The sequence below is a fragment of the Strongylocentrotus purpuratus genome, unplaced genomic scaffold (genome assembly GCF_000002235.5).
Source record: "Strongylocentrotus purpuratus isolate Spur 01 unplaced genomic scaffold, Spur_5.0 spur5_scaffold_19, whole genome shotgun sequence".
In the NCBI taxonomy this organism is placed as follows: domain Eukaryota; kingdom Metazoa; phylum Echinodermata; class Echinoidea; order Camarodonta; family Strongylocentrotidae; genus Strongylocentrotus; species Strongylocentrotus purpuratus.
The window spans coordinates 24,231,624-24,303,712 of NW_022145604.1; the positions used below are offsets into that span (position 1 = coordinate 24,231,624).

Genomic DNA, 72,089 nt, shown 5'->3' on the forward strand with positions numbered 1-72,089 from the left:
ACGATGACCTGATGACCTTGAAAAGGTTACTGTCACGTCTCATGACAATGACCTATGACTGTGTCAAAATTGAAAGAAATTAAAACAACCGATCTTGAGTTAACCGATGAACAAAAAACGGGGAGAAATAAAAATAAATAATAATAATAAATAAATAAATAAAGAAAGAAAATTCTGACGAAAACAATAGGTGATCTGTCGTTGACAGACCACCTAATAATAATAATAATAAAGAAAGAAAGAAAATTCTGACGAAAACAATAGGTGGTCTGTTGATAACAGACCTCCTAATAATAAACAAATAAATAAATAATAAAAATCTTGACGAAATCAATAGGTGATACGTAGACTTCGTTACGTATCACCTAATAAATAAATAAATAAATAATAAAAATCTTGACGAAATCAAAAGGTGATACGTCTACGTACGTATCACCTAATAATAACTAGAAATTTAATTCGTCATGGGGACGAATTAGGTGGTCTGTTTTCAATTTTATGATCATTGAAAAGTCAAAAAAAAAAAAAAAATGAAGAAAAAAAATTGTTGGAGACTCCCGGACTCGAACCAGGGATCTCGAGGTCCGAAGTCAAGTGCGTTACCGATATACCAAAACATTTCCCATAGCGATTACACGTAAACGGAAAATGAAATTCTCAAATCCCACTTTGCAAGTGAAATATGAGCATGATCCCGGCATCTGTTCGAGAAATTAATGGCGCACTTGTGATAGCTTATTGTCTCAGCTACAACATACTCGATGCTCAACGAAAACGAAGCTGAGACGACGGAGATATTGCTCGTGAAAGACGGGAATGTAGAATCCAGTTTTCAGAAAAAGTCATGTCCCATAGAGAATACACGCAAAATGTAAAAAATTGACATGCCTCCTTTAATCGCAAAAATACGCCATGATGCTTTCGTCAAAATGAAAATTCGTAATGACTGCCTCTGTAGAGAATTGTCTCAGCTAAAACATATCAAAATGTGGATGAAAATTGATCAATATTTACAGAGATACAATCAATTTTCCAAAAATATGATGACGTCATAATATGCAAATTGAAATTTTGAGTTCGGAGGCCATTATGATGACGTCATGAGTCAATTGAGGATCAAATGAGACATGAAATCATATCTCCAATTCATACTCTATCAAAATATGAAATCAAAATTGGGTTCATCTTGCATCCTAAAGCGCTACAATGGATTTTGTATAGGCATGTTTTTGCCCATGTATGCTATGTATTACAAGAGCTCGCACGCACGGACATTATCTTAAACGGACGCTCATTCCTTTATTAATGGGCAGAAAAAGGTGAACAAGGTATCAAAATGCTTGGAAAAATGTGCCAAATATGATGACAGATAAAATTTTGCGATTTTATGTTGGCAAATACCAGTACGCGCGAAAACGCGCGCGCACGAGCATGCGAGCTTTTTTTTGCGAAACGCTTGAAATGGCCTGAAACGTATGCAAAATTAATTTAAAACGATTTGGAGCATTTTTTTTTTGCGCGCGCGCTGACGCGCAGACATACGTATGCGCGCGCGTTTTTTGACTTAAAATTGACCGGACGGACATTGACCTTAATCATAATAAATATGAATGAGAAATGTTTTTCCGTTATGAAGATATGATCCTGAGTAAAAAGTACCAAAAAAAACACAAAATGGCGCCTGGATGACGTCATGAAGACTTGATGACCTTGAAAAAGTTACTGTCACGTCTCATGACAATGACGTATGACTGTGCCAAAATTGAACGAAATTGACTAAACCGATCTTGAGTTATCCTGTGAACAAAAAAGTGGGAACAATAAATAAAAACTAGATTTGTAATACTTGTTTGGAACAAGTATAGGTGGGCTGATCCAACAAAAAATTGAGACAAAATAAAGGGTACATTTGTGATAGCTTTTTGTCTCAGCTACAACATATTCGGAGTTCAGCGTAAATAAAGCTAAAACGACGTAGATATTGCTCGCGAAAGACGGGAATGTAGAATCAAGTTTTGAGAAAAAGTCATGTCCCATAGAGAATACACGCAAAATGTGAAAAAATTAGCTTGCCTCCTTTAATCGCAAAAATACGCCATGATGCCTTTGTCAAAATGAAAAATTGTGACAACTGGATTTGTAGAGAATTGTCTCAGCTAGAACATATCAAAATTTTAAAGAAAATTAATCAATTTTTAGAAAGATACAATCAATTTTCCAAAAAAATGCTGACGTCATAATAGGCAAATTGAAATTTTGAGTTCGGAGGCCATTATGATGACGTCATGAGTTAATTGAGGGTCAAATGAGACATGAAATCATATCTCTGATTCATACTCGCTCAAAATATGAAAAAAAAATTGGGGTCACCTTGCATCCTAAAGAGCTATAATGGATTTTGCATAGGCATGTTTTTGCCCATATATGCTATGTATTACAAGAGCTCGCGCGCTTTGAAATTTATGTTAAACGGTCGATTATTCAATTATTTATAGTCATAAAGAGACAAACATGATATCAATTTGTTTGTAAGAATATGTGGAATATTATGAAAGAAAAAAAATGGCGATTCTATGGTGTCTAATAGTTTAACGCGCGAAAACGCGCGCGCATGCGCGTGTGCGCGATTTTTAAAAAAATGCTTAGAATGGCCTAAAACGTATGCAAAATGATTTTGAGACGATTTTGAGCATTTCAAAATTTTGCGCGCGCATTGACGCGCGGACGTACGCGCACGCGCGCGTTATTTGACCTGAAATTGACCGGACGGATATTGACCCTGATCATGATAAATATGAATCAGAAATACCTTTTGGTTATGAAGATATGATCAGGAGTTGATTTTCGTAAAATTTTACAAAATGGCGCCTAGATGACGTCATCAGTGAAGGTCAATGTTGAAAACGTTATTGTGCTTTGTACATATGCCTATACATATGTGTGCCAAATTTCAAATTATTTGATTGAGCCATCTCCAAGTTATCTTGCCAACAAAAAAGTGGTTAGAAATAAGAAAAATATATAATAAACTAGATTTGTAATACTTGTTTGGAACAAGTATAGGTGGGCTGATCCAACAAAAAATTGAGACAAAATAAAGGGTACATTTGAGATAGCTTTTTGTCTCAGCTACAACATACTCGAAGTTCAGCGTAAATGAAGCTAAAACGATGTAGAAATAGCTCGCGAAAGATGGGAATGTAGAATCGAGTTTTGAGAAAAAGTCATGTCCCATAGAGAATACACGCAAAATGTAAAAAATTGACATGCCTCCTTTAATCGCAAAAATACGCCATGATGCTTTCGTCAAAATGAAAATTCGTAATACTGCCTCTGTAGAAAATTGTCTCAGCTAAAACATATCAAAATGTGGATGAAAATTGATCAATATTTACAGAGATACAATCAATTTTCCAAAAATATGATGACGTCATAATATGCAAATTGAAATTTTGAGTTCGGAGGCCATTATGATGACGTCATGAGTCAATTGAGGATCAAATGAGACATGAAATCATATCTCCAATTCATACTCTATCAAAATATGAAAACAAAATTGGGTTCATCTTGCATCCTAAAGCGCTACAATGGATTTTGTATAGGCATGTTTTTGCCCATGTATGCTATGTATTACAAGAGCTCGCACGCACGGACATTATCTTAAACGGACGCTCATTCCGTTATTAATGGGCAGAAAAAGGTGAACAAGGTATCAAAATGCTTGGAAAAATGTGCCAAATATGATGACAGATAAAATTTTGCGATTTTATGTTGGCAAATACCAGTACGCGCGAAAACGCGCGCGCACGAGCATGCGAGCTTTTTTTTGCGAAACGCTTAAAATGGCCTGAAACGTATGCAAAATTAATTTAAAACGATTTGGAGCATTTTTATTATTTGCGCGCGCGCTGACGCGCGGACGTACGCATGCGCGCGCGTTTTTTGACTTAAAATTGACCGGAAGGACATTGACCTTAATCATAATAAATATGAATGAGAAATGTTTTTCCGTTATGAAGATATGATCCTATGTAAAAAGTACAAAAAAAAACACAAAATGGCGCCTGGATGACGTCATGAAGACTTGATGACCTTGAAAAGGTTACTGTCACGTCTCATGACAATGACGTATGACTGTGCCAAAATTGAACGAAATTGACTAAACCGATCTTGAGTTATCCTGTGAACAAAAAAGTGGGAACAATAAATAAAAATAAAGAATAACTAGAATTTAATTCGTCACGAAGACGAATAAGGTGGTCTGTCTTCAAGTTTTATAATAGATTATAATATTTACTATATTGAAACAGGGAGAAAATATATAGACATGTAAACAATGATGATTATGATGATGATGATCTTGATAGTAGTGATTATGATGAGGATGATTATCATCATTATGATAATGAACATGAGCGTGATTCTGACATCTTATCGAAAAAAATGAGGGGTGATTAAGATAACATATAGATGAAATCATATCTCCAACTCATGCTTTCTCCAACCATGATATAAAAATCGGGGGTCGATGGACTATCTGAAGAGCTATTTTGATTTTTAAAATGGCATGTTTTTGATCAAATTTGCATTATATTGCCCATAGCAGCACGCGCGGATTTTGAACTTTGACGCGCGCTCACGGCTTTATGAAAGGTCAAGAGTGACTGAAATTAATGTAAATTGTCATTTACGGTAAGAGGAATCTAAATCATGTAAACAATTTCAATTTGACCTTTTCCACGCGTTATGAGCGCGCGCAACGCGCGCGGTGACACATACTGACGGAAAATTTTGAAATGCTTAAAATGACCTGATTCGTACTCTCGTTTAATAGTTAAGTGATTTTGAGCATTTTAAAATTTTGACGCGCGCGTAATTTCACAAAATGGCGCCTGGATGAGGTCACGATGAAGTGATTAAATTAACACAACCAATCTTGAGTTAACCGATGAACAAAAAACGGGGAGAAATAAAAATAAACTAGAAATTTAATTCGTCATGGGGACGAATTAGGTGGTCTGTCTTCAAGTCTTATGATAGATTATAATATTTACTATATTGAGAAAGGAAGAAGTTATATAGACATGTAAACAATGATGATCATCATGATGATCATGATGATGATGATCTTGATAGTAATGGTGATGACGATGATGATGATGATGATGATCATGATGATGTTGATGATTATCATCAACAGACTACGATGACAGACTTAAAAAATGAGAGAACATTTAGATAGTATATAGTCTCAGCTACAACATACTCAAAAATCAACAAAAATCAAGCCGAAATAACGGCGATATTGCTCGCAAAAGACAAGAATGTAGAATCCAGATTTGAGAAAAAGTCATCTCCCATAAGGATTACACACAAAAAGTAATGGATCTAGTGATAATAGGGTAATAATAAAGTAAATATGGTTGTTTATTACATTATTTTCGATTGTACGTGTTTTTATATTCAAAGGAGATGGTAGAGTGAAAGGTCAAAAAGAAAAAAAAGTGAAGAAAAAAAATTGTTGGAGACGCCCGGACTCGAACCAGGGACCTCGAGGTCCGAAGTCAAGTGCGTTACCGATATACCAAAACATTTCCCATTGAGATTACACGTAAACGGAAAATAGAATTCACAAATTCCACTTTGTAAGTGAAATATGAGCATGATCCCGGCATCTGATCGAAAAATAAAGGACACACTTCTGATAGCTTATTGTCTCAGCTACAACATACTCAAAGCTCAGTGTAAACAAAGATAAAACGACGGAGAAATTGCTCGCGAAAGACGAGAATGTAGAATCCAGTTTTGAGAAAAAGTTATGTCCCATAGAGAATACACGCAAAATGTGAAAAATTGACATGCCTCCTTTAATCGCAAAAATACGCCATGATATTATTGTCAAAATGAATTATTGTGTTGACTGCATTTGTAGAGAATATTCAAAGGTAGAACATATCAAAATTTGAAAGAAAATTGATTAATATTTACAGAGATACAATCAATTTTCCAAAAATCTGCTGACGTCAAAATATGCAAATTGATATTTTGAGTTCGGAGGCCATTATGAGGACGTCATGAGTTAATTGAGGGTCAAATGACACATGAAATCATATCTCCAACTCATGCTTTTTCCAACCATGATATAGAAATTGGGGTCAATTGACTATCTGAAGAGCTATTTTGATTTTTAAAATGGGATGTTTTTGATCAAATTTGCATTATATTGCCCATAGCAGCACGCGCAGATTTTGAACTTTGACGCGCGCTCACGGCCTTATGAAAGGTCAAGAGTGACTGAAATTAATGTAAATTGTCATTTACGGTAAGGGGAATCTAAATCATGTAAACAATTTGAATTTGACCTTTTCCGCGCGTTATGAGCGCGCGCAACGCGCGCGGTGACACGTACGGACGGAAAATTTTGAAATGCTTAAAATGACCTGATTCGTACTCTCGTTTAATAGTTAAGTGATTTTGAGCATTTTAAAATTTTGACGCGCGCGTACGTGCGCGTCATGACCTTTAAGTGACCTTTGGTGACATGACTTGTTAACCCTTGACCTGAAGTATATGTGATATGAATATGAATGACCTTTGCTTAGGCATCATGAAGATATGATGGATAACGTGATTTCACAAAATGGCGCCTGGATGACGTCACGATGACCTGATGACCTTGAAAAGGTTACTGTCACGTCTCATGACAATGACCTATGACTGTGTCAAAATTGAAAGAAATTAACACAACCGATCTTGAGTTAACCGATGAACAAAAAACGGGGAGAAATAAAAATAAATAATAATAATAATAACTAGAAATTTAATTCGTCACGAAGATGAATAAGGTGGTCTGTCTAAGTCTTATGATAGATTTGAGAATGGGAGAAGTTATATAGACATGTAAACAATGATGATCATGATGAACATGATGATGATCATGATAGTAAAGGTGATGATGATGAAGATAATGATGTTATGTGACGATAAAAACGATAATTGTTATGATGATGATGATAATGATCATGATCATGATGATGTTGATGATCATCATCTTCAGACCATGATGATGATGATGGTGACATTGATGATAATGATGATGATGATATTGATGATGATGATGATGATGAGCATGCATGAGCATGATCCTGACATCTGATTGAAAAAAAAGGAAGTATTTAGATAGCAAATAGTCCCAGCTACAACATACTAAAATTTGGGAGAAAACTGTTGAATAATAACCGAGATACTGGTCAAAACACATTGTCATGCAGATACATGTTTTGACAAAAGTGACCTCCCATAGACGTAACACGCAAATATGACAAATTATGCATTGTCGCCTTTAATCGAATATTTCACTATGATGACGTCATTCAAATGAAAAATAAATACAATATTTCTGGTAGAGAATTATCTCAGCTATAACATATCGAAATCTGGGAGAAAATCGATCACTGATAAGCGAGATAATCTCAATTAAACAAAGACAAAAATGACGTCATCAACAAAATACATTTTCTTTAGTTTAGATGCAAATATGAAGATTTTGTTTCACTTTGTACGAGTCAGGGTGGTATGAAATCATATCTCCAACTCATGCTCTTTCCAACCATGATATAAAAATTGGGGGTCGAAGGACTATCTGAAGAGCTATTTCGATTTATAAAGTAGCATGTTTTTGATCAAATTTACATTATATTGCCCATAGCAGCACGCGCGGAATTTGAACTTTGACGCGCGCTCACGGCCTTATGAAAGGTCAAGAGTGACTGAAATTAATGTAAATTGTCATTTACGGTAAGAGGAATCTAAATCATGTAAACAAATTAAATTTGACCTTTTCCGCGCGTTGTGAGCGCGCGCACCGCGCGCGGGGACAAGTACAGTCGGAAAATTTTGAAATGCTTCAAATGACCTGATTCGTACTCTCCTTTAGTAGTTAAGTGATTTTGAGCAATTTTAAATTTTGACGCGCACATACGCGCGCGTCATGACCTTTATGTGACCTTTGATGACATGACTTGTTGACCCTTGACCTGAAGTATATGTGATATGAATATGAATGACCTTTGCTGATGCATCATGAAGATACGATGGATAACGTGATTTCACAAAATGGCGCCTGGATGACGTCACGATGACCTGATGACCTTGAAAAGGTTACTGTCACGTCTCATTACAATGACCTATGACTGTGTCAAAATTGAAAGAAATTAACACAACCGATCTTGAGTTAACCGATGAACAAAAAACGGGGAGAAATAAAAATAAATAATAATAAATAAATAAAGAAAATTCTGACGAAAACAATAGGTGATCTGTTTTCAACAGACCACCTAACTAGAAATTTAATTCGTCACGAAGACGAATAAGGTGGTCTGTCTAAGGTCTTATGATAGATTTGAGAATGGGAGAAGTCATATAGACATGTAAACAATGATGATCATGATGAACATGATGATGATCATGATAGTAAAGGTGATGATGATGAAGATAATGATAATGTTATATGACGATAAAAACGATAATTTTTATGATGATGATAATGATCATGATCATGATGATGTTGATGATCATCTTCAGACCATGATGATGATGATGGTGACATTGATGATAATGATGATGATGATATTGATGATGATGATGATGATGATGATGAGCATGCATGAGCATGATCCTGACATCTGATTGAAGAAAAAGCAAGTATTTAGATAGCAAATAGTCCCAGCTACAACATACTAAAATTTGGGAGAAAACTATTGAATAATAACCGAGGTACTGGTCAAAACACATTGTCATGCAGATACATGTTTTGACAAAAGTGACCTCCCATAGACGTAACACGCAAATATAACAAATTATGCATTGTCGCCTTTAATCGAATATTTCACTATGATGACGTCATTTAAATGAAAAATAAATGGCATATTTCTGGTAGAGAATTATCTCAGCTACAACATATCGAAATCTGGGAGAAAATCGATCACTGATAAGCGAGATAATCTCAATTAATCAAAGACAAAAATGACGTATTCAACAAAATACATTTTCTTTAGTTTAGATGCAAATATAAGGATTTTGTTTCACTTTGTACGAGTCAGGGTGGTATGAAATCATATCTCCAACTCATGCTCTTTCCAACCATGATATAAAAATTGGGGGTCGATGGACTATCTGAAGAGCTATTTCGATTCATAAAGTAGCATGTTTTTGATCAAATTTACATTATATTGCCCATAGCAGCACGCGCGGAATTTGAACTTTGACGCGCGCTCACGGCCTTATGAAAGGTCAAGAGTGACTGAAATTAATGTAAATTGTCATTTACGGTAAGAGGAATCTAAATCAAGTAAACAAATTAAATTTGACCTTTTCCGCGCGTTGTGAGCGCGCGCACCGCGCGCGGGGACAAGTACAGTCGGAAAATTTTGAAATGCTTCAAATGACCTGATTCGTACTCTCCTTTAGTAGTTAAGTGATTTTGAGCAATTTTAAATTTTGACGCGCACATACGCGCGCGTCATGACCTTTATGTGACCTTTGATGACATGACTTGTTGACCCTTGACCTGAAGTATATGTGATATGAATATGAATGACCTTTGCTGATGCATCATGAAGATACGATGGATAACGTGATTTCACAAAATGGCGCCTGGATGACGTCACGATGACCTGATGACCTTGAAAAGGTTACTGTCACGTCTCATTACAATGACCTATGACTGTGTCAAAATTGAAAGAAATTAACACAACCGATCTTGAGTTAACCGATGAACAAAAAACGGGGAGAAATAAAAATAAATAATAATAAATAAATAAAGAAAATTCTGACGAAAACAATAGGTGATCTGTTTTCAACAGACCACCTAACTAGAAATTTAATTCGTCACGAAGACGAATAAGGTGGTCTGTCTAAGGTCTTATGATAGATTTGAGAATGGGAGAAGTCATATAGACATGTAAACAATGATGATCATGATGAACATGATGATGATCATGATAGTAAAGGTGATGATGATGAAGATAATGATAATGTTATATGACGATAAAAACGATAATTTTTATGATGATGATAATGATCATGATCATGATGATGTTGATGATCATCTTCAGACCATGATGATGATGATGGTGACATTGATGATAATGATGATGATGATATTGATGATGATGATGATGATGATGATGAGCATGCATGAGCATGATCCTGACATCTGATTGAAGAAAAAGCAAGTATTTAGATAGCAAATAGTCCCAGCTACAACATACTAAAATTTGGGAGAAAACTATTGAATAATAACCGAGGTACTGGTCAAAACACATTGTCATGCAGATACATGTTTTGACAAAAGTGACCTCCCATAGACGTAACACGCAAATATAACAAATTATGCATTGTCGCCTTTAATCGAATATTTCACTATGATGACGTCATTTAAATGAAAAATAAATGGCATATTTCTGGTAGAGAATTATCTCAGCTACAACATATCGAAATCTGGGAGAAAATCGATCACTGATAAGCGAGATAATCTCAATTAATCAAAGACAAAAATGACGTATTCAACAAAATACATTTTCTTTAGTTTAGATGCAAATATAAGGATTTTGTTTCACTTTGTACGAGTCAGGGTGGTATGAAATCATATCTCCAACTCATGCTCTTTCCAACCATGATATAAAAATTGGGGGTCGATGGACTATCTGAAGAGCTATTTCGATTCATAAAGTAGCATGTTTTTGATCAAATTTACATTATATTGCCCATAGCAGCACGCGCGGAATTTGAACTTTGACGCGCGCTCACGGCCTTATGAAAGGTCAAGAGTGACTGAAATTAATGTAAATTGTCATTTACGGTAAGAGGAATCTAAATCAAGTAAACAAATTAAATTTGACCTTTTCCGCGCGTTGTGAGCGCGCGCACCGCGCGCGGGGACAAGTACAGTCGGAAAATTTTGAAATGCTTCAAATGACCTGATTCGTACTCTCCTTTAGTAGTTAAGTGATTTTGAGCAATTTTAAATTTTGACGCGCACATACGCGCGCGTCATGACCTTTATGTGACCTTTGATGACATGACTTGTTGACCCTTGACCTGAAGTATATGTGATATGAATATGAATGACCTTTGCTGATGCATCATGAAGATACGATGGATAACGTGATTTCACAAAATGGCGCCTGGATGACGTCACGATGACCTGATGACCTTGAAAAGGTTACTGTCACGTCTCATTACAATGACCTATGACTGTGTCAAAATTGAAAGAAATTAACACAACCGATCTTGAGTTAACCGATGAACAAAAAACGGGGAGAAATAAAAATAAATAATAATAAATAAATAAAGAAAGAAAATTCTGACGAAAACAATAGGTGATCTGTTTTCAACAGACCACCTAACTAGAAATTTAATTCGTCACGAAGACGAATAAGGTGGTCTGTCTAAGGTCTTATGATAGATTTGAGAATGGGAGAAGTCATATAGACATGTAAACAATGATGATCATGATGAACATGATGATGATCATGATAGTAAAGGTGATGATGATGAAGATAATGATAATGTTATATGACGATAAAAACGATAATTTTTATGATGATGATAATGATCATGATCATGATGATGTTGATGATCATCTTCAGACCATGATGATGATGATGGTGACATTGATGATAATGATGATGATGATATTGATGATGATGATGATGATGATGATGAGCATGCATGAGCATGATCCTGACATCTGATTGAAGAAAAAGCAAGTATTTAGATAGCAAATAGTCCCAGCTACAACATACTAAAATTTGGGAGAAAACTATTGAATAATAACCGAGGTACTGGTCAAAACACATTGTCATGCAGATACATGTTTTGACAAAAGTGACCTCCCATAGACGTAACACGCAAATATAACAAATTATGCATTGTCGCCTTTAATCGAATATTTCACTATGATGACGTCATTTAAATGAAAAATAAATGACATATTTCTGGTAGAGAATTATCTCAGCTACAACATATCGAAATCTGGGAGAAAATCGATCACTGATAAGCGAGATAATCTCAATTAAACAAAGACAAAAATGACGTATTCAACAAAATACATTTTCTTTAGTTTAGATGCAAATATAAGGATTTTGTTTCACTTTGTAGGAGTCAGGGTGGTATGAAATCATATCTCCAACTCATGCTCTTTCCAACCATGATATAAAAATTGGGGGTCGATGGACTATCTGAAGAGCTATTTCGATTCATAAAGTAGCATGTTTTTGATCAAATTTACATTATATTGCCCATAGCAGCACGCGCGGAATTTGAACTTTGACGCGCGCTCACGGCCTTATGAAAGGTCAAGAGTGACTGAAATTAATGTAAATTGTCATTTACGGTAAGAGGAATCTAAATCATGTAAACATATTGAATTTGACCTTTTCCGCGCGTTATGAGCGCGCGCACCGCGCGCGGGGACAAGTACGGACGGAAAATTTTGAAATGCTTAAAATGACCTGATTCGTACTCTCCTTTAGTAGTTAAGTGATTTTGAGCAATTTTAAATTTTGACGCGCACATACGCGCGCGTCATGACCTTTATGTGACCTTTGATGACATGACTTGTTGACCCTTGACCTGAAGTATATGTGATATGAATATGAATGACCTTTGCTGATGCATCATGAAGATATGATGGATAACGTGATTTCACAAAATGGCGCCTGGATGACGTCACGATGACCTGATGACCTTGAAAAGGTTACTGTCACGTCTCATGACAATGACCTATGACTGTGTCAAAATTGAAAGAAATTAACACAACAGATCTTGAGTTAACCGATGAACAAAAAACGGGGAGAAATAAAAATAAATAATAACTAGAAATTTAATTCGTCACGAAGACGAATAAGGTGGTCTGTCTAAGTCTTATGATAGATTTGAGAATGGGAGAAGTTATATAGACATGTAAACAATGATGATCATGATGAACATGATGATGATCGTGATAGTAAAGGTGATGATGATGAAGATAATGTAATGTTATATGACGATAAAAACGATAATTTTTATGATGATGATGATAATGATCATGATCATCATGATGTTGATGATGATCATCTTCAGACCATGATGATGATGATGGTGACATTGATGATAATGATGATGATAATATTGATGATGATGATGATGAGCATGCATGAGCATGATCCTGACATCTGATTGAAGAAAAAGCAAGTATTTAGATAGCAAATAGTCCCAGCTACAATATACTAAAATTTGGGAGAAAACTGTTGAATAATAGCCGAGATACTGGTCAAAACACATTGTCATGCAGATACATGTTTTGACAAAAGTGACCTCCCATAGACATAACACGCAAATATGACAAATTATGCATTGTCGCCTTTAATCGAATATTTAACTATGATGACGTCATCTAAATGAAAAATAAATGGCATATTTCAGATAGAGAATTATCTCAGCTACAACATATCGAAATCTGGGAGAAAATCGATCACTGATAAGCGAGATAATCTCAATTAAACAAAGACAAAAATGACGTCATCAACAAAATACATTTTCTTTAGTTTAGATGCAAATATGAAGACTTTGTTTCACTTTGTACGAGTCAGGGTGGTATGAAATCATATATCCAACTCATGCTTTTTCCAACCATGATATAAAAATTGGGGGTCGACGGACTATCTGAAGAGCTATTTCGATTTATAAAGTAGCATGTTTTTGATCAAATTTACATTATATTGCCCATAGCAGCACGCGCGGAATTTGAACTTTGACGCGCGCTCACGCCTTATGAAAGGTCAAGAGTGACTGAAATTAATGTAAATTGTCATTTACGGTAAGAGGAATCTAAATCATGTAAACAAATTGTATTTGACTTTTTCCGCGCGTTGTGAGCGCGCGCACCGCGCGCGTGGACAAGTACGGACGGAAGTTTTTGAAATGCTTAAAATGACCTGATTCGTACTCTCGTTTAATAGTTAAGTGATTTTGAGCATTTTAAAATTTTGACGCGTGCGTACGTGCGCGTCATGAGCTTTATGTGACCTTTGATGACATGACTTGTTGACCCTTGACCTGAAGTATATGTGATATGAATATGAATGACCTTTGCTTAGGCATCATGAAGATATGATGGATAACGTGATTTCACAAAATGGCGCCTGGATGACGTCACGATGACCTGATGACCTTGAAAAGGTTACTGTCACGTCTCATGACAATGACCTATGACTGTGTCAAAATTGAAAGAAATTAACACAACCGATCTTGAGTTAACCGATGAACAAAAAACGGGGAGAAATAAAAATAAATAATAACTAGAATTTAATTCGTCACGAAGACGAATAAGGTGGTCTGTGTATGTCTTATGATAGATTTGAGAATGGGAGAAGTTATATAGACATTTAAACAATGATGATCATGATGAACATGATGATGATCATGAAAGTAAAGGTGATGATGATCATGATAATGATAATGTTATATGATGATAAAAACGATAATGTTACTGATGATGATGATAATGATCATGATCATGGTGATGTTGATGATCATCATCTTCAGACCATGATGATGATGATGATGGTGACATTGATGATGATGATGATAATGATGATAATATTGATGATGATGACGATGATGAGTATGAGCATGATCCTGACATCTGATTGAAAAATAGGGAAATATTTAAATAGCAAATAGTCTCAGCTACAACATACTAAAATTTGGGAGAAAACTGTTAAATAACAACCGAGATACTGGTCCAAACACATTGTCATGCAGATTCATGTTTTGAAAAAAGTGACCTCCCATAGACATAACACGCAAATATGACAAATTATGCATTGTCGCATTTAATCGAATATTTAACTATGATGACGTCATCAAAATGAAAAATAAATGGCATATTTCAGATAGAGAATTATCTCAGCTACAACATATCGAAATCTGGGAGAAAATCGATCACTGATAAGCGAGATAATCTCAATTAAACAAAGACAAAAATGACGTCATCAACAAAATACATTTTCTTTAGTTTAGATGCAAATATGAAGACTTTGTTTCACTTTGTACGAGTCAGGGTGGTATGAAATCATATATCCAACTCATGCTTTTTCCAACCATGATATAAAAATTGGGGGTCAACGGACTATCTGAAGAGCTATTTCGATTTATAAAGTAGCATGTTTTTGATCAAATTTGCATTATATTGCCCATAGCAGCACGCGCGGAATTTGAACTTTGACGCGCGCTCACGGCCTTATGAAAGGTCAAGAGTGACTGAAATTAATTTAAATTGTCATTTACGGTAAGAGGAATCTAAATCATGTAAACAAATTGAATTTGATCTTTTCCGCGCGTTGTGAGCGCGCGCACCGCGCGCGGGGACAAGTACGGACGGAAAATTTTGAAATGCTTCAAATGACCTGATTCGTACTCTCCTTTAGTAGTTAAGTGATTTTGAGCAATTTTAAATTTTGACGCGCACATACGCGCGCGTCATGACCTTTATGTGACCTTTGATGACATGACCTGTTGACCCGTGACCTAAAGTATATGTGATATGAATATGAATGAACTTTGAGTACGCATCATGAAGATATGATGGATAATGTGATTACACAAAATGGCGTCTGGATGACGTCACGATGACATGATGACCTTGAAAATGTTACTGTCACGTTTCATGACAATGACCTATAACTGTGTTAAAATTGAAAGAAATTAACACAACCGATCTTGAGTTAACCGATGAACAAAAAACGGGGAGAAATAAAAATAAATAATAATAATAAATAAATAAAGAAAGAAAGAAAATTCTGACGAAAACAATAGGTGATCTGTCGTTGACAGACCACCTAATAATAACTAGAAATTTAATTCGTCACGAAGACGAATAAGGTGGTCTGTCTAAGTCTTATGATAGAATTGAGAATGGGAGAAGTTATATAGACATGTAAACAATGATGATCATGATGACCATGATGATGATCATGATAGTAAAGGTGATGATGATGATGATAATGATAATGTTATATGATGATAAAAACGATAATGTTAATGATGATGATAAACATAAGCATGATCCTGACATCTGATTGAAAAAATAAGGAAATATTTAGATAGCAAATAGTCTCAGCTACAACATACTAAAATTCGGGAGAAAACTGTTAAATAACAACCGAGATACTGGTCAAAACACCTTGTCATGCAGATTCATGTTTTGAAAAAAGTGACCTCCCTCAGACATAACACGCAAATATGACAAATTATGCATTGTCGCCTTTAATGGAATATTTAACTATGATAACGTCATCAAAATGAAAAATGAATGACATATTTTTGATAGAGAATTATGTCAGCTACAACATATCAGAATTTGGGAGAAGATCGATCACCGATATGTGAGATAATCTCAAATAAACAAAGACAAAAATGACGTCATCAACAAAATACATTTGTTTGAGTTTAGATGCCAATATGATGACTTTATTTCACTTTGTACGAGACAGGGTGGTATGAAATCATATATCCAACTCATGCTCTTTCCAACCATGATATAAAAATTGGGGGTCGACGGACTATCTGAAGAGCTATTTCGATTCATAAAGTAGCATGTTTTTGATCAAATTTACATTATATTGCATATAGCAGCACGCGCGGAATTTGAACTTTGTCGCACGCTCACGGCCTTATGAAATATGAAGAGTGACTGAAATTAATGTAAATTGTCAATTACGTTAAGAGGAATCTAAATCATGTACATATTTTGAATTTGACCTTTTCCGCGCGCTGTGAGCGCGCGCACCGCGCGCGGGGACAAGTACGGACGGAAATTTTTGAAATGCTTAAAATGACCTGATTCGTACTCTCGTTTAATAGTTAAGTGATTTTGAGCATTTTAAAATTTTGACGCGCGCGTTCGTGTGCGTCATGACCTTTATGTGACCTTTGATGACATGACTTGTTGACCCTTAACCTGAAGTATATGTGATATGAATATGAATGACCTTTGTTTATGCATCATAAAGATATGATGGATAATGTGATTTCACAAAATGGCGCCTGGATGACGTCATCATGACCTGATGACCTTGAAAAGGTTACTGTCACGTCTTAATGCAATGACCTATGACTGTGCCAAAATTGAATGAAATTGAGGTAACCAAACTTGAGTTATCTATGGCACAAAAAAGTGTAGGAAATAAAAATAAATAATAATAATAATAATAATAACTAGAAATTTAATTCGTCACGAAGACGAATAAGGTGGTCTGTCTAAGTCTTATGATAGATTTGAGAATGGGATAAGTTATATAGACATGTAAACAATGATGATCATGATGACCATGATGATGATCATGATAGTAAAGGTGATGATGACGATGATAATGATAATGTTATATGATGATAAAAACGATAATGTTAATGATGATGATAAGCATTAGCATGATCCTGACATCTGATTGAAAAAATAAGGAAATATTTAGATAGCAAATAGTCTCAGCTACAACATACTAAAATTTGGGAGAAAACTGTTGAATAACAACCGAGATACTGGTCAAAACACCTTATCATGCAGATTCATGTTTTGAAAAAAATGACCTCCCATAGACATAACACGCAAATATGACAATTTATGCATTGTCGCCTTTAATGGAATATTTAACTATGATAACGTCATCAAAATGAAAAATGAATGACATATTTTTGATAGAGAATTATGTCAGCTACAACATATCAGAATTTGGGAGAAGATCGATCACCGATATGTGAGATAATCTCAAATAAACAAAGACAAAAATGACGTCATCAACAAAATACATTTGTTTGAGTTTAGATGCCAATATGATGACTTTATTTCACTTTGTACGAGACAGGGTGGTATGAAATCATATATCCAACTCATGCTCTTTCCAACCATGATATAAAAATTGGGGGTCGACGGACTATCTGAAGAGCTATTTCGATTCATAAAGTAGCATGTTTTTGATCAAATTTACATTATATTGCATATAGCAGCACGCGCGGAATTTGAACTTTGTCGCACGCTCACGGCCTTATGAAATATGAAGAGTGACTGAAATTAATGTAAATTGTCAATTACGTTAAGAGGAATCTAAATCATGTACATATTTTGAATTTGACCTTTTCCGCGCGCTGTGAGCGCGCGCACCGCGCGCGGGGACAAGTACGGACGGAAATTTTTGAAATGCTTAAAATGACCTGATTCGTACTCTCGTTTAATAGTTAAGTGATTTTGAGCATTTTAAAATTTTGACGCGCGCGTTCGTGTGCGTCATGACCTTTATGTGACCTTTGATGACATGACTTGTTGACCCTTAACCTGAAGTATATGTGATATGAATATGAATGACCTTTGTTTATGCATCATAAAGATATGATGGATAATGTGATTTCACAAAATGGCGCCTGGATGACGTCATCATGACCTGATGACCTTGAAAAGGTTACTGTCACGTCTTAATGCAATGACCTATGACTGTGCCAAAATTGAATGAAATTGAGGTAACCAAACTTGAGTTATCTATGGCACAAAAAAGTGTAGGAAATAAAAATAAATAATAATAATAATAATAATAACTAGAAATTTAATTCGTCACGAAGACGAATAAGGTGGTCTGTCTAAGTCTTATGATAGATTTGAGAATGGGATAAGTTATATAGACATGTAAACAATGATGATCATGATGACCATGATGATGATCATGATAGTAAAGGTGATGATGACGATGATAATGATAATGTTATATGATGATAAAAACGATAATGTTAATGATGATGATAAGCATTAGCATGATCCTGACATCTGATTGAAAAAATAAGGAAATATTTAGATAGCAAATAGTCTCAGCTACAACATACTAAAATTTGGGAGAAAACTGTTGAATAACAACCGAGATACTGGTCAAAACACCTTATCATGCAGATTCATGTTTTGAAAAAAATGACCTCCCATAGACATAACACGCAAATATGACAATTTATGCATTGTCGCCTTTAATGGAATATTTAACTATGATAACGTCATCAAAATGAAAAATGAATGACATATTTTTGATAGAGAATTATGTCAGCTACAACATATCAGAATTTGGGAGAAGATCGATCACCGATATGTGAGATAATCTCAAATAAACAAAGACAAAAATGACGTCATCAACAAAATACATTTGTTTGAGTTTAGATGCCAATATGATGACTTTATTTCACTTTGTACGAGACAGGGTGGTATGAAATCATATATCCAACTCATGCTCTTTCCAACCATGATATAAAAATTGGGGGTCGACGGACTATCTGAAGAGCTATTTCGATTCATAAAGTAGCATGTTTTTGATCAAATTTACATTATATTGCATATAGCAGCACGCGCGGAATTTGAACTTTGTCGCACGCTCACGGCCTTATGAAATATGAAGAGTGACTGAAATTAATGTAAATTGTCAATTACGTTAAGAGGAATCTAAATCATGTACATATTTTGAATTTGACCTTTTCCGCGCGCTGTGAGCGCGCGCACCGCGCGCGGGGACAAGTACGGACGGAAATTTTTGAAATGCTTAAAATGACCTGATTCGTACTCTCGTTTAATAGTTAAGTGATTTTGAGCATTTTAAAATTTTGACGCGCGCGTTCGTGTGCGTCATGACCTTTATGTGACCTTTGATGACATGACTTGTTGACCCTTAACCTGAAGTATATGTGATATGAATATGAATGACCTTTGTTTATGCATCATAAAGATATGATGGATAATGTGATTTCACAAAATGGCGCCTGGATGACGTCATCATGACCTGATGACCTTGAAAAGGTTACTGTCACGTCTTAATGCAATGACCTATGACTGTGCCAAAATTGAATGAAATTGAGGTAACCAAACTTGAGTTATCTATGGCACAAAAAAGTGTAGGAAATAAAAATAAATAATAATAATAATAATAACTAGACTTTAATTCGTCACTTAGACGAATTAGGTGATACGTATGATAATGGTTTACATAACGAATAATGCAATATACGATATATTATTTTATAAAATGCTTCTCCCATTATGATCTATCTGTATGTCAAGATTAAATTTTGTCCCCTTTATCACCATGGATATAGGGAAGATAGATTGAGACGATATATGACCATTGACCCTGCGCAGTAACCAGTTACACCTTTGACTCTAATTTACATCATGAAGAACACATTTTGACGATTTTATCTTATTCAAAGAAATGAAAATGTAATTGATAAATGATTATCATCATTATGATAATGATGATCATGATGATCATGATGAAGATCATGAACATGAGCGGGATACTGACATCTTATTGAAAAAATGAGGGTTGATTAGGATAGCACATAGTCTCAGGTACAACATGCTCAAAAATCAACAAAATCCAAGCAGAAATAACGGCGATATTGCTCGCAAAAGACAGGAATGTAGAATCCAGATTTGAGAAAAAATCATCTCCCATAGGGATTACACGCAAAAAGTAATGGATTAAGTGAAAATAGGGTATTAATAAAGTAAATAGGGTTGTTTTATACATTATTTGCGAATCTACATGTCTTAATAATCAAAGGAGATGGTACAGTGAAAGGACAAAAAGAAAAAAAAAGTGAAGAAAAAAAATTGTTGGAGACACCCGGACACGAACCAGGTTACCGATACCGATATACCAAAACATTTCCCATAGAAATTACACATAAACGGGAAATCGAATGCTCAAATCCTACTTTGGAAGTGCAATATGAGCATAATCCCGGCATCTGATCGAAAAATAAAAAGATAAATTGTGATAGCTTATGGTCTCAGCTACAACATACCCAAAGCTCAGCGAAAACAAAGCTAAAACAACGGAGATTTTGCTCGCGAAAGACAGGAGTGTAGAATCCAGTTTTGAGAAAAAGTCATGTCCCATAGAGAATACACGCAAAATGCGAAAAATTGACATGCCTCCTTTAATCGCAAAAATACACCATGATACTTTTGTCAAAAATAAAAATTGTGAATACTACATTTGTAGAAAATTGTCTCAGCTAGAACATATCAAAATTAAAAAGAAATTTGATCCATATTTACAGAGATACAATCAATTTTCCAAAAATATGCTGACGTCATAATATGCAAATTAAAATTTTGAGTTTGGAGGCCATTATGATGACGTCATGAGTTAATTGAGGATAAAATGAGACATGAAATCATATTTCCAACTCATAATCTATCCAAATATGTAAAAATATTAAGAGTTTCTATCTATTCTAAAGAGTTACAATGAATTTTATATAGGCATGTTTTTGCCCATGTATTATGGATAAAGATAACGCAAAGCCGCGCGTGCTGTCAACTTTGACGGACGCTCATTGCGTTAATAAAAGGTGAACAAATTATCAAAATGCTTGGAAAAATGTACCGAATATGATGACAGATAAAAATCGGCGATTCTATGTTGCAAAATGCCAGTACGCGCGAAAACGCGCGCGCATGCGCGTGTGCGTAATTTTTTTATCAAATGCTCCATATGGCCTGAAACGTATGCAAAAAAAATTTGGGATGATTTGGAGCGTTTTAAATTTTTTTGGGCGCGTAAACGCGCGGACGAACGCGCACGCGCGCATTTGCGCACTTTTATTGCCCTCAACTTGACCGGACGGATATTTATCTTAATCGTGATAATTATGAATGAAAAATATTTTTCCGTTATGAAGATATGATCATTAGTTGATTTTCACAAAATGGCGCCTGGATGACGTCACGATAATTTTGACTCTTTAAAAAGTCACGCAGTTCTAAGTTAGACTAAGATCTATCATCATTGAAAGTTTCATGACAATGGCTTTTGCCATTCTTGAGATATCCTGCGAACAAATTCGAGGAAGAATAATAAAAATAAATAATAATAATAAAGAAAAATCTTGACGAAATCAAAAGGTGATACGTTGACTTCGTTACGTATCACCTAATAACTAGAAATTTAATTCGTCACGAAGACGAATAAGGTGGTCTGTCTAAGTCTTATGATAGATTTGAGAATGGGATAAGTTATATAGACATGTAAACAATGATGATCATGATGACCATGATGATGATCATGATAGTAAAGGTGATGATGACGATGATAATGATAATGTTATATGATGATAAAAACGATAATGTTAATGATGATGATAAGCATTAGCATGATCCTGACATCTGATTGAAAAAATAAGGAAATATTTAGATAGCAAATAGTCTCAGCTACAACATACTAAAATTTGGGAGAAAACTGTTGAATAACAACCGAGATACTGGTCAAAACACCTTATCATGCAGATTCATGTTTTGAAAAAAATGACCTCCCATAGACATAACACGCAAATATGACAATTTATGCATTGTCGCCTTTAATCGAATATTTAACTATGATGACGTCATCTAAATGAAAAATGAATGGCATATTTCTAATAGAAAATTATCTCAGCTACAACATATCAAAATCTGGGAGAAGATCGATCACCGATAAGCGAGATAATCTCAATCAAACAAAGACAAAAATGACGTCATCAACAAAATACATTTTCTTTAGTTTAGATGCCAATATTAAGACTTTGTTTCACTTTGTACGAGTCAGGGTGGTATGAAATCATATCTCCAACTCATGCTCTTTCCAACCATGATATAAAAATTGGGGGTCGATGGACTATCTGAAGAGCTATTTCGATTTTTAAAATGGCATGTTTTTGATCAAATTTGCATTATATTGCCCATAGCAGTACGCGCGGATTTTTAACTTTGACGCACGCTCACGGCCTTATGAAATATGAAGAGTGACTGAAATTGATGTAACTTGTCAATTACGTTAAGAGGAATCTAAATCATGTAAACATTTTGAATTTGACATTTTCCGCGCGCTGTGAACGCGCACACCGCGCGCGGGGACTTGAACGGACGGAAAATTTTGAAATGCTTATAATGACCTGATTCGTACTCTCGTTTAATAGTTAAGTGATTTTGAGCAATTTTAAATTTTGACGCGCACATACGCGCGCGTCATGACCTTTATGTGACCTTTGATGACATGACCTGTTGACCCTTGACCTAAAGTATATGTGATATGAATATGAATGACCTTTGCTGATGCATCATGAAGATATGATGGATAACGTGATTTCACAAAATGGCGCCTAGATGACGTCACGATAACCTAATGACCTTGAAAATGTTCATGTCATGTCTCATGACAATGAACTATAATTGTGCCGAAATTTATTGAAATTAACTAAACCAAACTTGAGTAATCCGGGGCACAAAAAACGGGAAGAAATAAAAATAAATAATAATAATAATAATAATAATAAAGAAAATTCTGACGAAATCAATAGGTGGTCTGTTGATAACAGACCACCTAATAATAATAAAGAAAGAAAATTCTGACGAAAACAATAGGTGATCTGTCGTTGACAGACCACCTAATAATAATAATAACTAGAAATTTAATTCGTCATGGTGACGAATTAGGTGGTCTGTTTTCAATTTTATGATCATTGAAAAGTCAAAAAAGTCAAAAAAATGAAGAAAAAAATTGTTGGAGACGCCCGGACTCGAACCAGGGACCTCGAGGTCGGAAGTCAAGTGCATTACCGATATACCAAAACGTTTCCCATAGCGATTATACGTAAACGGAAAATGGAATTATCAAATCCCACTTTGTAAGTGAAATATGAGCATGATCCCGGCATCTGATCGAAAAATAAAGGGCACACTTGTGATAGCTTATCGTCTCAGCTACAACATACTCAAAGCTCAGCGTAAACAAAGATAAAACGACGGAGATATTGCTCGCGAAAGACGAGAATGTAGAATCCAGTTTTGAGAAAAAGTCATATCCCATAGAGAATACACGCAAAATGTGAAAAATTGACATGCCTCCTTTAATCGCAAAAATACGTCATGATACCATTGTCAAAATGAATTTTTGTGGTGACTGTATTATTTTGTAGAGAATATTCTCAGGTAAAACATATCAAAATTTGAAAGAAAATTGATTATTATTTACAGAGATACGATCAATTTTCCAAAAATCTGCTGACGTCAAAATATGCAAATTGAAATTTTGAGTTTGGAGGCCATTATGATGACGTCATGAGTTAATTGAAGGTCAAATGAGACATGAAATCATATCTCCAACTCATGCTTTTTACAACCATGATATAAAAGTTGGGGTCAATTGACTATCTGAAGAGCTATTTTGATTTTTAAAATGGGATGTTTTTGATCAAATTTGCATTATATTGCCCATAGCAGCACGCGCGGATTTTGAACTTTGACGCGCGCTCACGGCCTTATGAAAGGTCAAGAGTGACTGAAATTAATGTAAATTGTCATTTACGGTAAGAGGAATCTAAATCATGTAAACAATTTGAATTTGACCTTTTCCGCGCGTTTTGAGCGCGCGCAACGCGCGCGGTGACACTTACGGACGGAAAATTTTGAAATGCTTAAAATGACCTGATTCGTACTCTCCTTTAATAGTTAAGTGATTTTGAGCATTTTAAAATTTTGACGCGCGCGTACGTGCGCGTCATGACCTTTATGTGACCTTTGATGACATGACTTGTTGACCCTTGACCTGAAGTATATGTGATATGAATATGAATGACCTTTGCTTATGCATCATGAAGATATGATGGATAACGTGATTTCACAAAATGGCGCCTGGATGACGTCATGATGACCTGATGACCTTGAAAAGGTTACTGTCACGTCTCATGACAATGACCTATGACTGTGTCAAAATTGAAAGAAATTGACACAACCGATCTTGAGTTAACCGATGAACAAAAAACGGGGAGAAATAAAAAATAAATAATAATAAAGAAAGAAAATTCTGACGAAAACAATAGGTGGTCTGTTGATAACAGACCACCTAATAAATAAATAAATAAAGAAAGAAAATTCTGACGAAAACAATAGGTGATCTGTCGTTGACAGACCACCTAATAATAAATAAATAAATAAATAAAGAAAGAAAATTCTGACGAAAACAATAGGTGATCTGTTTTCAACAGACCACCTAATAATAAATAAATAAATAAAGAAAGAAAATTCTGACGAAAACAATAGGTGATCTGTCGAAAACGACAGACCACCTAATAAATAAAGAAAATTCTGACGAAAACAATAGGTGATCTGTTTTCAACAGACCACCTAATAAAGAAAGAAAATTCTGACGAAAACAATAGGTGATCTGTTTTCAACAGACCACCTAATAAGAAGAAAGAAAATTCTGACGAAAACAATAGGTGATCTGTCGTTGACAGACCACCTAAAAATCTTGACGAAATCAAAAGGTGATACGTCTGCGTACGTATCACCTAATAAATAAATAAATAAATAATAAAAATCTTGACGAAATCAAAAGGTGATACGTAGAATTCGTTACGTATCACCTAAATAAATAAAAATCTTGACGAAATCAAAAGGTGATACGTAGACTTCGTTACGTATCACCTAACTAGACTTTAATTCGTCAGACGATTTAGGTGATACGTATGATAATGGTTTACATAACGAATAATGCATTACACGAAATATTATTTTGTAAAATGCTTCTCCCATTTATATGCTTCTCCCATTATGATCTATTCATATGTCAAGATTAAATTGTGTCTCCTTGATCATCATGGATCTAGGGAAGATAGATTGAAACAATATATGACCTTTGACCCTGTGCAGTAACCAGTTACACATTTGACTCTAATTTACATCATGAAGAACACCTTTTGACGATTTTATCTTATTCAAAGAAATGAAAATGTAATTGATAAACGATTATCATCATTATGATGATGATCATGATGATCATGATCATGATCATGAGCGCGATCATGACATCTTATTGAAAAAACGAGGGTTGATATAGATAGCATATAGTCTCAGCTACAACATACTCAAAAATCAACAAAATCCAAGCAGAAATAACGGCGATATTGCTCGCAAAAGACAGGAATGTAGACTCCAGATTTGAGAAAAAGTCATCTCCCATAGGGATTACACGCAAAAAGTAATGGATTAAGGGAAAATAGGGTAATAATAAAGTAAAAGGGGTTATTTATGACATTATTTGCGATTCGAAGTGTTTAAATAATCAAAAGAGATGGTACAGTGAAGGTCAAAAGGAAAAAAAGTGAAGCAAAAAATTGTTGGAGACACCCGTACTCGAACCAGGGATCTCGAGGTTGGAAGTCAAGTGCGTTACCGATATACCAAAACATCTCCCATAGCGATTACACGAAAACGGGAAATGGAATTCTGAAATCCTACTTTGCAAGTGAAACATGAGCATGATCCCGGCATCTAATCGAAAAATAAAGGGCACACTTGTGATAGCTCATTGTCTCTGCTACAATATATCCGAAGCTCAGCGAAAACGAAGCTAAAACAACGGAGATTTTGCTCGCGAAAGACAGGAGTGTAGAATCCAGTTTTGAGAAAAAGTCATGTCCCATAGAGAATACACGCAAAATGTGAAAAATTGACATGCCTCCTTTAATCGCAAAAATAAACCGCGATACTTTTGTCAGAAATAAAAATTGTGAATACTGCATTTGTGGAAAATTGTCCCAGCTACAACATATCAAAATTTGAAAGAAAATTGATCAATATTTACAGAGATACAATAAATTTTCCAAAAATATGCTGACGTCATAATATGCAAATTGAAATTTTGAGTTTGGAGGCCATTATGATGACGTCATGAGTTAATTGAGGATCAAATGAGACATGAAATCATATTTCCGACTCATAATCTATCCAAATATGAAAAAATATTAGGAGTTTCTATCTATTCTAAAGAGTTACAATGAATTTTATATAGACATGTTTTTGCCCATGTATTGTGGATAAAGATAACGCAAATCCGCGCGTGCTGTCAACTTTGACGGACGCTCATTGCGTTAATTAAAGGTGAACAAATAATCAAAATGCTTGGAAAAATGTACCAAATACGATGACAGAAAAAAAATCGGCGATTCTATGTTGCAAAATGCCAGTACGTGCGAAAACGCGCGTGCATGCGCGTGTGCGAAATTTGTTTATCAAATGCTCCATATGGCCTGAAACGTAGGGGAAAAAAAATTGGGATGATTTGGAGTATTTTAAAAAAATTCACGCGCGTAAACGCGCGGACAAAAGCGTACGCGCATTTTTGCGTGGATTATTTGACCTGAAATTGACCGGACGGATATTGATCTTATTCATGATAAATATGAATGAAAAATTACTTTCCGTTATGAAGATATGATCATAAGTTGATTTTCACAAAATGGCGCCTGGATGACGTCACGATAATTTTGAGTCTCTGAAAAGTTACGCAGTTCTAAGTTAGCCTAAGATCTATCATCACTGAAATTTTTATGATGATGGCGTTATTGAGTCTTGAGATATCCTGCGAACAAAATCGAGGAAGAATAATAGGAAGAAAAAGAATAATAAAAATCTTGACGAAATCAAAAGGTGATACGTAGACTTCGTTACGTATCACCTAACTATACTTTAATTCGTCACTTTGACGAATTAGGTGATACGTAAGCTATTTTTGTGTCATGAAAGTGTGTCGATGATGATCTAATGATAATATTCATTAATACGATAATGACGATATTGATGATGATGATTTTGTGGTTTTAAATGACGATGGCCATGATTAAAAGTGGTATAGCGCCCCCTTCAGGTATTCGATAGAAAAATTGTTATATGATTAAACTATTAATTTACTAAACAAGCTCAAATTTTCGCCTAATTGCAGAGCCTACCAATCATTGAACTGATATTTCGATGCACTGCATACGCAACATAATGAACAAGGCATAACACGTATATTAAGCAAATCTGACACATGTCGCCTTTAATCGCAATTTTCACCATAATGACATCATCAAAATGGATAAATATTGGTAATGAACTTGTGGAGAATTGTCCAAGCTACAACATATCAAAATTTACAAGAAAATTGATCAATATTTGCAGAGATACAATCATTTTCCGTAAATATGTTGACGTCATAATATGCAAATTCGTATTTTGAGTTCCAAGGTCAATATGATGATGTAAAAATATACTAATTGGCCAAATGAGACATGAAATCATATCTCCGACTCATACTCTATCTAAATATGAAAAAAATGGCAGTCCTTATTCATCCCGATGTACTTTTTATAGGCATGTTTTTGCCCATATATGCAATGTAATACATGAGCTAGCACGCGCAGATATTTTTTTTTTCAACGGACGCTCATTCCGTTTTTAATAGTGATAAAGAGATGAACATGGTATCAAATTGTTCAGAAAAATATGAGGAATATCCTGTCAAAAAAAATTGAGGGATAATTATTTTTCGTTCGGCCGTGACGAACGAAAACGAGCATAAATGCGTGTTTTGCGCGATTTTTTATGAAATGCTTATAATGGCCTAAAACGTATGCAAAAAAAATTTAAGACGATTTAGAGCATTTTAAATTTTTGCGCGCACGAACGCGTACGCGCGCAAGATCATGAGCGCGATCCTGATATCTTATTGAAAAAACGAGGGTTGATTTAGATAGCATATAGTCTCAGCTACAACATACTCAAAACTCAACAAAATCCAAGCAGAAATAACGGCGATATTGCTCGCAAAAGACAGGAATGTAGACTCCAGATTTGAGAAAAAGTCATCTCCCATAGGGATTACACGCAAAAAGTAATGGATTAAGTGAAAATAGTGTAATAATAAAGTAAAAAGGGTTATTTATGACATTATTTGCGATTCTACGTGTTTAAATAATCAAAGGAGATGGTACAGTGAAGGTCAAAAGAACAAAAAAGTGAAGCAAAAAATTGTTGGAGACACCCGGACTCGAACCAGGGATCTCGAGGTTGGAAGTCAAGTGCGTTACCGATATACCAAAACATCTCCCATAGCGATTACACGTAAACGGGAAATGGAATTCTGAAATCCTACTTTGCAAGTGAAATATGAGCATGATCCCGGCATCTAATCGAAAAATAAAGGGCACACTTGTGATAGCACATTGTCTCAGCTACAACATATCCGAAGCTCAGCGAAAACGAAGCTAAAACAACGGAGATTTTGCTCGCGAAAGACAGGAGTGTAGAATCCAGTTTTGAGAAAAAGTCATGTCCCATAGAGAATACACGCAAAATGTGACAAATTGACATGCCTCCTTTAATCGCAAAAATACACCATGATACTTTTGTCAAAAATAAAAATTGTGAAAACTGCATTTGTAGGAAATTGTCTCAGCTAGAACTTATCAAAATTTGAAAGAAAATTGATTGATATTTACAGAGATACAATAAATTTTCCAAAAATATGCTGACGTCATAATATGCAAATTGAAATTTTGAGTTTGGAGGCCATTATGATGACGTCATGAGTTAATTGAGGGTCAAATGAGACATGAAATCATATCTCCAATTCATACTCAATCAAAATATGAAAAAAATTGGGGTCACCTTGCATCCTGAAGAACTACAATGGATTTTGCATAGGCATGTTTTTGCCCATATATGCTTTGTATTACAAGAGCTCGCGCGCACAGAAATTTATGTTTAACGGTCGATCATTCCGTCATTAATAGTCATAAAGAGATAAACATGCTATCAATTTGTTTTTAAAAATATGTGGAATATTATGAAGAAAAAAAATGGCAATTCTATGTTCTGCAATAGTTTTACGCACGAAAACGCGCACGCATGTGCGTGTGCGCGATTTTTTATAAAATGCTTAGAATGGCCTAAAACGTATGCAAAATGATTTTGAAACGATTTTGAGCATTTCTAAATTTTACGCGCGCGTTGACGCGCGGACGTACGCGCATGCGCGCGTTATTTGACCTGCCATTGACCGGACGGATATTGACCTTGATCATGATAAATATGAATGAGAAATACCTTTTGGTTATGAAGATATGATCATGAGTTTATTTTCGTAAAATTTTACAAAATGGCGCCTAGATGACGTCATCAGTGAAGGTCAAAGTTGAAAAAAAATGAGTGCTTTGTACATATGCCTATACATATGTGTGCCAAATTTGAAGTCATTTGATTGAGCCATTTTCAAGTTATCTTGTCCACAAAAAACCAGAAATGTAAAAAGACCATGACTTTATGGACTAAGGAGGATTTTAGATGAGTAGGCCTGATTATTTAATACCCTAACATTGGAAGCGGTTTATTGTGAATAGGACGGAAATGTGCCATTTATTGGATTATTGGCTCGCATTATTCCGAGTGCGTGGCTAGGAAGTTAGATAATTTATTTATGCTAATTCAGCCTATGTCCCTTTCACCAAAACTTACGCTAACCGTATCCCACGAAATTCGGGAAAGGAAGTGTATGCGATTTTCATTCACTACCGTCACTTCGTGAAAAAAAAGGGACGAAATTTTGCTAAATCACCCTATATCCCTTTAAAACTTACGCTTACCGTATCACAAACTTTGATTATCTGACCACTAACCCCTAATATTATATCGGCAAATCCGGACGAGAGACGAGGAATCAATATCACGTGGCCTGATGATGTGAGAAGAAAAATTAAGGGCAGATAATACCAAGCTCCTTGATAATACCATGGACCTAGAAGGACCATGATAATAAGCGAATTCGTAATTAGGATTTGCACATGGGCAGATAAAGGTCATTCGTACCCAAATTGTAAAACCATTGAGACGAATACTCGGATCGTGCTCATGAAAGTTATGTAATCGGTATTCATTTATGCACCAACAGTACATTTATCTGATACACAGGTGGAAGTATTCTTCTCAAGAGGCAAACAAAAAGTATTCATGAAGCACCTCCGTCCCTTTGGCAGGGATTATTCTAAAATGCACACGTGGGACGTATCCAACGTGTAAAAGATCTGTGGATATTTTGGGGTCATGCGTTCCAGAGCTATTAGGGACTTTTAGATTTGCACGTCAACAGCTTTGACTGCAACGTGTGACGTCATTTTAAGGCACTGTGCATGCGTTATGTCGTCTCAGTCGGCGATCGAGAATGCGTCAACCTTGATTTTCCTAAATCTAGTACATACACATACATACATATTGATATTTATATAGCGCCTTTACATGCTCAAGGTACTAGTATGCCGCGTGCGCATAAAATATACAGTTCCTCAGGTAGACAAAGGAACATCCCTTCCCTGCTATGTAAAAATGTGTAGAACAGGTGTCACATGCATATACACCTGTTCTTCACATTTTTACATACTAATAGCAGTGAAGGGATGTTCTTTTGTTGAGGGTAGAATGGGGAACTGTATATTTTGTCCTCTTTCTTTGTCCGTGATGTTCATAGTGTTACTTCCTGCATGCATGTATATCGTCGAGTGCAATCTAAAGGATTTCTAATTGTAGTCAACATGGGCAGTTAAGTACGTTGACACGCATGAACAGTCGGAGTTCGTCGTGTTCTCGTCCACTCAATCTAAAAGTCTCTGTTTACGAACTCGCTTATACGCCAGTTCATAGTTGCAGTCTGAGCAGATAAAGGTCATTGCAGACCAAACTGTGAAATACACGGAGACAAAATACTGGATACGTGCTCATGAAAGTTATGTAATCATTATTCATTTATGCACAAGCAGTGCACTCCATGCATGATACACAGGTGGAAGTATGCTTTGAAAAGGGGAAACAAAGGATATTTATGTAGCACCTCCATCGCTGTAGGAGTGATTATTTCTAAATGTACACAGTGGGACCTCTTCATGATTTGAAGATCTGTGGATATTCGGGGTCATTTGGGACATGTGCTAACCATGAAACTGGTCTATTACCAGGCGCGGATCCAGGATTTCTTGGGGGGGGGGGCCAAATTTGAAATTATGCGAGCCAAATATTGGTACGTTATGGTGACCAGCAGTGACGTAATGCAGGGGGATGTAGGGAGGGGCGAGTTTCCCCCCCTCCCTCCTCTGCAAAGCGCGGAAGCTATATATGACGTTTCATTAAAGTATTAGAGAGAGAAGACGATTCGTTGTACCGTTCTTGACTCTTAATCCTTCTCTTAATTCAGCCCCCCCCCCCCCTCCGCGCAGCGCGGAAGCTTTGACGTTTCATTAAACTATTATTGAAAGAAGACGATTCGTTATAGCGTTCTCGAAAATTATCCTCGTTTGAATGCAATTTTCCCCTCCCGCGCGAAGCGCGGAAACTTTTACGTTTCATTAAATCATTGACAAAAGAAAACCATTCGTTGTACCGTTCTCGACTCTTAATTCAGCCCCCCCCCCCCCCCCCCCCCCCCCCGTCTCGCGCGAAGCTTTTACGTTTCATTAAATCATTGGAGAAAGAAAACGATTCGTTGTATCGTTCTCGACTCTTAATCCTTGTCTTAATTCAGCCCCCACCCCCGCCGCGAAGCGCGGAAGCTTTGACGATTCATTAAATTATTAGAGATAGAAGACGATTCGTTGTACCGTTCTCGACTCTTAATCCTTGTCTTAATTCAGCCCCCACCCCCTCCGCGAAGCGCGGAAGCTTTGAGGTTTTATTAAATTATTAGAGATAGAAGACGATTCGTTGTACCGTTCTCTATACTCTTAATCCTTGTCTTAATTCAGTCCCCCCCCCCTCCGCGAAGCGCGGAAGCTTTGACGATTCATTAAATTATTAGAGATAGAAGACGATTCGTTGTACCGTTCTCTATACATGACTTCTTGTCTGAATTTCAAAGATGTTTTTTGTCTGCTCCTTTTTCTCCCTACGTCCTCTTCTATTCCTCTCCTCTCTTTTTGTTGTTATCCCCCCCCCCCTGGCTACGCGCCTGCGGTCAGATAAACAAATTTTGATACCTTGTCCGACCCGAGAAGCTCAGGGGTTTTAGGCATTTGATTACGGTCAGATGAACATATTTTTATACCTTATTTGTGACACTGGTAGGACACTAATTGGCGTGAGTTCCAGCGGGCGAAGCCCCCAGAAAACAGGGGTTTTAGGCATTACATTTCCGTCAGATTAGCGTCCAGGGGAGTCTAGGGCCCTAGGCGGGGTGCAAGGGACGGAACCCCGGAAGCTCAGGGGTTTTTAGGCGTTTAATTTCGTTCAGATGAGCAGCTAGTTAACTATTCTTTCTTTCTTGCTCTCTTTATTTCTATTTCTCTTTACTTTACCTTTTAAAAAAAGTGGAGGGGGGGGGGGGGCTCGAGGCTTGCGATTACAGCCGATCCCCGGGCCCTAACTTTTCTCAAGAATCATATTTCTTGCCTGGCTGTAAATTTAGGAATTTATCATTTTCCAACAAACGCATACAAAAGTATAATTTACTAAAAACTGAGGAAAAATCTCGAAAAGATTTCAGCATTATTGGTAAGCCACCGTTATGGAATTTGAAATAAACCACGTTTGAATTTGAATTCCCCCAAGCCCCCCCCCCTATCAGTACGCCAGTGCCCCCCTTTTTGTCTTTCTCTTTTTTCTTCTTTCCCTTTCTCTCCTCCTTAAGGTTTGCCGAGGGGGGGGGGGCAAGGGCCTTTCGGCCCCCACCCCGATCCACACGTTGTTGGCGGGATTAGCCGGAACTGATCTCCCGTTCTTTTCACCCTTTTCTTTTCTTCTTCCTCTTTTTTGTTCCCTTTTAGCTCTCCTCTTTCCCTTTTCCTTCTTTCTCTCTTTGTTATAGCGGGGGCGGGGGAGGTAAGGGCCTTTTGCCCCTCCTCGATCCACCGGCGGGAAAACTGCAAATGATATCCCCTTTCTTTTTTTTCTTCTTTTTCCTTCCCTTTATTTCCTCTTACCCTTTCCCTTTCCTTCCTTCTCTCTTATTTTTTTATTGGAGGGGGGGGGGGGCTGCAACAGCCTGGGAGGCAAGGCCCTTTCGCCCCCCCCCCCGATCTCCTTCTTCACCCGTTTCTTTTTTTTCTTCCTCTTCTCTCTTCTAGCGCTACACCTCTTACAAAAACAAAATGCAAAAATATCCAAAAAGAGAGGACTGCAATGGGGAACTTTGATTTAAGCTACGCGACCATTATTCTCTCATTTCCTTTCACATTGTATCTCATAACCATGAGAATTGCCAAGCTATTGTACACGTTTTTTCGTTACACGAACACACACAAACACACGCACAAACACACACACACACGCACACACACACACAAGATCATAACCTGCACGAGTCTACAAGGTGTGAGAAAACTCTGATTCAGGAATGAATGCAAGGGTGAAAGTAAAAGCGAAAAAAGTGGACACTCTCACATGGCTTCCATGGATGCCGTCTTTGTTCTCTTTTTGCCTTCTTCTTACTCCTTGACCGGTCGCGCATATTTTTTTTTACAAAACTGTTTAGCCATATATAGTTCATGTGCAAGCACGTATACCCAGGGAAGAGAAGGTAATAGAAAAGGGAAAACAAAAAATTACATAAGGAGAGTGCAGAGGATATGGAGAAAGAAATACAAAGAAATATATAAGAAATACATAACGGAAGGGCTTTTAGGCACCAAATTACGCATCTAGGGACCCGCCTTAGGCCCCTTGGTTGAGTCCAGAGGGCAGAGCCCCCGAAAGCTCAAGGATTTTAGGCATTTAATTACGGCCAGATGAGCAAACAGGGCCCGCCTTAGGGCCCCTGGTGGGTTCCAGGGGGTAGAGCCCCCGGGAGTTCATGGAAAAATACTGCCATTTTAGCAATACTTATAAATCACTGGTATCAAATTAAAAATAACCCATGTTTGAATTGTATTGGGGGGGGGGTTTACTGCCCCCCCCCCCATCAGTACGCCAGTGAAAGAGGCGGAGGTGACGGAAGGGACTACCCCCATAAAGCTGTATGATAAGTCTTATATGTAAACCCCTCACAGGTTTTTGAAGTTTTGTTGTGTTAAAAAATTACATTCTTTAGCAAAACTACAGCATAAAAACAAGCAATATACTTTTTTCACGCTTCACTTTTACTTTGCCGATATCTAGTGTGCAGTCCGAAGGGTTGTAAAGATTTACTAGGTAAATTGTAGTTTGACTGAGCAGGAAGGGACTTCTTAAAAGAGCAAGCTGAATATTCATTTTTTGAACACTGATCTATTTCTATAACTTTTAATCTTGTTAACATACAGAGTAATTTGTACATACGTGATACCATCAGAATACATATTTTCTTCAATATTTACTTGTATATTTTTAGGATATTATGCGAAGGAGCGAAGCGACCGAGCGAGAAGATTTTTTAGCAATTCTATTAGTCTAAACGCTGTACTCTTGGGCCCACCAGAGCCTTAAAGCGTGTTGCAGTCTTTAGTCAGTATTTGCTATACATTTTGTTGGTGTGCATTTTTTCAAATTATCCATGGGGGACGATCCCCCTCAGAAAATTCCTCTTCTTTTTTCCCTTTTTCTCCTCTTTCCCTTTCCCTTCTTTCCTTCTCTCTCTCTCCTTTTTTTTTTGCGGGGGGGGGGGGCAAGAACCGCTCGGCCCCCCTGGATCCGCGCCTGTCTATTACCATGTTTTGATTTTGTAATTGAAAACGTGATCAAACACATCATCATAATCTACAGGTTGCAACCAAAAATCTCAACAATTGAAACTTCTTTCAGAAGCCTAACACTAAAAGCTGTTTTAATTATTTTATTAAAAGAGCTTTGTAGAGACGATGAACAAATAAGAATAAAAATATATGAACGTCGTTAAAGGTAAAGACCAGTATTGGAAACGCCCCATTAAAAAAAAAATGAAATGAAAGCTCTTATTACCAATCATGTGAAAGAATATGTTTTGACTAATACATGATAACATTTTTGCCGGGAAACCGCCTACTAATTGATATATTTGGTAAATTAGTTTATCTATTGGGATGTGATAGATAAAACGTAATTGTCGCGCACCTGTGCGTAGTCCCATATACATCTTTCTGTGTACAGTTTGTTTGTTTGTTTGATTGATTTTATTTCTGCGTTCAAAAATATACAAATTCAAAGTCAAAGTACAAAATTTCGAACAATAACAAATACAATGAATACAATGTTTACAAAAGTAATTAAATGAAAAATCATGTACAATTATATCATTCGATAAACATGTACGAAGCATACAATAACATAAGAAAGATGAAATATTTTCAATAAATTAGAGAGGTAATTTGAAACGCAGGAGACCACCATCGTGAGCGGTTAGGCTGGAGATGGATGGCGGCCTCGTGCTTGTAACTTTACCAATACTGGGCCAAATTTCTTATCATTTTGATGATTCCAGCCTTGCAGTACACACCAATACTTATGCTAGATGATCAAACTTTTCTGATCGATTCCACAACGTTTCTTTCACAATGCAATCGCATGACCAGAACTGGTCTTCATCTTTAAGCGTGAAACCGTTCACCTCATTCTCTCCCCGCCAAATAATCCAAACAAAAGAATCAACCAACGAGAAATCAACTGTTACACGAATTTATCATGAGTCCTGGAAAAGTGATACTGCATGTTTGCATAGACATAGCAGTATTAGAGCGCAGCAAAGGCGAACGATTGTCGCAACAATTCAGAAATCGTTGATTGGATTGCCTTTCCCTCCAAATTACCATGATATATCAAGCTACATACAACGATGATCGACTAAAAAGATATTGTCTTGAAAACAGTCAGAAAACATTTGAACTACAGAGTGAGTCAGAAAAAATGTCCCACTTTTTAAAAGTTGTATTGTTTGAAGTATGAATATTTAATCATGTGTTTCATGGTATGTCTTGATAGAGCTATCATCCCAGTATATTCTCATTTGAATCTCTGCATGCATGACTGAACATCAGACAATCATACAAGACTGCCAGATCTCACTTGCGCAAAGATACTGAGGAATAAAACAGTGGATTGAACAAAGCCAGCCACATACACACATACACGCACGCACGCACACGTCTGTGTGTGTTTTTTTGTTTGTCTGGCTGTCTTTGTTCAAAACAATATTTTATTCCTCACCCAGCAACTTGGCGCAAAAGAGATCTGGCACTCTTGTATAAATATTGTGTGATGTTCAGTCATGCATGCAGAGATTCAAATGAAAATGGTACCTAAATGTACTGGGAGGAATACTCAAGACATATCATGAAACCATTATTCATACTTCAAACAATACAACTTTTAAAAAGTGAGACATTTTTTCGGACTCACTCTGTAGAATGACTAAAACATAATGCAAATAAATAAGACTAGAATGAATAAGACACAAGTTCGTTTCACCATGTTAATCATCCAGTACCAAATACCCAAGCAAAATTCGAGCCAGATGCATATAATGGTAAGCTTCAGGACAATGATTCATGACAAATTGTCAATTGTCATGATTATATTCTCTAGACGTATTGCAAGAGATAATCAGGATAATACGGATCAGAATGATACCACTATACTACTAGGCCTACTTTCACATGTACTATACCACACTACCGCCATTGATGATTATGCTGATGATACTGATGATACTAATGATATAGTAATAATTATAATAATACTACTAATTTTAATCATTACCGTAATCATCACGTTCATTTTCATCATAATGAAAACAATACAAATAATAATGACTTTAATAATAATATTAACGATAATAATCTTGATAATTACAAGAACACAAAAACCACCAACAATAATAATAGTTATAATAATAATTATTAACATAGCACACCCCAAGAACCCCCACCTGGTTACGCGCTTGCTCTCTCAACTCTCTTAATATGTTCATGTGACATTTGGAAAAGTTCGTTCCAGATTTTGGCACATGCGCACTATGCAATTACGAACTGGCTTATTGATTCAAGCCGCCGAAAATGGTGTTATCAGCGAACTATATATTATAAACAGTGCGTCCTAGAAAAAACGAAACCAATAATTATTGATATTTTATCATAACTTAATCACAATTATAATTAATAAATGAGACACATTTGTAAAGCTTGACCAGTTCTCAATGTTAGAATTAATATCTGTTATCATATTCCAACAGGTCTTTGGATCTACTAGTACTAGAGGACATTACGCTTCTACCGTCCAACAAACAACCCCACACCTCAATATTTCGAGACCCGTGAGTAAACCAATATTTTCATGTCATTTTGATAAACACATGTATTGACAATGTCTCCTCATTTTGATTATTCCAAAACCTTGCAGTGCACACCAAGACTTATGCTACATGATCAACTTTTTCTGATCGATTCCCAACCGTTTCTTTCACAATGCAATCGCATGACCAGAACTCAACTTTATCTTTAATAATTATGTTCTATATTCTACTTTATGTTTTTTTTTCTATTTCATATTCCGCCTTATTCTTTATTTTGATCTTCTTTAGATATTACTTTATTTAACAAATATTTATTCCAATGTTTCCTTTTTTCTCTTGATAATATTTTAGCAGCGAATTAAGAGTTTTGGGTAGACATCTTTGATGAAGTACAGTAGTAAAACCTGGGCATATGACGTATTACAAAAGATAACTATAAAAATAAGGATAAGATTGAAGAATAGTAATAATAATTCTAAGAACCAGAAATGCAATCGTGTCAAAGCGTTTTGCGTGCAATGACGCCTATGTTACTACGTGTCAAACGAAAGAGCTTCTCTCGGACTATCCAGAGCAATTTGTAAGAAGTCTGTAGCTTCTGTGATAGTGGAAATAGGAAATAGGTAGCCCTAAGGGCGAAAGAAAGGCTTCGAAAAGTGGCCCAAAATGGACAAAATTTAAAGATTACGCCTTTATCCGTCTCATGCATCAAATGTGTTGTAAATGGGCCCTGTCATTATTTAATTTGAATTGCAAAAACATTATACGCAGTACTCTTTAGGAAAATTGTTTGATCGTTTCCAAAAATAGCACTCAGGTTTGAATAGCTACCTAGCGATTGCTAGGGTAATGATGATTGCAGGGCCAGCAGAATTGACCAACCCTAGGTAATAATGATTATTATCATTTTTTGATATAGTTATTATCATTATTATTCTTATCATTATCATTATTGATATTACAATTATTGTTTATCATAATAAATACTTTTATTTTCATTTATTTCTTTAAGGAAACCGCTGGTGTTACGAGCGATAAGAGTTCTACGTTTTACATCATCGATGCCTCAAGGAAATACCAAATATGTGATCGTCTGGATGTCATCATCGAGGCCAGAGACAGTAAGAATCAATTAAAAGTAAACGGAGGAGATTATATCCGGGTCAGGATCTACAATAATGACCTTAAAGCCGGTGCATCTGCCGATGGAGAAGTTGCTTATCTTGGAGATGGCAAGTACAAGGTTCGTAAAAAAAATGATGGCTCCCCCCCCCCCCTTCTTCTTATAATAATCTTGTCGCGCTATCTCCTCATATCGAAATCAAATCAGGTGTACTTTCAATTATTCTATATCCGAGACAAATCAAGAACAGATTATGTTCAGCGCCAATAGGGACTAACATTAGCACATTTTAATTGGTGACGTGTAAGGTCATTGGAATTGCCTTGGAATAATTTTTCGAAAGTTTATGCGATCGTATTTCTTCTGTACAAATATGTATTACGATATATGCCATCTTTTATCTCTCATCTGACACCACATTTAGGCATCGTTCACATTACGATGGGTCGGGAAAACCTTTGTTCGTGCAATTCTCGTCCATCCAGCCGAGGCCGTGAATGTATTGAGACGAGCACGGGATACTTGCCCAACGAGATATGGCTACAATGGACGATTCACCGGGACGATTGGAAATAAATCTGTTGTAGAAGACACCGTGTGCAACATAATTACTCCCGTACCCAATGTAAGTAGGAAATAATTTACCCTTCTTTTGTTTGTACTAAATGTATTTCTACTACTACTACTATTACTACTACTACTACTACTACTACTACCAGCACCACCACTACTAATACTAATACTACTAATACTACTCCTACTACTCCTACTACTACTACTACTACTACTACTTCCACCACCACCACTGTTGAAGATGAAAATGATGATGATGATGATGATGATGGTGATGATGATGATGGTGAAAATGGTGATGATGATGATGGTGATTATGATGATGATGATGATGATGGTGGTGATGATAATGATGATGATGGTGAGAAGTAGAAGAAGATGAATAAAACGAAGAAGGAGAAAAAGAAGAAGAAGGAGCATAATATTCAATTTTAACCAAAGGAAGCTTCATCAGCATCAATACTGGTCTTTCTGAGGGCCCAGCAATTATTACTCCAGCGAATGCTAGGTTCCCATTTACATCTTGGTGGAGAGTTGCAAATGCGGATTAATGTCTTGTCAAATGCCGGGCTGGGATGTCAACCCTTCATCCTAGGAATGAGGTGCGAGCAGGCGCGCCGGAAGCAGTTTCGGATTAGGGGGGGGGGGGGGCAACATTCCAGGGGGCTCACCTCAAGTTGCCAGATCTGGCATAATTATGCTTTCAGGCATAATTTTGTCCCTTTTAGTATCTGGCATTATGCCTGGCATAATTTGGCGGTTTTTAGCAAAATTCTGGCATAATTTGAGCATTTTAGCACAATTTGCATACATTTTCCAACATATTTCTCCCTTAAATGCTTCTTACTACCCCCCCCCCCTCGTTTATTCAGCGGCTGGCGCAGTCGGCGCGAAATATTTCCTAAAAAATTGCTTCTTACTACCCCCCCCCCCCCCCCCTCCCCCACTCCCGCTTATTCAGCGGCTTGCTGAGTCGGCGCCAAATATTTCCTTACAAATTCGATGTCTGGGGGTTGGGCACAAAATTTGGCGATTTAGCATAATTTTCGCTGCTACCTTAAATATATTTTTTTTTCACCGGCCACGCTGGCTCACCTTCCTGGGGCAGTGGCGTAATGAGCAGAGACGGTTTTTTTTTTTTGGGGGGGGGGGCAGAAGAAAAATCTGCATCACCACCACTCTTACATGCAGGCCCCACGGGACATTTTTAAAAGTGGAGTAGTAACGAACAGGTAGAGCGTAGCGAGCGAAGCGAGTGGAGCGTAAATTGGCGTGGTGTCCAAGGGCTTTGCCCCCGGAAGCTCAGGGGTTTTAGGTATGTGTAAAAATTCTATGCTGACTAGGTCTATAATGAGTACGAGCTAGACTTTTACTCACCACTGTCTTTTGTTGTGTAGAAACTTGAGAGTGATCCTATATATGTAGTATGAAGATGACAATGGCGATCGCGATGTGTGTTGATCAAAATACAATGTCGAGTGTAACACGTTGAAGAAGAATTGTAGAAATTGACACTCCTAAATGTTGGGGAACAGAGGGAGTGTTCGTAGTAATTGTCCCCGACGACTATATACAAAATACTAGACTGAAGACTGAAGAAGTGAAGTCTAGTTGTGGCAAGAGTTGGTAATATAAACGCTATCTAATAACCGGAGGCCTCGGCTAAAGTACGAGAAGCGGATCGCGTTCTTCTAAAGTTGTGGCGAAAATGAAGTAACGTAAATATAAACACCTCGGGCTAGCACAAGCGTAAATCAAAATATGCTAGCCCAGGAAGAAAGTACACGAAAATAACCACTGGCGCGTTGTAAATAAACCGCGTATTCCAAGTGAAATAAGTGTCAGAATTGAAGTCACGAAATGTCGAGTCGCGAAGGGAAAACAAGCAGTTCGCTACTAACAGTTGTCGTGAAGAAATCACAGGCGTGTACTAGTGAAAATCCAACGGAAAACGCTACACTATGTCGCCGTAGCTGCTGGATGAAAAATCGCGAAGATCGCTATAAAAGTGAGTCAATCCAATACGTGATGATCTTACGAGATCATGCAGGCTAACTAACGAAAAACCCCAGCTCCGTGGCGAAAACGTGACCAGCGGAAGCTGTGATTGGTCACATTACGAAAACAAACCATGGCGACGAGAAATGTGAAGGCAGGTGCCAAAATGTGTCAAGAATGTGAAACATACGACGTCGCAGGAAAACTGCATAAATTATCAGCGTAAATTTCTCAAAAGTTGTCGGCACAACAAGGCAATATCAAAACATTACATAAAGTTCGTTGACACTATAATGGAGCATAAATTCACTACATATGTAGTTACAGTCAGATGAGCATCGAGGGGCCCGCCTTAGGGCCCTCGATGGGTGAAAAGGTATGATTTACCCCAAAAAAATGAAAAAAATACCGGAAAATCATGTCATTTGAGGAACATTTGTAAATCACTGGTATCGAATTAGAACCCCCTATTAGTACGCCAGTGTTCAGGGGCTAATTTCTTCTCACCCCTATAATAAAAACAAACACGCTTTCCCATCCTCTCCCAATATTTCCACGATATACGCGCATCGCTATTATAAAAACCTCCATTGATAAATTTAGGGGCATGCTGAATGTATAGAAAATTTAATTCCTGTTAACTTTCCTTTTTTCTGAAGTCAATCAATTGATATGTGGTTCAATTCAGTTTTTATTATTTGTTATGTTCTTTTTGGTTAAAAAATACAAACAATCTGTACTCTTTTACTGCTTTTCTTGTGGAGGGGGGGGGGGGGGGGGCGAGAATGCGTTTCCCTCTCATTTTGTTGGTTGGGGGGGGGCGCGCCTTCCCTTCCCCCCTTCTTCCGGCGCCTATTGGTGCGAGTTAATGTACCACTAGACCACAGCACCTGCTGTTTATTCAATTGTTTTCAGAGTTTACCTTCGCTCTGTGATAAAACTCCACCTTTTAAAAGGGAAGTCCACCCTTTTGTTAAGTTCCATAAAAATGAGTGAAACCTATTAGTGAAAGTTCGAGCAAAATCCGATTAGAAATAGGAAGGTCATGAAGATTTGAAGTTGTCATTAGTTAAAGACAAATTGGCAAAACTGTGACTTATCATAAGAGCTCCTTTTCAATTTGCTCTGTACAACACATTTCATAAACTTGAAACTAGTCAATTATGACGGAATATATATTACATACAGGAGTGAGAAGTTGTATAAAAACATATTTGCAATAATTATATAACTCATAAAGGAAAATATAGGGGGTGGGGGGGGGGGGGGCGCAAGTAACGTCACACATTTGATTCTACACTAATTGCAGGGTTTGTGATTATGATCGTTTTCATGGTTACGGCAAGTCTCTGTCCTTCCCCTCTCTCCCCTCTTTTCCTACCCCTTCTCTCTCTCACTCAGTTCAGTTTCAGTTCAGTTGATTTTATTTTTGCACGGCACCAACTTCAGCCAAAGGCTGTTCTTCTGTTGGTCCGTGCGCAATATAAAAATTACATGTACAATTATAAGATAACACATATCATAGCATATGGAATATTAAAAAAACAAAAGCAAAAGCAAAAAACATAATTATACAAAGAAAAATGAAAATTTACAAACCAAGATACTACTACCAAGCCCCCCCCCCCCCCCCCCCCCCCGTCGGCTGTTATTCTTTCCAGACAGCGTTTATTTTAGATGTTATAGTTATATAAATAGATATTTAAGCGAACAAAATATAAAATTAATATTCATATTACCCTTGATTTAAATACAGAGAAAGACATATTTTGTACGTTCATAGGTAGCTGATTCGAAGATTTAATGCCTCTATAACATAAGCTCCTTTTTAAAATTCATATGGGGTTTTGGCAGTTCTAAGGTTTTATAAGCATTTCTCAAGCCATAATGATATTCTTTAATAATAAAGTACTTTCTAAAACCCACAATATATCATTTCATGCACTATTTTATACAAAATACATAGAACATGTTCATCTCTCCGTTTTAATAGATTGTCTGTTTTCAGACAAAGAAATAAATCTCGGCTTGGGAACCTCCATTCAACTTGAAGTACCACCCGGAGTGTCTTATTCTCTAGCTTTTGCAAACTGTCTAAACGTCCTTTTCCGGCATTCCCCCAAATTGCACTACAGTAATCAAACTTATATACATTGAATTACTGATTTATAAAATATAAGTGCAGTTTGCTGTGTAACATATGGTCTAAGTCTTTTCAACAAATTTATATCTGTTAATACCTTCTTTCTTAAATATTAAATATGTTTACCCCAATCCAAATGTTCATCAATAACTATTCCAAGATACTTACGGTGGGTTACACGTTTGAGAGGAACATTTTGTATGTAAACATCTGGTACTACAATATTTTTTAGCCGTTTCTTCGTTTCAATAAAAGGTAATTCACATTTTGGCACATTTAAAGCAAGTATGTTCCTTTTTAACCAAATATCAATAAGTAATAAGTGTGCATTTAATGATTCGGTAAGAGTTTGATGATTTGCACTAGCGTAATATAGACACATATCATCAGCATATAAAGATATTTTACATGTTTTCAGAATAATAAATAGGATAAATAACAATGGGCCAATATTTGACCTCTGCGGTATTCCACATTGCATCTTTTGTAAATTGGAATGAACCCCATTTACACAAATGTATTGCATGCGATTGGCTAAGTAGCTACTAAACCTCTGTAATGACATTACATTCAAGCCAATAAGCCTAAGCTTATTTAAAAGAATTGAGTGTTCTACTGCATAGGCGCCGGAAGTGGGGGGGGGGGGGCAAAACGCATTTTTGCCCCCCCCCCCCAAAAAAAAAAAAACGCCCCCCCCCCTCAAAAAAAAAAAAAAAACAGTAATGGAGTACACATGGTTTGTATTTTTAATCCAAAAGAACGTAACAATAATAAAAACCTGAATTAAATCAATCATACAATTCCATTCAAAGAAAAGGAAAGTTCACAGGAATTAAATTTCATAAACATTGCGCATGTCACCTATACGGTATTTATCAATGGAGGTCTCTATAATATAATAGCAATACACGCATATCGTGGACATATTGTGCGAGAATGGGAAAGTTTTTTGTTATAGGGGTGAGAAGACATGAGCCTCTGAACGCTGGCGTACTGATGGAGGGAAGGGGGGGGGGTTATGTATTTCTTATTCGAAACAAGTGATTTACAAATTTTGATGTTGTGACATAATTTTCCGGCATTTTTTTTCCATTTTTTTTGTAAGTCTTACCTTTTTATGCGTTTGTTTGAAAATAAGAAATTCCGAAATTACAGTCAGGCGAAATACGCTAATTTATAGAAGCCTTTGTGTCATTCTCTGCAAAGTGGCTGGGCTCGAGCCCCCCCCCCCCCTCCTTTTTGAAAAAGTATGTTAACGAGAAGAAATAAAAGAAAGACGGAGAAAAAAATAAGATAAGTGACCTGCTAATGTCACAAATAAAGTATAAAAAAATGCTCATCTGACCGTAATTAAATGCTTAAAATGCTTAAAAATTAAATGCTTAAAACCCCTGAGCTTCCGGGGGCTCTGCCCCCTGGACCACATCAAGGGCCCTAAGACGCAGGACTCAAATTAATTTTTTGTCCACGGGGGCTCTTCACCCCCAAAAAGAGACCCGTGAGCCTTCTCACGGGGGCTCTTTTAGTGCTGACGGGGGCTCTTATTTTAATACAAATTTCCATTGAATTGGTACCCATGAAACTCCTAAATTCCTTGGTATTTTATCATTATCATTTATTTAAGTCGGCATTTTCCCTCTTAGGAATTTACTTGTTACATAGCTGTATACTTTTTTCCCCGTGATCAGTGGCGGATCCAGGGGGAAAAAAGGGGGGGGGAAGAAGGGAAAAAAAGAAGGAAAAAAAAGGGGGAAAGATTTTTTTTTTTTTGCTGTTGAAAAAAAATATTCCCATCCCACTTGTATCACAGAGAAACAACAGTTTAAGTTAAGTCTAACGTTAACGTTAAACTTGTTATTAAGATGTAGAGTACAGCCCTTGGCCTTAGGCCTAATTTAGGTCGCAACTGTTACTGTTTGAAAATCTAAAGTAAAATTAGACGGTTTTCATGGTTATAGACCTAGTAATTGAGAAAAAAAAGTTTACCCGTCACTGAGACCAGGTCAATCAATCTTCTAGATCCATTATTAGCGTCTAACGTTAGTAGATATAATGTAGATGCAGGCGCAGATCCAGCGGGGGTGAGCGGGCCTTGCCCCCCTCCCCCCTTCCGCAAAAAAGAGAGAGAGAGAGGGAGAGAGAGAGAGAGAGAGAGAGAGAAGGAAAAGAAGGGAAAGGGAAAGAGCAGAGAAAGGGAAAGAAAGAAGAGGAAGAAAAAAAGAAAAGGGGGGAGAAGGAGATCGGGGGGGGGGTGCGAAAGGGCCTTGCCTCCCAGGCTGTTGCCTCCCCCCGCCCCCGCTAAAAAAAGAGAGAGAGAAGGAAGGAAAAGGAAAAAAGGAGAGCTAAAAGGGACCAAAAAAAAGGAAGAAGAAAAAAAAAAGGGTGAAAAGAATTTCGATGCGGTGTTCGAGTAGAATTCTGTGAGATGATGATATACTTTCTCGTAGCTTGATGTGACGAGATGTCTCTATCCAGATATCTGTTGATAGTATTATAGAATATAGAAGCCTGAAATGACCTTCTGCTCGTAACCGACAAGTCACCGCATTAAAATTAAATTGCAAATAGTGTTCAACAACACGATGGTGGATGAAACTTTCTAATATTCGAAGATATATGACCTTCAGACCATATTGTTTCATTATTTTTTATTCAATCAATCAACGTCAAAGAATTGATTTGTCATCTCTCTTCAATTTATTATTTCACCTTTTAATGTACTTTCATTCTTATGAATCACGAAAAAACACTGAATTGGATTCTTCAATGTTTGTTTTGATTAATTTCCTCCCCTTTCCTTCTCCCTGTTTAATACTGATAAAATTTCAATTTTTCTTAATCAAGGCAAAATATTATTTTCATATTTTCTTTATGCAAGACAGGAAGAGAGAGAGAGAGAGAGAATATGTTAAGTGAGAATTATCGAGTACAACTATGAATTGCATCCTTTTCAATATTATTCAATTCGCTGAAAATATTCAAAATATGAATATGATAAATCCTCATAATACACCAACGCTGTTCAACGCATCCAACGCTCCAACCATAGCACATACGCCGATGCACCATATTTCTCAATATGAAAAGATTTTTTAAATGAAATTTGAAGAAAAATCAAATTTACAATGCACTGACAGGCATCAATTGAAATCATGAATTCTCTGTGACTGGCTTCGCGCTAGTTTCTGAGGGACCAGTCACTAAAGAGGAAATAAAGGGAAGGAAAATTGAGAAAGAAGTAAATAAAAGAAGGGGGATATTAGTTGCAATTTTCCCGCCAACAAGTTGCGTATCGGGATGGGGGTGGGGCAAAAGGCCTTTGCCTCCCCCCGCCCCCGCTAAAAAAAAAGAGAGAGAAGGAAGGAAAAGGAAAAAAGGAGAGCTAAAAGGGACCAAAAAAGAGGAAGAAGAAACAAAAAAAGGTGAAAAGAATTTCGATGCGGTGTTCGAGTAGAATTCTGTGAGATGATGATATACTTTCTCGTAGCTTGATGTGACGAGGTGTCTCTATCCAGATATCTGTTGATAGTATTATAGAATATAGAAGCCTGAAATGACCTTCTGCTCGTAACCGACAAGTCACCGCATTAAAATTAAATTGCAAGTAGTGTTCAACAACACGATGGTGGATGAAACTTTCTAATATTCGAAGATATATGACCTTCAGACCATATTGTTTCATTATTTTTTATTCAATCAATCAACGTCAAAGAATTGATTTGTCATCTCTCTTCAATTTATTATTTCACCTTTTAATGTACTTTCATTCTTATGAATCACGAAAAAACACTGAATTGGATTCTTCAATGTTTGTTTTGATTAATTTCCTCCCCTTTCCTTCTCCCTGTTTAATACTGATAACATTTCAATTTTTCTTAATCAAGGCAAAATATTATTTTCATATTTTCTTTATGCAAGACAGGAAGAGAGAGAGAGAGAGAATATGTTAAGTGAGAATTATCGAGTACAACTATGAATTGCATCCTTTTCAATATTATTCAATTCGCTGAAAATATTCAAAATATGAATATGATAAATCCTCATAATACACCAACGCTGTTCAACGCATCCAACGCTCCAACCATAGCACATACGCCAATGCACCATATTTCTCAATATGAAAAGATTTTTTAAATGAAATTTGAAGAAAAATCAAATTTACAATGCACTGACAGGCATCAATTGAAATCATGAATTCTCTGTGACTGGCTTCGCGCTAGTTTCTGAGGGACCAGTCACTAAAGAGGAAATAAAGGGAAGGAAAATTGAGAAAGAAGTAAATAAAAGAAGGGGGATATTAGTTGCAATTTTCCCGCCAACAAGTTGCGTATCGGGATGGGGGTGGGGCAAAAGGCCTTTGCCTCCCCCCGCCCCCGCTAAAAAAAAAGAGAGAGAAGGAAGGAAAAGGAAAAAAGGAGAGCTAAAAGGGACCAAAAAAGAGGAAGAAGAAAAAAAAAATGGTGAAAAGAATTTCGATGCGGTGTTCGAGTAGAATTCTGTGAGATGATGATATACTTTCTCGTAGCTTGATGTGACGAGGTGTCTCTATCCAGATATCTGTTGATAGTATTATAGAATATAGAAGCCTGAAATGACCTTCTGCTCGTAACCGACAAGTCACCGCATTAAAATTAAATTGCAAATAGTGTTCAACAACACGATGGTGGATGAAACTTTCTAATATTCGAAGATATATGACCTTCAGACCATATTGTTTCATTATTTTTTATTCAATCAATCAACGTCAAAGAATTGATTTATCATCGCTCTTCAATTTATTATTTCACCTTTTAATGTACTTTCATTCTTATGAATCACGAAAGAACACTGAATTGGATTCTTCAATGTTTGTTTTGATTAATTTCCTCCCCTTTCCTTCTCCCTGTTTAATACTGATAACATTTCAATTTTTCTTAATCAAGGCAAAATATTATTTTCATATTTTCTTTATGCAAGACAGGAAGAGAGAGAGAGAGAGAATATGTTAAGTGAGAATTAACGAGTACAACTATGAATTGCATCCTTTTCAATATTATTCAATTCGCTGAAAATATTCAAAATATGAATATGATAAATCCTCATAATACACCAACGCTGTTCAACGCATCCAACGCTCCAACCATAGCACATACACCGATGCACCATATTTCTCAATATGAAAAGATTTTTTAAATGAAATTTGAAGAAAAATCAAATTTACAATGCCCTGACAGGCATCAGTTGAAATCATGAATTCTCTGTGACTGGCTTCGCACTAGTTTCTGAGGGACCAGTCACTAAAGAGGAAATAAAGGGAAGGAAAATTGAGAAAGAAGTAAATAAAAGAAGGGGGATATTAGTTGCAATTTTCCCGCCAACAAGTTGCGTATCGGGATGGGGGTGGGGCAAAAGGCCCTTGCCTCCCCCCGCCCCCGCTAAAAAAAAAAGAAAGAAGGAAGGAAAATGAAAAAAGGAGAGCTAAAAGGGACCAAAAGAGAGGAAGAAGAAAAAAAAAGGGTGAAAAGAAGGGGAGATAGAAAACCTAAAAGAGAGAGAGAAGGAAGGGAAAGGAAAGGGAAAGAGGAGAGAAAGGGAAAGAAAAAAAAAAGAGAAAGAAAAAACGTAGGGGAGATCAGTTGCCAACAAAGTGTAAATCAGGGGGGGGGGGGGGCACTGGCGTACTAATTAGGGAGGGGGCTCGGGGGACATAACATTTAAACGTGGTTTATTTCTAATTTCATAACAGTGGTTTACACATAATGCTGAAATGACATTATTTTCCGAGATTTTTTAGTAATTTATACTTTTTTATGCGTTTGTTGTAAAATGACACATTCCTAAATTTACAGCCAGGCAAGAAATATGCTTCTTGAGATGCCTAGGGGCCTACACGTTAGGGCCCGCGGGGCGGCGGGGATCGGGAGCCTTGAGGTCCCCCCCCCCCCCTCCACTTTTTTTGAAATAGTATATAAAGAGAAATGGAAAGAAAGAGAGTAAGTAAGAAAAAATAGTTAACTGCCAGTGTCACAACAAAATAAGGTATTAACCGTAATTAAACGCCTAAAATCCCTGAGCTTCCGGGGCTCTGGCCCTGGACCCAACCGAGGGCCCTAAGTCGGGCCCCTTGATACTCAGCTGACCGTAATTTAGTGCCTAAAACCCTTGAGCCGAGTCGAGAACGGTACAGCGAATCGTCTTCTTTCTTAAATAATTTTAATGAAACCCCAAAGCTTTCGCGCTTCGCGCGGGAGCGGGGGGGGGGGGTGGTGGAACCGAATTCAGACAAGAATTAAGAATCGAGAATGGTACAACGAATCGTCTTCTTCTCTAATACTTTAATAAAACGTCAAAGCTTCCGCGCTTCGTGCAAGAGGGGGAGTGGGCTGGCTTCAGACAAGGATTAAGAGTCGAGAACGGTACAACGAATCGTCTTCTATCTCTAATGATTTAATGAAACGTCAAAGCTTCCGCGCTTCGCGCGGACGGGGAGGGGGGGGGGTTAAAATGAATTCAGACGAGTATTATTTTCGAGAACGGTATAACGAAATGTCTTATTTCTCTAATAATTCAATAGAACGTCAAAGCTTCTGCATATCGCGCTCGAAGGGGGAAACTGAATTCAGACGAAGTTTATGAGTCGAGAACGGGCAACGAATCGCCTTCTTTCTCTAATGATTTAATGAAACGTCAAAGCTTCGTAAACCAAATACGATGTGGAGCATCGTCCACGAGCCGCGAAGCGGCGAGGCGATTTTTTTGGTGCTATTTTGATCCCCTGTTAGTGATGTTTTCCTGTTATCTACTGAAATCTACTACTACTGTGTAGGTCTGGACACATGATAGCACTTTTCTATGCACATCACATTTTCACTTGGCAGCCCAAGGGGGATCGGGGGATTAAACCCCCTAAACCGCCTACATCCACCCCTGCAACATCTTTGCTGATCTTCTTCTCAATATTGATTTATTGGTCGAGTTACATTATTTGCTGGTCTTTTAGAACAACCAGATTTCAGAGGATTCACACTTTTCTCAACGAAAAACTTCTCCATGTTTCAGTCCTTGCGTGATCGTCTCCAGCTCCAGCAGATATTGGGCGTCAGCGTGCACACCGGTACGTACATATTTTTTTTACACAACTGTTTAGCCACTTCAGTCAAATATACTGTGCAAACGACTAGAGACAGAGTCTAGCATTACCCTAAAGGCGTTGTGCGCCTGTAATCCAGCTAACAGTGGAAGTTACAAACTGATTCAGCCGAGGACGCAGGTTAGAAACTGAGTCACGTCTTTCGGATGGTGAGGTTTAAAGGTCGGTCCCCAGACGTAAATATTCATATCTGATTGATACACGTCTGTAAAAACCAAATACACACACACAAGTGTTACACAGTGTATACTCTTCTTCTATGTACACTGTGTAACACTACTCGTTAATTTGTTTCGGGTTAAATCTATCCTCTCTTCTCTTTCTTTATGTATTTCTGTGTTCTCCTTCAATCTACCCTCTTCTCTTTTGTCATGTATTTCTTTGTTCTCCTCCAATCTATCCTTTTCTCTTTCGTCATCTATGTTTAAATCTGATAGATTTCCTTTATCCTTCTTTATGTATTAGTCCCTGTTTTTCCTTAGTCTATGATCCTCTTAGCTCTTCAATTATGTATTTCTACGTTCTTTCTTTGGCTCATCCTCTTCTCTTTCCTTATTTCCTTGTTTTTCCTTCTCCATATCCTCTCCACTATCCTTAATGTTTTTCCCTTTCTATCAGTTTCCCTTCCCTGGGTGTACGTGCTTGGACCCTTGCACATATAGTGCGCTGACGACTTAGACTCTTTCACCAGAGCACTTCTTGGAACTTTTTCGCGAAAATGGCTAAACAGTTGTGTAAAAAAAAATATGCGCTACCGGCGCAGTATGACGGCCGCATTAGCTGTGCACTGCGAGCTTCCGTTGTTTGTATCGGTAACACTCATAGAGATGGGAGGGAAAGCGCCATCTAAGTTCCTTTTCATTGGTTTAAGGTTTGAAAATTGATACTCAATATTGTGTTAAAGTTATATAAGAAAAGATCATTTTTTTTTATAATTCCGGGGGGGGGGGCGATTTTTTATTTTGCAATCGCCACCGTGGGCAACCTGACGGGGGCGATTATGGAGCTCACGGGGGCGAATCGCCCATCGCCCCTGTGTATTTTGGGCGCTGCTAAGACGGCTCCTGAATGCTCATCTGACCGTAGTTAAATATTAAAACCTCTGAGCTTATGGGGGCTCTACCCCTCTTGGAACACGTCGATTGCCTTACAGAGGGCCCCTGGATGCTCATCTAATCGTAATTAAATACCTAAAACCCCTGAGCTTCCGGGGGCTCAGCCCCTTGACCCCCTGCCGAGGCTCATGCCCTGGACCCCACGCAAATTTACGCTCTACCTGATCGATAATACTCCACTTTGAAAAACGTTCCGCGGGACCTGCATGTAACATGTAAGACTGGTGGTGATGCAGAGTTTTCGTCTGCCCCCCCTTCCGAACTTTTTTTCTCATTTCGTCACTGCCCCTAGAATGTTTGCCCCCCCCCCCCCCCCCAGTCCAAAAACTGCTTCCTGCGCGCCTGGTCTACTGTATCAAAGACCTTTTTTAAGTCAAGGGTCACCACGCCTGCAAGATTACCTTTATCTAAACTATCAAGCCAGTCTTCCGTGACGTTCAATAGAGATGTCATTGTAGAGTGTTTCGGGCGAAAACCTGACTGATTGCAACTTATAATTCCGTTCCGATCCATATAACCGTAAAGTTGATCAAATACAAATTTTTCAACAATTTTAGCTATCGCCGGAAGAATTGATATTGATCTATAATTGTTCATATCAGACTTTTTTTCCCGATTTAAAAACTGGAGTAACACGAGACATTTTCCATTGTAGAAGGACAACACCTTGCTCAAAAGACAAATTTATGATATATGTTAAAGGCTTGAGGACGTAAGTCATTATAATTTCCCAAAATTCAGCTAGTACATTATCTGGACTACAGGCCTTCTTATCTTTTAAATTCTTAATAACATTTAAAACTTGTTCTTCATTAACTAGATCAAAACGGAATCCATCTCCGGGTAAAACAGTAAGCATAACATACTCTCTCCCATTCTCTCCTTCTCTCTTCTTTCCTCTCCCCTCCTTCCCCTCAAACAGGCAACCATATGTGATTTAACGAGACACGCGATAGCAGAGCCGTGGTTCTGCACAGCGCCAACCAAGACCAATTTGACTTGTTCAGACTTTGCTTGGACTTGTGTCAACAGGATATACTCAGCGGCTCTTTACCGATCTGCCATGCTGACAAAGGATGAAGAGAGTTTATTTCAAAGGTAAGCGTGGGCGTATCCAGGAGGATAGGGGAAGTTCCCTGCTTTTTTTTTTCGGGGGGGGGGGGAAGGGAGAGAGAATGGCTGTTACAAATATACCCCTCTTTTCAAGGTAAAAGTTTGGGTGGGGGTGTATTTGTATAGACCATCCACCTCCCTGAACAGTTTTGGAGATTTTTTACCTCCGGATGCCCTTGACGATTTTTTGTTTAAATTCATTTGCTTGCCATGGGTAATACCTACAATAATCAAACTATCACATATAAAAAAGCGGTCATTTAGAGCGATCACTGGGCTAGGACAAAAGCTAAGAGAATTCATATTTGACTGACGGCAGTGGAGGGATATAGAGTTTTTAAAGACCGTCAATACTACTGGGCCAGAAGGGATTAGACCACACAGCGAGGTCACTGACAGGTGACAATCTCATTAACTCAGCTCTCAACTAACATAAGAAAAAGAGGATAATGGGGGACCAACAGGCACCGATTGGGAAGTTCACTATATAGAGGGAGCAAGTAGCTACAAGTAGGACAGTGGGGCTTTAAATGTCATCGCGCAATCCATTACATTGGATTACTCAATAACTCACTTTTTTGTCCTGGGTAGTTTTAAAGAATTGTGGTGTTGTCATTTAATATGATTAATTATATACCAGCCACTGTACTCTCGAGGCAAGAATATGTTAAAGGGGCATGTTCCCCGTATTCCAGAGGGCGTTCAAAATACGTACCCGCTGGCGGACGGTGCTAGCTGCCTATTGACACCAACAGAATACGGCTCTTACGCAGAAGGCATGTTCAGAATGCCCGCACAATGCCGATTACCGTATACATGTGCCGGAGTAATACCAATCGCAGTTCGGCTCTAAGATTCGGCTGCTGTTTCCGCCCACTTTCATGACGTCACAATCGGCAGCGATCAGCTGGCTTGGCGAAGGCAGGCCAGGACGCGCGTACTTCGATCTTTTGAACCAAGATGGCGATGACTAGAGCAGCGATAACTACACTGGCGGGAACGTGCCCCTTTAACATGTTTGATTCAGCACTCAGGTAATTTGTACTTATTGGTGCCAATTTAAGTGTATTTCCACGTTATATATTTCTATATTTCCACAGGCAAAAGCAACCGATACCAGTGCGAGGAGTCAACTTTGTAACAGTGACTGAGCCAGAAAAAAGTGAGTGTAAACAATAAGTCAGATCATTGTTTGAAGGGAAGTTCACCTTGAAATTTCGTTTACTGTAAACAAAGAAAGAAAGAAAACAAAGAAGCAGATCAATTATAAAGGTTTGAAGAGAATCAGATACGATTCTAGAAACTAAATAATTAAAGTCATCATAGATAAAACGCTAATTGGCAACTCCATGTCGTACTTTTCAAGGGATTTTCCCGATTGCCCTAAAGGAGAAAAGTTCTTAAAATGTCATTCTCTCTAAAGAAAATATTTATACTGCAGTATACACCCTAAGTTTGATTATTACAGATGTATTTAACACAACTAGTTCATGAAACAGAGTTAATCCGTCATCAACCTTTCATCGCCTATGTGATCATATTTATCCGTAAAGACCATATCCGAATTGAAAAAAAAAGAAAGAAAAAAATGGATGAATTATATATCAACAGAGAGCTTATAAGCCATAGATTACACTAATTTCAATTATATGCCATATTTTAGTGTCTGTTAGAAGAGTATCAGCTCTCTGAAAACTCAAAATCTAAAGCTTTGACAATCAGAAGTTGACGACCTAAAAACTTGCTATCGACTTGATGACATCATCTTATGTGAAGTACGCTTATTCACAATGACTTTGCATTAATTAAGCACGGCTCATCGTCTCAGCTATATAGGTGAACCGATAAGGTCCACATGTAATGTCGTCTCTGTAACTTCGGCAAATTTGACCCCAAGACATTGATCTACATTTGCCACTCTCAACCCAGGTGATGTTAATGGGTACCTGGCATGAATTAATTCTTTGAAATGCTAGAGCGCCGTATATGGCAGCACAGCTAAAGCCGGGGTAATAATTTCCAAACTTGGAAACGCTTAGTGATCGTAATAAGCGCTATATAAAAAGTTTATTATTATATTGCTGTACACTCGACCATTAAAGGACTGGGATGCATGTTCAATTCACAGAAAAGGGTAAGAATTAACGCGTAATGTAACCAGAAGGACGTTCATTCGTAACTAACATACATAAATTAGCATTCATAAACTTAATCTGAATGAATCTGAATATTAATACAGATAAACATAGGAAAACAGAAACATTTGAATCAATGAATAGTTGGTTCAGAATTTATGCAACCCATACTCACTGCGAAGAAACCCACGCGAAAAGAAAAAAAAAAAGAAGAAAAAACTGCCCTTTTCGCTTCGTTCGTTATCTGGAAAACACGTTAACAGGGCGGTAACAGGAGAACACATGTAGCAAATTCATATGATGGTCACCGCGAGTACATTTCGCAATAACACAAAGGCTTTCGTCATCCTACCATCAGGTCCCCATTTATCTCCTGGGTATGGAGTGGCAAGTGTAGATTAATCAACGAACCAACGAGTTTTGCATTTCAAGTCAAGTGCTTATTAAACCATTCGACTACGAATTCATTTCAATGATATTTAGACCAAAGAAGAAAAAAAAACATGTTTAGCGTCCGTTTTTTTTTTGTAAAATAGGAAGGAGGAGGCCCTTTTTTTTTTCCTTTCAAAATGGCCGCTCAAAATGGCCGCTCGGTACATTTCCCTAACAGTCGGCCATTCAAGATGGCCGCCGACAAGTTTTTTAAAAAAAAATCAGAAATAGATCCATTTTAGAAGTGTTTTCATGTTTTTTTTCTTTTTAATAAACATTTTCAGAAAAATCAACAAAAAAAAAAATCAACAAAAAAAAAAAAAAAAAAAAAATCAAAAAATTAAAAAAAAAACAACAACCAATGAATGGGAGGCGGCCCCCCAAAAGGAAGTGGGCGGGGACGCTAAACATGTATATTTTTTTAATGGCCTTATATATATCACATAGGTATTAGAAAGTACTGTACGTTCTTTTCCTTCATTCGTTTGAAATCCATCATGTTTAAATTAGATAGTGATAATTTTTGTTTTGTCTTTCAGATATATCGAGTCCAGCTCATTGCTCTAACGAGAGGTTACCCCCTTGCACCGTAGGTTCCCAAAGTCTTTCTAACCCCATGGCAGCGGGCTACTTCTTCAAAGGACACTGGTATTCCAATTACTGCCGTCTTCGTAGCTTTGTAATCCCTAGCAGTTCCTTAGAATGCCTCACCAATAAAACCCTGTATTTCCACGGTGACTCCACCACGAGACAGTATTACGAATACCTCGTGATGAGTCTTAAGAGTTCCCTTAAACCGAATCCGCCTACTTTACAATCTAATTGGAAGGTTGGCCCTTCTATCGCCGAAGACAAAGTAAACAACTTTACGGTTCACTATCGCCATCACGGATACCCGATCCGGAATAACTGGACGGATGCATCCGAAGTGAAGTACATTGAGGAAGCTCTTGATGAGCTACAAGCGACACCGGATACAGTCTACGTGTTTACAATATGGGCGCATCTAACCACCTTAAACATGAGTTTCTATGAGCATCGAGTGAGGAGGATAAAGGCCGCGGTGGAAAGATTGCATCGCCGAAGTCCCGAGACGCTTGTCGTCATCAAAAGCGCGAATACCCGTTCGCACGGGAGCGCGGGATCGTCTGTAACGGTAAGCGATTGGTACGCGCGAGAACTGGACATGAAGCTTCGGGAAATATTCAAGAGCTACGATAAGAAAATTGGATTCATAGACCAGTGGTCGATGGTGGTAGGATTTTCGAATGTGGATGCCATTCATCCAGGCCAGGGGATTATATCTACTGGAATGCGTACATTACTGTCTTACATGTGCCCTAAAGAATAACATTGTCATTTTGTGTATATTGAGGTATAATAAGAGTGTTGTACCATTTTGTACTTTATTTGACTTGAAATATTTGACTTGAAACAATCATAGCTAGTAGAGGATAAAGTTGTGTCACGAGCACACCGCTCTGTTCAAAGGTCAAAATCTTATCGTCTGAATATTAAATTTGATTTGATTTGATTTGATTTATTTATTTCCGTACCATATTTTTTGTGGGAGGGAACTACTTGAATCTTTTTTAAAAATTACTTTGAACGCACACGCGTGCCCATTTCACAATTAGCCATCTATAGGTAATAAAATACAACGTTTTTTTTTATTTAAAAAAAAACCCTCTTTCTGTCACTTTTTACTCCTGAATTTTTATTTTATCTCTTTTTCCTAGTTTCTTTAATGTTACTTTTCTATTCTTGTAAAAGTTGGTTAATAATGGGTATGGATGTATTTGTTAATAAAAGAAGTTTTTACAGTGTTTCAAACGCAATATTACAGATATTGTCTTTCAAATATATTTCATACAACTAAGTGAAAGGGTGGTTCCGAAATTATTTCATTAGAAATGCCACTAGATGTAGATAATTGTATATATCTAAATTCTGATGACTGATGATATTCCGTTTGTCTATAAACGCGCATCCAAACAGAATCAAAATCAATCTTCCGCTTCACCACAAAAGCAAACTAAAGATTGACTCTATTGGCCCAGCCAAAGGGGCGCCTACTCAGCATAATTATGCCACCATGTCTTGTCGCAATAGGGAAAAATCATTCCCATCAAGGCTCGTTCAGAGGTGCGGCAAAATGGCGGCGTTTTTTAAAATGTATTATGAGGACGTAAACGTACGCTTTACATATCTGTATCATATATACACAGAGCTCATTGAATAGGCGCAAATCCTTTGTTGCATGCAGTTTTATTTCATTTACACGCAACAGCAACAATTTTTTTTTGCGGTGGTTTACGCGTGGAGACACGTGTAGATAGTTCGATTATAATTATAATTTTTAAAATTCTATACAAATATATATCTTTTTTTGTTGTTGTTGTTGCGATGGTGGAAATTCTATGTCGGTCCTGACTGGCAGAAGGTAAAGGTTTAAGGGAAGGAGGAAAGTCAATTACTGTGGATGAAACTGCTGTTATTTATTTCTCTCTTTTTAAAGAAAAACAAACAAATAAACTTGGAACAACATTAATTCGATGGCCGTCAACGGCGATGAATGATCATGAAATTAAAATGAATGTGAAAATTGCGCGCTATTGAAGACTTTCAACACATCATATTGCTCCGGTTGTAGCACAAACGTAGCTAGTTCGCGTATATAGCAGACGGCAATCGGCGGATCAGACGACACTTGATAGTAATTCTGTATGTGAGATTGCTTTGCTAAATATAAAATACAAGAATCTTTTCCATATCTTTAAACTATCATTGATATCTGATAATTAAACAGTTGGTAAAATAAACCTACCAAACTACCAAACTACATAATACAATGAAATACTTGACTGAAAGTAGGGGAGTTTGATGTGGTGCACAATTAGACCCCTCTGTTAATAATCGAATAGTCCATAGTGTGCATGCATGTTTTGCTTACCTCGGCAAAATGCTTGCCTATACTAAATTGAAAAGTTACGGTGGGGGGTTGGATGAAATGGACATAATAAACAAATCAGAACTGATCTATGATAATTCATGCTTCTTATCCTTCGTGTGCTTGACTTATAACCTTACAATCGCTTGGTAAATTGAGTCCAAAGTTCGACTTGTTGTACATGTGTTATATAGGCAATGACGAGCTTGCGACCTATTTTGATCAAATTACGGTGGGTGACCTTTCAAAAGTCAATGGGATATGAGAGGGTTCCAATGAAAGAAGTAGTGATAACGTCGTCGGAGTAGATGTGCTTTTCGTATAAACAAAAAATGAATTTTTTTACGATTTTTGTTTTGGGTAAAAGTCCATAGGCTAACGTACATGTTAGGCTGCTGGGCTCTGCCGATAGGGGCGTTCTCAATCGAGACTAAACGGAGCCATATGCAAAGCAAGGACAATTTCAATATTCTATCATAATTATATGGTATAGAAACCATTTTTCATTGTTTAGAGTGCACTTATGTCAATAAGTGACGGGCGAGGTTTTTTTAAATTGCATTAATATGAATGTCCAAAAAACATTAGTGATAATGTTTCAGGGAATCAAAAGAAATGTGAAATGCATGTGTCTATATCGATTACATACATTCCCTTTTTTTCACCTTGATAAGATATATACAATTTTGAAGATCAATCTATGAAGGCAATTTCGATAGCCTTTATTTATTTTTCGAAAGACTTCAATACCGATCGTGTTGTGTATTATATACACACAAGTGTGTAGATAGATTAATATTCAGTTAGTATTCTGAACTGCAGTTAGGAAGATAATTTCCCGTGTAACTTTCGATTTTATTGCAATATCTTCGAAAATTTGGATCACAATGGTGTCGTATAGTGTCATTTGGGGGTTATCGTTTATTATATCTTTTCGACACACGCGTAAGACTATCGTTTTATCTCTACGGTGGTTATTCATGAACACACTACTTTCTTGAAATTTGCATGAGCCTTTTCAATAATGTGTTGAAGCACATGAAGAAGATGGAAGAGGAAGAGGAGAGTAATAGTAATAATAATATTGATAATAATAGGCCTAAAAATAATAATACAAATTGAAAATTTTTATAAAGGGATAAAAAGGGAAATTAATGGGATAAAACAATATAAAGTAATTGATAATTAGTGAGGAAATGACGTCACAAACTAATAACCAAATCAGTAGTGATTTCCGCTGTTCCATAGTTTTTCACACTTTTTCAAAAATTCACATCATTACTTCCTTATTAGTTATCTGATTTTACTAAAATTTGTTTTGCCTTGTTTCTCTTTTTTCTGCAAAATATTTTTGGAGTGGACTTAGCCTTTAAGAGGACAGTCATGGTAACTTTTGCATGGAATCTGTAGAATATGATTTGTTATAGCGCCTTTTCGTGGCCGTAAAAAAAACGATCCACAGATTTCACCCAGAAAGTAGAATGTTTGCCACTTATTGTGATTTTTTGTGATTTTAGATTAATCTTGATACTTTTAGTTCAGTGTTGTATTAGTTGATGTTATTTGTGATAGTGTAGCGTCTTTAAAAACACAGATAGAATGTCAATACATACTTGAAGCCAAGTAATAAATTGATGAAACATATCTAAACAATTTTATTGATTCATAGCAGACTTCTTCTTCAATATAGATAGGAGGTTCAATCAAGTTAAGCATCTTGGGTTGAACTGGAGGAAGAACTTCGATAACCATAGTGAAAGCCAAATCTAACTATAGTATGTACTCAGTAAGCAGTCAAGAGGCAATTTTTGTGATATAGAAATGTTATCATTACTTGTACTGGGTCAGAAATAAATATGTAATTACATTGTACATGTACCTTACAATGTACATTAGATTGCAGTTGTTCGTACTTCTTCCATTAAATGTTGCTCAATCATTATAAGTAAAGCGGGGTGTCGAAAAAGAAGCGAGAATAGGGGGTTTTCGTTTCACACGACGAGAGTGTGGACTGCCGCGTGTGACATTGTGTTAAGGCACTGGGCCGTGCCCGGCAGTGCCTTAAAAGAACGTCACATTACCTTAAAAGAATGTCACACGTGGCGGTCCACGTTCTCGTCATGTAAAACGAAAACCCTCTAATGAGAGAAGGAGAGCGACTAAAGGGGGGGGGGTAAATGAGAGTGAGAGAGAGAGAGAGAGAGAGAGAGAGAAACACTGTGGGGAAAATGAGCGAGACATACAGTGAGGAAAATGAGAGATAGACAATGGGAAAATGAATGAGAGAGAGAGAAAGAGAGAGACGAATAGTGGGGAAAAGGAATGCGAGAAAGAAACAGACAGACAGAGGGAAATGAATGAGAGGGAGAGAGGGAAAATGAGAGGGAGACAAAGACAGTGGGAAAATGAAAGACAGAAACAAAGACATTGGGAAAATGAGAGAGAGAGAGAGAGAGAGAGAGAGCGAGACAGTGGGAAAATGAATGATAGAGAAAGTGGGAAAATCAGAGAAAGAGAGATAAAGAGATAGAGAGAGAAATTGTTAATAATATAAAAGAACGAAAGGAGGAAAGGGTTTTAAGATGTGATGAAAAGATAGGATTTGTATGGCTTCCATGGGCTTTTTAAAAGGTTTTTAAAATATTGTTTACCCTGGTGGGTTACAGAGTTATGCATTTAAATAATTGATAACAATCTTAGACAGTACACTGTATAATTATGTATATCTTGGAAAAGTTATATGGGCATCTTCACTGATTAGAACACAATATTCTATTTTAATCAAATAAATAACAATATTGATACGTGTATGTAAGAATATGTCTTTTTTTAATAGAAATGCAACTCACAATGTATAAAATATAAGCATGTTAAGTAAAGGTAAGATATGCCACAGTGTAGAGATGAAAAGATCATAATATTTGAGATGGCATGTAATAATGCAGGCCTATACAAAAACAAGGGAAACGCTCTCTGTGGTCTCGCCTGCATCACGCAATTTGATATGATGAAAAATTGAGGTTGGGACATTATTTATAGGCCGGTCGGTTCAAGCAGGCCTACCATTATTTGTACCAAGATTGATAACTTTAATAATATATGAAAAAATAACAAAAATTAATTTAGTTATTCTCATATTGAGTTGTGAAAATATAATCCAAGTCTATTGACCTAAAATCACCTCTGGCCTTGACTATGTGACCAGGAATTTGTGTCACGTGATGTGTGATACTTGATAACCCTTCATGGAATTTGAACAAATACTTTTGAAATTATGCTAAACATTACAAAGATTTAAGTTGATGCCAGAACCAAGTCTCAGCTTGCAGACCTAAAATTACATTCGTCCTTGACTTTGTCAACTAAAAGACTAAGCACATGATTGGTGATACTTGATAACCCTTATGTTTAAATTTCATAGAATAGGAATGTATACTTTCAAAATTATGACAAAAATTCAAAATCTTAATCTTCGATTAAGTTTTGATGTTGATTATTGTTGATGCCACATTATCGGCAAGACTTCGTTGCCCCGACGGAGATCTAAAAACTATAATTATCGGCAAGACTTTGTTGCCCCGACGGAGATCTAAAAACTATAATTATCGGCAAGACTTTGTTGCCCCTACGGAGATCTAAAAACAATAATTATCGGCAAGACTTTGTTGCCACTACGGAGATCTAAAAACAATAATTATCGGCAAGACTTCGTTGCCCCTACGGAGATCTAAAAACAATAATTATCGGCAAGACTTTGTTGCCCCTACGGAGATCTAAAAACAATAATTATCGGCAAGACTTTGTTGCCCCGACGGAGATCTAAAAACTATAATTATCGGCAAGACTTTGTTGCCCCTACGGAGATCTAAAAAAAATAATTATCGACAAGACTTCGTTGCCCCTAAGGAGATCTAAAAACAATAATTATCGGCAAGACTTTGTTGCCCCTAAGGAGATCTAAAAACAATAATTATCGGCAAGACTTTGTTGCCCCTACGGAGATCTAAAAACAATAATTATCGGCAAGACTTTGTTGCCCCGACGGAGATCTAAAAACAATAATTATCGGCAAGACTTTGTTGCCCCGACGGAGATCTAAAAACAATTATGTTTTCATCGAAATGACTGAATGCTTGAGAATTTACAAATATGTAAAAAAATATGTGTATTTTCAAAACGGTTAAACGAAACCGCCCGTATACATTTAACTGTTAAACGTTTAGCACAAAAATCGTAATGACTCAGGCTTATGCCACAAAATAGTCTAAATTTGTTGACCTGAAATGACCTTTGACCTTTACTTAGTAAACTGAAATTCTACTCACATAATTGGGGACACTTGATAACTCTTTAGTCTAAGTTTCATTGAATAAGAACTTATATTTTTAAAACGATATTAACATTTCCAAAACTTAACCTCATGTTAAGTTTTTGATGATAATGCCACAACATAGTCTAAGTTTGTAAACCTAAAATGACCTTTGACCCTGACTCTGTGACCTGAATTTCTGTCTATCGATTTATCATTCTATGTAGCTATCCATTTACCATGAGTATTAAACTTCAATCGGATAGTGATATTACAATTACAATTTTCATCACTCGAAAATAGACAAACACAAAACACAACGACATCAAACATAATGTTTTGAAGTATTTCATAATTTATTGCTTTTGTCTTAAGTTTATAATCACAATAATTTTTCAATGATTTGGCGCTAGATATTTTTCTGACTTTTCTTTGAAATTAGTACGGATTCGGTTATGTTGTCCAACGGCTCAGTCTCATAATGCAGTTTTGGTTCATCGTAATATTGATGACAAGTTTTCTTTTCCTTTATTCATATAGTCATTCTGTTTTGATCGTTTTATATAAAAAGAAAATTCGTTTTTCCATGAGACATGACCAAAAGTTTGGGCCAATCATACTTGATATAAGTATTCTGCAGATTGTCTTGTGATCATTTCTGTCACTGGAAACTATTTCCTGATTTCAAGTTTAAGGGTCCTTGCATCTCCTCCATCACCTCGGCTTCATTTCCTTCGTGATTTGTTTCCTTATTGTTTATCTTTCTGAGTAAAATGTTAGAGGTACAACAAGGTTTGTCTGATGTCATATCTAGTTTAGGCTTCATAAGAAGACTCCATCAACTCCTGCGTGAGAGGCTGAAATGAAAGATTGCCCTCATCATGTTCAATGGACACGATCTGTTGTCTTCGACCATGTTTGCAGGTTTTCTGTTTTCCTCACTTTCTTGCCAACCGCATTTATCCAAACTCTGTACTAAACCTTTTTGGTTAAATCTGTAATGGCTGTACTCATGATAATACGGTGGATTGATGAGAAGCACGCGGTGATGATTTATTCTGGATGTTGCAGATGTTGCTTTAGTTTCCTGTAATGGTAAAACAATTAAGAAAGAAAAAATGATTACTTTATATACATATATACACAAAGTTAAATCGTGTTGTTTAATTTCTAATCATAATACAAAGGTTAAAATGTCACATGTGTGTTATTAAAGGTAAAGATAAAAATAGGTTAGTCATTAAAGAATAGTTTACACTATTCTCGGACATTTTAAGGAAGGAGCTAGAAAATACTTACTATGAAAATAGGATTTTCTCACCTAGATTCCGCCTATACAACAGACCACCATCAAATGATCCCAATAACCGCGTTTATTACCAAGGAATAAACTTGAGATGCATCCAATTTCATTCATGCAATTTGTCGAGGCTTCGATGTTACACAGTGCTGCCATGTAGCCGATTTGCAGGAGGCTCGGCTGGCGATGATGGTTCGCTTATTATGCTGCTGTTCAAATGACATGAAAATGCAGAGTAGGGTTCACTACTTGTTTTCAGTGATCATATTTGTAGTTTTTCTAAGGTGTGGTATGCTAAAAGGACGGTTCCCCATGCACATAATGTTGCAGCAGTGAGGCTGACAATTATATATAGGCCTAATAATTATGTAGATTATTATTATTATTGAGATTAATTTTGGTTATATTTCATTTTATTTCTTTATTGGAATGATTATAGAATATTTAGAACAATAATGTGTTGACAACTAAAAGAACAATCTGCAAAGACCAGCCTATGGAAGTTCTTAACTTAAAACATGTTAAAACAAAGTCTACGATAATGTCGATGTTGCCAACCACTTTATTAACTATTAACATCTTAACTTATTCAAACCCATCATGATGACCAATCAAGTTGGGGAGGGGGGGGGGGAGGGGTAATGCTAACCGATGATTGGCTTACATCTTTGTTTTTACCAGAACAACAAATCAGCTTCTTGATGATAGATGTATCTCCATCTCATGATCCTCTTTCCTGTTTTCCTAGTGACTGCTCCATGCTCGTCGACGCCTATCTCTTCCATATATACTCCTCCTCTTCCTCTTCCTCCTCTTCCTCCTCCTCCTCCTCCTCCTCCCTCTCCTCCTCCTCTTCCTCCTTCCTCCTCTTCTTCCTCTTCCTCCTCCTCTTCCTCCTCCTCCTCTTCCGCCTCTTCCTCCTCTTCCTCCTCCTCTTCCTCCTCCTCCTCCTCCCCCTCCTCCTCTTCGTCCACCTCTTCTTCCTTCTCCTCTTCCTCCTCCTCCGCTTCCTCCTCCTCCGCTTCCTCCTCCTCCTCTCATCCTCCTCCTCTTCCTCCTCCTCCTCCTCCTCTTCCTCCTCCTCCACCTCTTCCTCCTCCTCCTCCCCCTCTTCCTCTTCCTCCTCTTCCTCCCCCTCCTCTTCCTCTTCTTCCTCCTCCTCCTCTTCGTCCACCTCCTCTTTCTTCTCCTCATTCTCCTCTCCCTTCTCTTTCTCCTCCTTCATGGTGTCGTAGATGAACAGAGAAACGTTTGAGCAGATGTTGTTGATGACTGCCCAGAAATAAGATGTAGATTCTGACTGTCTCTCAGGGCAACCTGATTTAAAAAAAAATGAAATCATTGACTACCTGAAGGTATGATAAAATAAATCTTTGAAATTTTCATCGGCTCGATGAATCTATTATTTACATACATGTGTCATATCTGATTATTTGTATAACAAAAATCATATCATTTTTTTTTCTGCCCTAAACTTATAGGAATCTTTTTGGGGGGTTATTTTTTGATTTGTTGTTGATATTGTTCGTTCTTTGATTGATGTTTTTTATTCGTTCCTTTGACTGTTCGCTTTATTTTGTAATACATAACGCATCTTTCTTTATTCGACCACTGATAAATACACCCTTCAATTTTATTTATTTCTGCTTCTGATTCATACTAGCACTGGTGTACTGATGGGGGGGGGGGGGTGGGAATGAGTTGCCCCCCCCCCCTAAAAAAAAGATTAACAAATGTTATTGATATGACACGATTTTCCGGGTTTTTCTTTACTTTTTTGTAAATTATAACTCATTGCTTCTCTTTCTGCCCCCAACAATTTTTTTTATCATTACGCCACTGCTTTCTACCAACCTAAGGGAAGTGCGATCTCCTGTTTCCTCACTACCGACGATGGTGCACTCCTCATGGGCGGCGTCCATCTCACAGGAGGGGAGAAATTAGGAGCATACAAATCATCACATTGACAGGTGAGTCATCGGATGAACCTCAAAGTAATATTATGTTATGATTTATACTAAAAATAATTTAGGAATTATACACGTATTTGTAAAATTGAAATATAAAAGACAAAACAAGAAAAAAGCTTATACCTGTCTGGTCCAAGCTCTTGACCTTGGTGATGTGGACAATGTCACACTTCTTGACCATCAAAGTCTGGTCAGACTGTGAGCTGGTCTCATCCTCACTGGACTCTTCGATTGCATCCTTGATGTCACGCTCGACCTCCTGATCAACACTGCAATCGTCGTCGGTGTCTTGAGATGGAAAATAATTAAGAAAACCATGAATTTGACAACGAGCCCTGTAAAGTTGTTTTAAAGATATTGTTATAGTTCATCAAGAAAGAGGATTTATAATAAGACTCCCAGGCAACAAATTAGTATTTCTCCAACCTCAACCCCCCCCCCCCCCCCACCTCACTCTCTCTTTCTCTCTCTCTCTCTCTCTCTCTCTCTTTCTTTGTAAATCTCCATCTAAAAATATATATTTTGTATCAGAATGTATTTCTGATCCTCTCTTTCTTTGGGCTATTTATTCCGTGCATGTCCTAATTCCGAATATCTCACGAAAACAATTTCTCCTTTATTTCATTTTCTAACTCAACATAAGCTGATTATTCTCGTTTGCTTACATTCATCCTCAGAATACACAAGTCCAGGGACTGGTGTTGTGTCGTCATCAGCGTTGGATTCGGCATCGGCATTGTCAGCATCTTCGTTCCCGTACTCGCGACATCGGATGTCACCGACTCGTCATCGTTCTCCTCATCGTTGATGAACCGATCTATCATGACGGACGTGAGCAAAACTGAACATATCTATTTCTAATTCGTGGATCTGTTTTCTCCTCTCAAAGGTTAAAGATTAAGACCAGTTATGGTCATGCGATTGCATTGTGAAAGAAACGTTGTGAAATCGATCAGAAAAGGTTGATCATCTAGCATATTGGTAGTGGTGTGTACTGCAAGGTTCTGGAATCATCAAGATGATAAGAAGATGTATATGGGACTATACGCACACGTGCGCGACACGTGCGTTTATCTCTCACAGTCCAATAGATAAACTAATATACCAAATATATCAATCAGTAGGCGGTTTCCCGACAAAATTGTTATCATCATGTATTAGTCAAAACATATTCTTTCACATGATTGGTAATAAAGAGCTTCCATTTCATTTTTTTTAATTGGGGCGTTTCCAATACTGGTCTTTCCCTCTAAGAAGTTCTCATCCCTTCTTTATCATTTCTTCTACCTCCTTTTTTCTGCTTCTCATTCATTTAACCGGTTGGCTACTGAATTATCTAATCCCCATTGGCTTAACACAGGGACCACCAGGTTCCAGTAAGCAATGGGTTAACATTTTCCGAAACGTAATATCACAAAGTATGTCTGAAATATATACTAAACTTAATTGTTCAGAATGTAAGTTTTGTCTCATATTTTATTATGCAAAAACAGTAAAATGCATGCATAATGAAAATCCATAATATTCCTCACGAAAAAAGAGTTTGTCTTCATTCACACATTGTCAATACCATGGGTTTTCCCCCCAATACAGTAGGCTTGCGTGTGCACCATGAGAGATAGGGAAGATTGAGGAGTCCTGAAAAGGACTCTCGGGAATCTTACTTGAGGGTGTGTAGTTATGAAAAGGACTGTTGGTGTAGTCTTGAAAAAGACTGTTGGTTATCTTTAGGAGTGGAGAATAGCTGGCGTGCGTGAGCTTTTCAGGACTCCTCAATCGTCCCTCTCTCTCACATGGTGCACCCGCAAGCCTACTGTATATCTACATCACCATGCAAGCCGATACTTACCAGCAGCATCTAAGACTAGTCTTGTATGACAACCAATAGAGTGTTGTTTAAAAAAAAAAAAAAAAAAAAAAAAAAAAAAAAAAACCTTCAAAGCCATCACGAGCAATTTTTGACACTTGCAAAGAAACGACCGCGCAACTTACGGTAGGACAGGCAAACGCTCACGTCCTTCGGATAGGACGTAGAGGGCAGCTCGTCCTCGACCTTGCTCGGTGCTGCTGGCATCATGGCCTGGTGGTGATCTTGGCCAAGTACAGCAGGGGCAGACCAAGATGTCTGAAGTGCCCATGGCTCGACACCAGTGGCTGAGTGGATCGAAGTAGCAGATGACTTGCTGGAGTCGTTGACAAGGATAACGTCATCGCTGTCGTCATCACTGTCCATATCGCCCTTCATCACTTGCAATGCAATCGAATTTGGCTGTTTTGGCTTAAAGCCCCAGTCCCATATAAAGCCGGACCAGCACGGACGAGCACGGACCACTCCGGACCTTCCCGGACCATGGTCTGGGGTGATCCGGGATGGTCCGGGATGTTTTGTTCAAAAAATCGCAACCGCCGACCGTCTCCCCGGACCCAACACGGTACCACTACGGACCGCCCCGGACCGTCCGGGCATAGCCCCGGCAGCAGTACAGATCATTCCAGACCCAGCACGGAGCCGCCACGGACCGTCCCGGACCACCCCGGTGCCAACACGGTGCCAACACGGATGACACCGGACCATCCCGGTGCCAACACGGATCATCCCGGAACGCCCCGGTGCCAACACGGATCACCCCGGCAGAGCCCCGGATCATCCAGGGTGATCCGTGTCGCCACCGTGCTGGGTCCGGGATCATCCGTAGGGGCGCCGGGGTGATCCGGGGTCAATAACTCACTCCCGGACTGCCACGGATCAACACGGACCGCCCCGGCGCCACTACGGATGACCCCGGACCCAGCACGGTGGCTACACGGATCACCCCGGATCAAACTATTGTCCCGGACCGTCCCGGACCACCCCGGCAGTTTTTGACCGTCAAAAACATCCGGGGTCGACTCCCGGACCGCCCAGGACCATCCAGAAATATCCAGGACCATCCAGGACCATCCAGGACCACCCCGGTGCCAACACGGTGTCAACACGGACCGAATCCCGGATCACCCCGGATGGGGTCCGGGATGGTCCGGGATGGTCCGGGACGTATATGGGACTGTAGCTTTACCATAAACAAATATATTATATGATATGGCATATTGCAGCATGATATATCTGTACATGTATATTGATTTTGAGATTAGAGCTAGTTCGATTCCTCTTAATTGATGGAATCAGCTTTACAGATTGTATTAACTTTTGGTCTCTGTTTGCTTGGTCAAACCATGATTTAAAATATTTTGAGAGCTTAAAATGAATATATATTACCTTGCCAAGATTTTTTATTTGTTATTTTTTACTGAACCTTCTAAGTATAAACTGTTATACTGTACGCACTTCTTAACTTCTTTCTTACAGTCAACCAAGTTTTTATTATCATATCAATCTAATATATTTGCAATCGAACAATAACATATTCTTAACAATATTGTTTATTTATAATTGTAATATAGCAGCCTGTCTCTTTATACTACGTAAATAGGAATACCTTTTAATTTTGTTATTGGCAATGCAAGGCTATTGCATTAATAAACAAGTTATTAACAAAACTGGTCAGAAACAGTTTCAATACTGAATTTCTAATTGCAATCTCAATTTTATTACTGGTTTTATAAACGTTTATTGTTTACTCGTAATTTACTGTCAACCATATTTTCGTTTTTTTTTTCTCTCTCTTTCTTTATGTTTTGTTTTCTCTTCCTTAATGTTCTCCTTTCTCTTCTTCTTCTTCTTTTCTTTTTATTCCTTTTATCATATCAATTTAATTACTGCATGTCTTAATTTGGGTATTCTAAATTGTACTATTTTGATGTACATGTATGTTAAATGTTGCAGTTTGATTTGTAAGTTCAAGATGTGTCGGCTTATAGCTGTGGCTTTGGATTTTTATCAATAATAGCCTTATCTATTCAATTCAATTCAATTCAAATTAAAGCTTGCTATGCGGAATTAGCTTACGGATTATTTTGTGCTGTAGAAATGGGTCTATCCTGTACATGTAAAGAACACTTGCCATCACTGTTCATACCCACTACGTACAATTATAATACATTAGTTAAACAAATTATAGATTGAAAGTACTTTGATTATTTTTAAATTGTTGGAACCATCCTTTTAAATTTCATAAAATTGATCTGACATTATCACTTGGTCAATTCTGATCCTAAGAATCTTGTAAAAGCCTAAAAGCCTGCCATAATAAAGCTCAATTTAAGTAATAGCTACCTCTCGAATTAATCTGGTCTAAATCCCCTAAATAATGTTATTTACGACAGACTATTATGTCTATAAGACTATAATAAACAGTTTCACACTACATGGCTGAAATAGGTAACATGTATAATTAAAAGACTTTGTATATAATTGAAACTTCATCCTCTAAACTTCCAACAATTTTTGAATAATTATATATTATGTATCGCCAGTCGCATTATTTTTCTGTTAAATATGTGTTTTCTTCGACTGTCACCTAGTTACAGATTGAATTCATCCATGAATTAAATACACCTTTGTTGAAGGACATGGCATATCAATTAAAAGTGGTGTATCTATAGATCAATAAAATCTTCGATTCACTTGGGGCAAATGCTGCCAAGAAATGAAGGGGGATTGGCGAATGGGCTTTACATTTTTCTGGACCTTCATAAACCCACCGGCCCCATCTTATGTTGGATATGCCACTGCAGATTGTGTATGAAACTAACAACTGGGACTCTGAAAAGATTATAATGATAATAACTTTTACTTATATAGCGCTTTTCATAAGACATTTATATCAAAGCGCTTTACAATATTGATACAATTAAAACTAAACAGAGTAATGAAAAGAGAACATATTTAAAGTGAAATTATGAAACATAAGATAACAAGGTAAGGTAACGATTTAAGAACTAGGTTAAATATGCATTTTCCATTAGGTAGGTTTTTAATTTTGATCTAAACAAAGTAATATCAGAGATGCAACGAATGGAGGCTGGAAGAGAATTCCAGATTATCTTCCCTTACCCTCTTGCTCTCGGAGAACAATTTTCTGATTCCTGCCCAACAGCAGGTCTTAGGGGTCTCAGAATGATCTTCATCTTCCTTCTCGAAAGACAAAGATCGGGGTCTGGATTTAGCAGAGCCCATTTTGAAAATTGCCAAAAGGTTTCGAAATAATTTGCGAAAATCGCTCAATAACTCTCCGAAAGCTATGTGCGCAAGAGAAATTAATCTCGATTGTCATAAAATTGTAGGGGCAGTACTAGTGGTTACCAGAGATACACGCATGCGCATTGTTAATCATGGTGCGCGCTTGCCTCTCTACGTCAACAATGGTAAGGATGCGCGCGCAGCAAAAAGTTTAGTAAGTTTGTCTGGTGCAGCGCAATGCATGAATCTTAAAAAGAACATGTATGCAGGTCAAATATTTGAATGTATTTCTATAACATGAATAGTTCGACAACTCTAGATATCATATAGTATATTCAAACTGATTATTTTGTATGATATCCTTTAATCTATTTAGGTACTTCGAAATCAAATCACTTTGATAAACATAGGTCTGTAAGTCGGCAATGCACCAAAGGGTGCACCTAAAATATGTGGGCAATATTGGGAGATCTTTTTATGACAAAATTGGCTCAGGAAAATATACAACTTCAGAATTAATGTTCAGTTATTGGTTGAGTTTGCTGTTGCTGAAAGCCAATAAAGTATAAAAAATGGAATTATTTTTACAA

General features: G+C 37.3%; 1 protein-coding gene across 1 annotated transcript; it reads left to right on the top strand.

The window, feature by feature from the left end:
* Positions 1-37,975: 37,975 nt before the first annotated feature.
* Positions 37,976-58,553, top strand: LOC105443010 (NXPE family member 3). Its single transcript, XM_030990652.1, has 6 exons — positions 37,976-38,111; positions 39,103-39,333; positions 39,638-39,838; positions 53,094-53,269; positions 54,385-54,446; positions 56,391-58,553. Exons 1-6 carry the CDS (start codon positions 37,995-37,997, stop codon positions 57,200-57,202), a joined length of 1,599 nt encoding a protein of 532 aa, XP_030846512.1. The 5' UTR covers positions 37,976-37,994; the 3' UTR covers positions 57,203-58,553.
* Positions 58,554-72,089: the final 13,536 nt, after the last annotated feature.

Excerpts from the sequence above, each read along its gene's own strand:
- LOC105443010 (XM_030990652.1), top strand. The coding sequence starts at position 37,995 with ATGTTAGAATTAATATCTGTTATCATATTCCAACAGGTCTTTGGATCT. Across the intron at positions 39,334-39,637 it reads TTGGAGATGGCAAGTACAAG|GCATCGTTCACATTACGATG; the intron begins GTTCGTAAAAAA and ends CACCACATTTAG. Across the intron at positions 39,839-53,093 it reads TAATTACTCCCGTACCCAAT|GCAACCATATGTGATTTAAC; the intron begins GTAAGTAGGAAA and ends CCCCTCAAACAG.